This window comes from Cibotium barometz, chromosome 62 (genome assembly GCF_041138505.1).
Source record: "Cibotium barometz isolate CiBa-2024 chromosome 62, ASM4113850v1, whole genome shotgun sequence".
Lineage (NCBI taxonomy): Eukaryota > Viridiplantae > Streptophyta > Polypodiopsida > Cyatheales > Cibotiaceae > Cibotium > Cibotium barometz.
This window is the reverse complement of record NC_141107.1, coordinates 26,796,478-26,868,566: the sequence shown is the minus strand read 5'-3', so window position 1 is coordinate 26,868,566 and position 72,089 is coordinate 26,796,478. Positions and strand designations below refer to the sequence as shown.

Sequence of the window (72,089 nt, the reverse complement as noted above, 5' to 3'; positions counted from 1 at the left end):
GTGCATTTTTCCTAATTTTTATTCAATAATTTAGAGTTTATAGATTTTCTTTATTTCAAAGCTCATTTTTAATGTTCTTATTTTAGCTATAAGATTTTTAAGCTATCCACCTCTATAGGATACTCTTTTGTAGTATTATGGCAGTTTTTTGTAAATTTTTTAAAAAAATCTCCTTTGTATAGGAAAAATTTGAATCTCTTAATTCATGGAAGAGAGAGAAGGCCCTTACAAGGCCCCTTTTAGAGTCCAATTTTTTCCTAATAGGAGACTCTATACATGGGTGCACACATATCAAAATTCCAATGCTCATAGTCTTCATTATCAAAGTGGAGCCTCAAGTTTATGTTCTATATGCATACATTGATAGGAGATTAGTTTTCTATCATATGTATATTTTCACAACCATGCTTCACAAATCTACATATGTTAGCATTCTTTCCTCACCTTTTGTTTCCTCTTCCCTCACCCTCTAGTTGATTATAGCCTATGACTTTGAACTCATCCACTCCTTGAGGGTTACAAAAACTTATTTTGTAAGCATTTGATTTTTTGAGAAGAATTTACAAATCACAAGAGATCTAATCTGATAAAGTGAAATACATCCATGGACTTACCTGTGATAGATGCATAAAGAGGATACATATCATGAAAAATTGTCCATTTAGTGATAAAAAAACAACACAAATTCCATACTTAAAATTATCTTTTGTAGATGCGATTTTGATTTTCATGCATGCATGCTTGTTGACTTCTTAATGATACATTCTTTTGGCTTCCTCCTCAATCAAAGAATGTTATTGTGGTGAACGTCTCTTGTGTTGGGAAGGTGGGATAATCCATCGGTTCACACACAAGCAAGCCCCGCCAGCTCAGAGGCATTGAACTCGGTGTGGTGAACGTCTCTAAGGGGGTCAATTGAATAGGTTTCCTAATTAATTGATTTTCATTAACATGGTAGTTGAAGTTCATTCTTGCCTAATGCCTCTTCCTTAAGTACTTAGAGGTCTAATATGCTATGTGGTAATGAAGTGGGTTGTGAACATTGTGGGAGGGCGTGAGTTGAATCGACGTGGTGGGCGACGATTGAGGATGGCACGTGGTAGCGAGCGTGCGAGAGAAAAGCGCACAGGTGCAATGTCTTCGAGGCGCCATGGACGGCACGTAGGAATACGGAGAGAGAGAGAGAGAGAGGAGAGAGACGTCCAGCGAGAGAGAGAGAGGAGAGAGAGTGAATGGACGCCTACCACCACCCAGCGTCGCGGCTGGGCAACATCGTGCACAAGAGCCCCAACTACGTGCAGCTCCATCTCAACGATGCATCGGACCAGGAGTTCCTCGACTCCGAGTTCCAACGAGAGCAACAACAGCAGCAGCGCCAACCTCCCATCATCACCCTTGCTGCCAGTAACAAGCCCCCTGCGCCCAACGTTAACGTACCTCGTGCCCAGCAATCGCCTCCCCTAAATACTCAACTGCATCATCATCAACAACAACAAGGTGGTGTTAACACTGGCGGCGCTGGCGCCGCCGGCCGTGGTAATGTCGTTAGCCCCATGGCTGAGGGCGACCAAACCCACATGAACACGGTGGAGCTCCACCGCCCTGACCATGCTTCCCCGGCCTCCGTCCAAACAATGGTCGAAGGAGCTGTCAAGTTGGTCACCATGCTCAATTTCATGAAGGTTAGTAGCGTGTCTTTATTTTTAAGCAATAATCTAAGGGAACACAACCACTCACACCATTTGATGAAAACTAGCTAGAGGCTTAAGTCACTCGAATTGATTTTGGCTAAAATTGAACTCTTACAGAAATTATGCAATAATCCCAAACTACACATGTTAGTCTTTAAAATTTCATTAGTTCCTTAGTATTATGGAAATATATCACATTATTATAAGCAATGAGCATGTCATGATGCATGATTTATGAGTGTATTCTACACATGTCAACTCTTTAAAATTTCTTTAGTTCCTTTAGTGTTATGGAAATTTAGTGTAATGGAAATATATCACATTATTATAATCAATGAGCATGCATCATATCTTGATGTTCATCACCTTGGAGAAAGTCACTTGAAAGAAGGTGATGAGTGCATCACCTTGGAAAAGTATACAATTTCTTTTGTATGGTCCCAATCTTAGAGACTTGGTTCTTCTTGTCCTACTCCTCCTAATGGGCCATTGCTTTTGTTGGGATTTTTCCTCTAACTAATGAATGGATTGACTACTTAGAGTTTAGTTTTAGTCAAAATAATAGGGAATTGCTTTCATCAAGGTCTTCCTCTAATCAATGAGTAGGTTGACTACTAAGAGTTCAATTTTAGCCAAAATAAATTTCTCTTAAGCCTCTAGCTAGCTTTCATAAAATGGTGTATCATTTGTGGACCATGCATGACTTCATTACAACTTCCCTAATCCAACAGCTCCATTATTATCCCAAGCTTGATTTTTGATGGACTTCATGCCAATTCGAGACTTTTTGCCCATCATAAATGTGTAGAAACAATTTTCATCTTAATAAATTATGTGTAAATGCTAAGAACTTGCTATTTTTACCAATTCTCATCAAATTTGGTAGAAATGGGTGCCCTTCTTTAATCGATATAGACTTGTAATAACATTTTAAATCACCATCTGTGACCTTGTTTTTAGCATCTTTCACCATGTGGACCCATCCCTGACGCCCATACACCACCCACCTACCAAGCCCCTTCTTGGGTTTAACTTGTATAAAAAATGGTGAATGAGAAATTTCACCTCCCAAAGATGGGTATAAAAAAAGGTTTCAAGGAAACAATGATGTACCCTTAGGATGACACCCAAATTTACATTGAAAGGTTTTGAAGATGGTGTACCGTTAAAAAAAAAAAAGACACACACACCAAAGTTTACATTGGAAAAAGGTTGGATCCTTGAGGCTTCTTCTTTCTTTATCCTTTCTCAAGAACTCCCACAAAAGGATAGTTGAAGGGGGCAGTGGAATAATATTTGAGTGGAGGGCAAATCCTATTACCAAGGAAATAATATTGGCGTGGATTCACTTGATCAAGGGTTGGCTTATAATCTTGAATATGGTGTTTTGCCAGGTTGAGCTTGGCGATAGAAAGACTTTGCGTTCAAAAGAGCAATGGCGAGCTGCTGGCGCCGAGCTCATAGGAACGATGCTGTTCGTGTATTTGGGTTGTGGATCGGTGGTGGCAACAGGCAAGATGATTAGGAGACACTTAATCAACAACTAGGCAAACCTTCAATCAATCTGCGGGCAAACCTTTAATTAATCTGGTCTCTAATTGCGTGCGGTGATAGCATCGAAGCAATGCATTTATAATCTGGACTCTAATTGCGAGTGGTGATAGCATCTAAACTTCTTAAATCTGCACTGATTAACATGGGTTTATGTTTTGATTATTGTGATTACGCAGGGATGCTGGGCTTGGGCATGAGCGCAGGCAGGTTGGTAGCCATAGCTATGGCGCACGGGCTGGCCATAGCTTTTCTGGCGGGTGCGACGGGAGCTATCTCCGGCGGTCACCTCAACCCTGCCGTCACTCTCGCCTTCGTGATCGCTGGCAAAGAAACCCTCCTCCGGGCGGCGCTCTACGTTGCCGCGCAGGTCTCGTCACTCTTCTTTTCTCGCATGCATGCAGGGTGGTAATTTTATTTTAAGTGCCATTTCTACAGCTTTTTCGTATTTTTCCTACTATATATGCTAGCTTGAAAATAAGATTTATTTTTTAAAAAAATCTATTATTAAAAAAAGAAAATAGAGCACCCTATCCACCTTGTGAATTCTTGTTAGTGTTTAAAAAAAACCGTGTAATTGTATTGCATCATGTCATTTTTTAGTGTAACATGTACTTTATAATGCCATTTTTTGGGGTTTACTTTTTTTAGAATTTAATGCATTTATTTAGTATAGGTAGCATAGCATCAACCCTGCTTGATGTCTACATGAAGTTTTCTTTCATACTTTCAAAATGGATAGTCATGCCTCACATAGCATTTAATTAGATAGTGTTGTAGTATGACCTTATTTATGCATGTGGTATGCTTTGCACTCTATAAGTGTGCCTCTGACTTATAATTTTTTCAGTCTTGTCCACTCATGAACAGTTGTTGGGAGCAGTGATAGGAGCAGCATTGTTAAAAGATGCAACTCCAATGCTATGGATCGGTGCTCTTGGTTCCCATGATCTCTCTAATGGGGTTTTTCCAAGCCAAGCATTTCTAATGGAGATCATGCTAACATTTGTGCTCATATTTGTCATCTTTGGGGTGGCAGTCGATCGACGAGGCCCAGGTAACATTGAATGAAAGCTCTTGAATATAGTCCACACATACACTCTGATACAAATAGCTTGTTCATGCAAAAAAATTTTATAATCTACCCTTAATTAGTAGATTCTTATCTCTATATGCAAGCATGAGGCCAAGGTGAGATTGAATGAAAGCTCTTGCATATAGTCCAGACATACACTAACAGCTTGTTCATGCATGCAAATTTTATAATCTAGTGCTTCAACCCCAACTACTAGATTCTTATCTCTATATGCAAGCATGGTGCTAGCTAAAGGTTGGCAATGGCCTTCTACCTTGAGCACCTACGAGGTCGGCCTCTCGCCAGTTGGGTTAGTAAAGACATTTAATGCATTTGGTGTGGAGTGAGTATGGATACATGGCCTTAACAAGCATTATCAATCATCAATTGATATATGTGTATACCTATGTGAGGATTTGTAATGTGTAGAGGACTCCAAAGGTGTATCAACCCCATGAATTGATAAGTGCATGATATGGGATTCATGATTTGTGCATGATTTTGCAAATGTTTGCAAAACATGTTTGATATGGGTTCCTGATTTGTGCATGATTTTGCTAATGTTTGCAAAACATGTTTGATATGGGTTCATGGTTTGTGCACAAATTTTGCACTTGTTTGATATGGGTTCATGATTTGGTGCATAATTTTGCAATAGTTTGACATGGGTGGAGGGGATAGAGTATGATTAATTTTGCAATAGTTTGAGTACATGGGTGGAGGGGGTAGAGTATGGTGTGCTAATTAAGTGTTATAATCTTTTGATGATGAAAAGGTGTGATTGCGCCGTTGCCCATTGGATTTGCTGTGCTTGTGGACCATCTAGTGGGAGTACCCTACACGGGTGCATCCATGAACCCTGCTAGAAGCTTTGGTCCAGCAGTCGTCTCCGGTGCGTGGTCCAGAAATTTTTGGATCTATTGGCTTGGCCCATGCTTTGGAGCAACTTTTGCCTCTGCTCTTTATAGGTACATCTACATTAATATAATTATATTCTAATGTCACCAATTTGACCAACTCCTAACTAATGGTAGAATATTAAATTTTTGTGTGTCATTGATGCAGATATGTCTTCTTAGAACCTGTCACTATATTGCCTACAACGGCTCCAACTAGCAGATCCCCTACCAATGCAAGCAAATAGCAAATTATTCAATTCACTTTAAGCAAATAGCAAATTCGATTTGGCAATTTGACATTAACTCTTAAACCTGTTGGAATTTATCTTCCTCTTTTTTTTCCCCCATTTTTCCTTTTTTTTTGCTCAAAGTCTTATTTTAAATGGACCCCTTATCTCCACATAGAAAATGAGCATGAAAAAATTAACCTACTCATTAATTACAGCCACTCTTGGCTTCAAGATCACGCCACAACATGCCTTCATTCTTTCTTCCACATGTCAAGGTTTTTATTTTGAATAATGTTATAAATATTGTTCAATGTAAATTATGGAGCCAAAGGATACAATGGTCTATTTGCATGTATGGTGGTCAATGCCACATCGTGTGTAGAGTGGTACTAATGGATATTGGTGGGTTGGTGTGGATGCCATAGCTTTCTTGATGGCACACACTGCCAACCAGCGGGGTCCCTTGTAGTGATAGCACTGTAATGGCATGTAGAATTCTAGGGCATTGATGTCCCTTTCACTATTTTATTATACAACGGCAATATATACAAGGTAGGATGTGACTTTGGGAAGTCTAGTGGTTCTAGGTAGTTAGCATCCCCAACTATTCCCTTTTCCTCCCCCTTAGGGATTTTTGTTAGGGTCAATTGGTGCATAGGGGCCACTCGAGGAATGAGTGGTTGTTGTGGTAATACCGAAGTCAATGGGGCTCCGATAGGGTAGCTTTGGGACTCTTAAAACTCCTCTTTGGGGCACATACTGCCCCTAGTGAGGTGCGTTAGCAAGCATGGGTCTTGTTGGTGAAGCTGGCAAGGCTAGGTGTTGTTTGGGTGGAGCTAGTGTAACCAACGATTGCTGCCTCTGAGGCTGACTCTTGTAGTAACATTGGATAGTGTCATGGTCTCCCATTCTCATGTAGTATGCGCACTAAGATGCCTCCTTGCCGTGGGGGAATTTCGGTTAGCGAGGTATATTGAACACCAGACCAATTCACGTCTGGGGTTAGCCTATTTTCCTTACCTCAACCTTCCATTGCTTAGTCATTTTCTACATGAGCATGGTTGCCAAATCTTCTATGGTGGTGGCATGTGGCTCTTTCACTTTGATGCCTACCTTGGAAGGTACTATGCTGATGGATGCTTCATAGGGGGTTTCTTTAGGGATATTCCTTGAAGAAGTTCCCATGAAGTTATCGTCAAAGTCTATGGCACTTCTACAGCATTGTTCAAAATTCTTATGCTTTTTTGAGTACAAGGCGTTATGTAAGGTTGAATTGAGGATTCTTTCTAGGAATCTCCCAACTAGCTGTTCATCAGAGAACTTGTTGCTATGTGACCATCATGTGTGAAGGTATCTCACTCTATTAATATAGTGTCTAATAGATTCTTTCTATTACAATTTGTTGACATGGTAAAGCTGTTTGACTAGTTCCATCCGATTCCTTGGTTAGCTCCTAGGAGTACCCAAATGTGAAGGCAGTCTTAAGGGGGTGGCAGTCAGTCTTATTTCTTGCCTTCCCTTCCAGGGTAAGGCAGGACATTGGTCCCGTACATGGTCATCAGGTTGTTCACATGTGGCACACATATGATCAAACACTTCCAAGTGTGCAATGGGGTCTCCTATCCCATTGAACTTGGACATCAATTTTGTGATTTACATGGGCTTGGTCTAGTTGCCTATGGAGGTGTTTTTGCTAGCCCTATTTCTACCCTTTACTCTAACCACAGACGATATCTTGAAGATTACAACCCAAATAGGGAGGGGGTAGTCTAGTGTCTAGGGTTTGGTCATGCTATCTATGGAGGGGTTGCTTCTAGTCCTATTTGCTACCCCTCTAGTTATTTGGGCTAAAACTTTCAAGATATCTTCCATGGTTAGAAAAGAGAGTAATGGTGAAGGTGGTGGTTGAGGCAGTGGGTGGCTGTGGATGGTAGTATGGGTATGGGTAAGTTAGTGGAGGCATGGTATATGTTGGGTATTGCCCTTATTCTCGAGGCACGTTTGGATATTATGGGGGATATCCATGGAAGATTGGTTTGTATTGTGGTATGTATTCTCCTCCTAGGGTTGGATCTAACCCAGAGATCTACATGGCTCCCATGATTGTGCATTCAATAGCTTGGATGGGCTGCTCTACCCTAGGGACTTGAGTGGTTGTTGTTGCGGCCTCTGTAGACACGTTGAACCTAAATCCACTTGCACTACTTGTACTAGGTTTAGATATAGTGAAGCCAGAGGGGAGAGTGGGTCTCCAAGCTAGTTTGAATACACCAAGGTTCGTGTTCTATGAGTTGGCCAAGCCAAAAGCTACCAAAGTAGTTACAGTCTCAACAACCGTTCCTGTTGTGGTTCTAGGAAGGATCACTCCTTCCTATAGAGTTGATGCTTCTTGTTCTTGAGCCAGACTCGTTGGGATTCATATCAGGTGTGGGTACCTCCATGCTTGGTCTCTCTTGTGGATAGTCGCTTACTTGTTTGGTGGATTTGATGAATCTTAGACTTCCACTCCTTAGTTGGACTGCCTATGATGATATTTCTAATAACATTTACAAAACTCCTTTAAGTAGTCGTAGGGGTGTCAAGTGCTCCAACTTCTTGGTCTGCCTCTTTGAAGAAATAGGTTTCTAGGAATAGGTCTCACTCTCGTCTCACTCAAGCTAGCGTCCTCGCTCCAATGCTTGGTTTCTAAGGTTGCTTGGCTCCTGTGGGGGTCCAGAGATTATGAAGCGTGTAGAGACTGTAGTAGCTACCAAAGTAGTTACAGTCTTAATAACCATTCCTGTTGTGGTTCTAGGAAGGATCACTCCTTCCTCTATAGGGTTGATGCTTCTTGTTCCTGAGCCAGACTCGTTAGGGTTCATATCATGTGCGGGTGCCTCATGCTTGGTCTCCCTTGTGGATAGTCGCTTACTTGTTTGGTCGATTTGATGAATCTTAGACTTCCACTCCTTAGTTGGACTACCTATGATGATATTTCTAATAACATTTACAAAACTCCTTTAAGTAGTTGTAGGGGTGTCAAGTGATCCAACTTCTTGGTCTGCCTCTCTAAAGAAATAGGGTTCTAGGAATAGGTCTCACTCAAGCTAGCATCCTCGCTCGAATGCTTGGTTTCTAGGGTTGTTTGGCTCCTGGATGGATTATGAATCGTGTAGAGATTCCTCTTGGGAGGGTACTCTTAATCTAGTGTCGTTCAAAGCACTCTTCTTGGGCGTGGAATTGAGTCCAAAATTCCTCCCTCATCTCATGTTCAAGTAAGGGTGATCAACTGAGAGCAACCCTCCAACTAACACAAGTCTAGAAGTGGTCCTAGATATTCTAGATTCAGCTGAATTTTTTAATTTTGTGTCTATATTGGACTTGTGAACGTGCATTCACAAGTTGAGTACGTGCATTCCGAGCAAGTATGTGTGTGGTTAAGTGAGTTGGGAATGTCACTGTGGCTAGGTTCCACTTAGAGAAGCGAACGTGCATTCGCAACTTTGGGGGAGTGAGAAAGTGTGTTCTGAGTTAGGAATGTATGTGGCCATGACTTGTAAATGTGCATTCAAAATTGAGAACGTACAAAGTTCTCTCAAGTTTGCTACTTGCAGTGGTGGAAATCACGGCCATGTGATGGTCAGTTTTCAAACATTTTTATCATTATGTGCATTTATGTAGAGAATATTTTCTACACCCTTCCTTTATGAGAATATTGTGTAGATTTCCTCTATCAGACTTGTGAACATGCATTCATACTTGCAAACATGTATACCCAAGCCCAAATGAGCACGTACACATGCAAACTTGAGAGTTGTTTTCTGTGTTTTGGCCTAAAAATCCAATTTTTCTCTCTAATGACTCTACTGCATATTTTTAGATTTTCAATTTAATGACATACTATAGGTTTTCCTAACCTACCTAATAATGTACACAATGCATCCTAATGGTATTTATACAAAGATTAATGGTATGATTAAGTTTTAAAATGAGCAAAAACATAGAAAATTACAAATGCAAGGAGGAATTAATAAAAATCAAAGAAAATTACGAAATGAGAAAAACATAGAAAATTACAAAATGCAAGGAGGAATCAACCAAAATCAAAGAAAATAGAGTTAGAAACTTACTTATAGCCATGAAACATTAGCTTGAGGGGTTGCTCCATGCTTCATTGCATCAAGGTAAGAAAAAGAAACCACAAAATATCAACAAAGAAAGGTTAAAATTGATGGATTTGCACTCGAACCAGGCTATGACAATAATCCAAATGCAAAGTATAGCAAGGGCATCCTAAGCAAAGGCACTTCCCTAGTAACGACGCTAAAGATGTTCACATGAGAGAACACATAAGACTTTCAAGATATAGAGAAGGGGAGGAGAATGCAAGTTTCATATCAGTGTGCACCTCAAGCCACTCTAGGTACAGTAACTCTCTCTTGTGGAGATCCAAGGTCCTCAACCTTGCCTCATTTATTATCACCATAAAGAAGCTTTGCAAATGGATAGAGAGAGAGAGAGAGAGAGAGAGAGAGAGAGAGAGAGAGAGAGAGAGAGAGAGAGAGAGAGAGAGAGCTATGGAAAGCTCAACCTTTACTTCTATGCCACGCTGAGTGAGAGCATAAGAGTGTAGACAAGAGAAGGAGAAAGAGAGAAGGAAGCATACATAAACACCATCATTCACCCACCACAGAATCCCTAAGAATGCCTGCAACAAAGAAGAAGAGTAAAAGCATACAAGCAACTCAATCACAAGAGCAAGAAGACTCAAACTCAATTGTGAAAATGGGATTATGTATTTTCTCATTAGTCAAAATGTCTTATATATAATACTCATTTGTACAATGCACTGCCCAACTAATGTTCAAGGACCCAATAAGTTAGTCTAGGCTAATTCCCTAGCCAAAACATAAATCATCTACATTACACAAGTTGTAAGCTCGGTGTTTGACTATCTTCGAGCATTACACAAGTCGTAAGCTTAAAGATTTCCCATAATCTTTTACATGAAGCTCATTGCATGGTACAAAAATAAGGCTTGAAGAAGTTGCCCGTGAGAGTGGAATAATGTTAGCCAATGTTGTTAATATTAACCTATGGAGTGGTTTAATATGCTTATTTGAGTCGTTGACTTACAGAGTGGTTTAATATGCTTATTTGAGTCATTGTTAACTTACAGAGAGTGGTTAAGAATGACTTATAAAACTCTACCAATGGAGAAGAATGCTCTTTTCAAATGGATGGCCACTCTTACAATCACTAAAGAATGTCTACTCCCCCCATTGCAAGTAAGTAACACCACTCTTTTTGTTTCCATTTCTCTATCTTAACCTCAACCCTATCCCGAACCCTAAGTTTTACATATAAGTTAAGCACGATGTTTTTACATTTACTAGAGGTAAATATTGCACTTATAGCTTGCCACTTTTATGCCTTATTAAAAAACCTTACTTTTTATTTCTTATTTATTAATGTTATTCTTGTACTTGTTAGTTTTATGCCTTGATTAAAATTCTTACTTACTTTCTTTCTATGTTGATGCATTCATAATTGCTTTGCTCTCTACATATTTCTAATGCTTTTGCTTTTTCTGTTTTGAGATTTTCTCTATTTGGCTTTCAAGAGGGTACACTTGTTTTAGAAACTCATCAATTTTAAGGAGGGGTCTACCACATCTAAGCATGCAATAAAAGGATACACATATCTGTTTACAAGTGTTGTGTATCTCTCGTGCTCATTCTAGTGCAAATGGACTCTTGTACACAAGAACTTTTTACCTTGTTATTGGAAAGAGTTTTTTCCTTGTAAAAACTCTTGTACACACGGGCACTTTTTACCTTCTTGTAAATGGACTGTTGTACATAGGCACTTTTTACCTTCTTGTTGGGAAGAGTTTTTTCCTTGTGTGATTGCCCTCTTAGGCGGTTGAACTTGAGTACCCTGCAGCATTGTACTATTCACTTCTCACATTTTCTTATCCAAAAGCACTATTCCAACTCTCTTTGTTGGGAAGGGTTTTTTCCCATGTGATCGCCCTCTTAGGTGGTGGTACTTTGAGTACCCTATAGCATTGTACTATTCACTTCTTACATTTACTTATCCGGAAGTATTGTTCTAGGTCTCTTACTCTCTTGTGTGTCTCAAGATCTTTGTGTGTGTGATCTTGGTCTAATAATGGTATTAGATCATGTCTTGTGCCTTGTAGTTGATGGTTTTCATCTCCAAGCTCTCCATTGAAGCTTGCAGCTTTGACAGCTTAAGGTTTCCTGGTGCACCTGCTGTGATGTCTGTGAGCTACTCCAGCTATACCTCTAATTGATTTGTTGTAGAGGCTGCCAAGTGCAGTCGACTATATGAGATTTGTGGAGGTAGGAAAGCTATGGCCATCACCTATAAGCAACAGTAGTCAAGATCATTTCCTATAGTTTGGAATCCTTTGAAGATGTAAATCACCTAAATTCTCCAATTTCTAGTGCACCAACAATCGCCCATGAGACTATAAAAAAAGATCCAATCAACTATAAAAAGTCCAATCGATGATTGCATTAGTCCAATCGCCTAACTGTACTAGTCAAATCTCGCGACTACATAAGTCCAATCGCTAGCGATTGCATGAGTTCAATTGTGATTGCACCACTCAAATTATCAAGATTACAATAGTCTGTTTACTTAAGGTTTGATCCTCCAATGGCCCATTTACAATTTTCTGATCGCCTAACTGCAGGTCTTTGATTGCCCGATTCCTAATCATTGATCATTCCAATTGCCTGAGTTTGTCGTCCAATTGCTTATTTGCGATCACATGACTGCTTGAGTCTAATCGTCCAATTGCTCGAGTCTAATCATTTGATTGCTCATCTCTGATCGTCTAATTACTCATCACCGAGCATTTGATTCCTGCACACAGTCCATAACAGTCAGTCCCCTATCAAGCATTTGATTGATGTAAATTGCCTAAATTCTCCAATTTCTAGTGCCATCAATTGCTTCATCAACAATCGCCCATGAAACTATAAAAAAAGATCCAATCAACTGTAAAAAGTCCAATCGATGATTGCATTATTCCAATCGCCTAACGGTACTAGTCAAATCTCACGACTGCATAAGTCCAATCGCTAGCGATTGCATGAGTTCAATCGTGATTGCACAACTCAAATTATCAAGATTTCAATAGTCTATTTACTTAAGGTTTGATCCTCCAATGGCCCATTTACAATTTTCTGATCGCCTAACTGTAGGTCTTTGATTGCCCTATTCCTAATCATTGATCGTTCCAATTACCTACGTTTGTCGTACAATTACTTATTTGCGATTACATGACTCCTTGAGTCTAATCATCCAATGGCTCGAGTCCAATCATTTGATTGCTCATCTTTGATTGTCTAATTACTCATCACCGAGCATTTGATTGAAATTAATTAGCGACATCTTTTCCAGATTATGAGCATGTAACTCAATTTGCCATGCCCAAAAACCCCCAGGGCTAGCTTGAATTAAAGAATGATGCTTGTAGAGCTTTATATCTAGGGTTTCTCCCAAATCAAGAGGCATCTAGTGCAGAGACGCCGGGGTGACATGCATCATATTTTACTAATTCCTCTCGCTTGCACCTACGCTTGTGTGTTGGCAATACCCTCCAACTACAAGCTTGGCCAATGTTAGCTTAGTGAGAGAGGGAGCTAAGCTCCACTGAGCAGTGGTCTGAGAGGGATAATTAGAAAGCTAATAACAATGTGATTAATAATAGTTTAAGTGATAATGAAGTCCAATGGTTCAAGATAGTTTGACAAAGGAAGAGGAATGGAAGGCTTTGATACCATGTTGTAATTCTAAGGTGGATTAAACACAAGTATTAGCATGATGGATTAAGCATGACAACACACATGATAATGAGATTAATACTAATGAAATGTAATTATCATAATCACAACATAACGATGAGAGGATAAGTGAAAAACATGTTGTACTTGTTCACTTAGAACATGCCTCTTATATATGTTCACTACAAGTATTAACTAGAATCATTGATGAGGTCAAAAGCTTCCTCAATCATCTCCTACATTATCTCTAGATTCTCTCCTAGAATCTCTTATTAAAGTCAACATTGGTGAGGTCAAAAGCTTCCTTAATCATCTCCTACATTCTCACTAGATGCTCTCCTAGAATCTCTTATCAAATTCAACATTGGTGGGTTCATCAATCCATGGGAATATGCACCTTCTTCTAGGTAGAAATGATGCCTTTTATATACAAAGCCAAGGTTTTATGTGCCCCAAATAACCCTAGAACATGGGCATGAATATTGGGTGTATTTCCCAACCCCAACTTGTATTCCTTTGATGAGTTGGTGTTATTACTTCAAGAGGAAAAGTCCCACGTAAATCGGTCAAGAACTAAGAACAAAAGTTACCAGCTGCTCTTTGGGCTTACAAAACTACCGACAAGGAGTTCATCCATACCACACCGTTCAAATTTACGAAACAAATGCCGTTATGCCTATCGAATTCTTAGTATGTTGCCTCACATAAAGGTAAGGGCAAGTCAGGAAAGTCACCGGTTTGCTAAGCCTAAGAGCAAGGCTTATGCCTATCGAATTCTTAGTATGTTGCCTCACATAAAGGTAAGGGCAAGTCAGGAAAGCCACCGGTTTGCTAAGCCTATTTCATCCAAACTGACTGGGTCTCAACCAAGGAAGAGGACAAGAAGAAGAAGAAGAAGAAGCGGTGTAACTATTGTGGAAAACCCAGACACCTCATAGAAGAATGCCCAGAAATGCATTGAAAGCAAATAGAAAATGAAGCAAAACAACATGTAAGCGTAGATAGCACCTTAGGTGCTATGAAGGATAAGTTATGAACATAACTCAATCTAATTGGGAATCCGTGGTCGCATGTGCTTAGGATCATTCAAAACACAAAGAATGCATGTCAGTGGTGGAATCCAACCATTCTTGGTACTTTGACAATGGTGGTTCGAAGCACATTACCTTATGTAGAGGGTTGTTTGTCTCTTTATGGGATGCACTTAAGGGGGTCATTGTCATGTGTGCTAACAATGCTTTATATACCATTAAAGGCATTGGTAAAATTGGGCCTACTATAGTGAACGGAGATGGCGTTGCCAAATAGGTTACATGCTACACTGGACCATTATCTCATAATGTTTGGCATAAGCAAAAAATTAGAATATAACCTGATAAAGGTTGAAGATCTTCTTCTTGTGGCTATGAGGTAGACTTCGACCAATCTCTTTATTTTCTTATTGGATTGTGCAGTATTGCTATACATATTTCCATGTATACTATGCATCTACATGTATACTACCATCTCAATGTATGTTATATATGTACACTATATGTACACACCATGTATGTTTACTTACATTGTTTCATCTCTGTAAATTTGGTTTGATCTCTCTATATGTACCATGTATGTGTATCCTACTTGGTTTCTCCATATGATCTCTATTCGGCATTGTTTATACTTGGCACGTTCTCTATGTACACCGTGTACGTACCTTATTTAGTTGCTCCTTCTGATCTTAGTTTGTATATCATGTGTGAATCTTACCTGGTTTTATACTTGGTATGTACCTTATTTAGTTGCTCCTTCTGATCTTAGTTTGTATATCATGTGTGAATCTTACCTGGTTTTATGCATATTCCTATACATACTATTGCATTGTTTCGTCTTTGCATGTATGCTATGTATCTACATGTTGACACATCATATAATATTATCTTTTTCACATTAAGTCTATTCAAATGCATCATGCCATTTTTTGCATGTTTAAGAGTCAGTCATTAAAGTTATGCTTTGGATAGTTGGATATTTCAAATAAGTTTCTTTTTGTACTTCTGTCAGATGGATCCTTCTCCTATGGGTAAGCCCACACGATGGATGTAGCTATGCAATATAAGAGAAACATTTTCTCTTGCAGAAGGGGGACTTTACCCTTCTCACCCCCTTGCCTGCTTGCCCCCACAACTCTCTCTCTCTCTCTCTCTCTCTCTCTCTCTCTCTCTCTCTCTCTCTCTCTCTCTCCATCTTTGTTTGTTATCTCAAATTTTCCTTGAGGTTTTTAACTTTGAGAGTTGGTACCATTTAATCACTAAAAATAGGATGCATAGTGGTTGTTTTGTGAAGGGTTTCCACAAGACTAGGTATGTCTTTTGCGCTCGGATTACATAACAACCTATTGTGTTGGTGCAATTGTCGTTTGCAAACTCTTTATATACTCAAATGTTTTCACTCAAAGGTTGAATATCCTCACACCAACTAATTAATTGATTGTAAAGATGGGGTTGGCCAACTCAATCTCGGTGATGGGATTCTCCAATACTGGGTCATTTGACGCATCAGTGGTGCGGACAGCTATTCAACTTGTTGTTGTGAGGTGGAGTCCTTCCTTCCCCATTAGATCTTGTGCTGGTTGTTTTGAAGGAAGCCTCGAATGTGCCCTCATGCAGTTCTTGGGAACGTGTTCCCTTGAAATTATCCTCAAAGTCCATAACAATCCTACAACATTTCTCAAAGGAATATGAGCTAGAGCATACAAGGAATTATGGAAGGGTACATCATCGAGGCCTTCAAGGAATCTCCTAAATAATCAGCCTTTTATCAAAGAACTTGTCTCTGTCTCATCACTACAGCAGCGGGAATGGTGATACCTCACCCAGTTGATGTAGTCCTAGGTGGTTTCCCCGTCTTTCTGTTTTATGTTATGCAATTGCTCAATTGGACTCCATCGGGTTCCTTGGTGCGGGAGTATCCAGCTTTGAAGGCCTCTTTCAAGGCTTGAAAGGTGGCCTTATCCTCTACCTATAGGGATCTAAACCATTGGCCTTATCCTCTACCTGTAGGGATCTAAACCATTGGCCAGCTTTGCCATCTAGGGTGAGGCTGAAGGCACTCACCTTGACTTGATTGTCCACGTGGTTGAATGCCTCACAGATCTCATTAAACATTTCTAAGTGTGGTATGGTATCTCTAGTTCCATCGAGAAGACATGAGTGTGGCAAAGGAAGACACGACCGTGGAATTGAGAAGGGTATGGCCATACTCTTCTTAGAAGGTAGACAAAGCAAAAAAATGCGCCTCTCCTCCTCCCTTGATTTCTGACGTTTTGGGTCCTTCCTTGAAATTTTTTTGTGTTTTTTCTTTTTGTGGGTGGCTAGAGCTAGTCTCCAGCTACCCAATAATGCCTAGAATGCTTAAGAAAACCTAATGACCTAAAATTAATTAAGGAATTAATCTAATTGTGCAAAGTTTCATAAACTTCAAGAGCAAAGTTTAGGCATTTACTTGTCTCTCCCACTTCCGACAATGAAGACTCCCAAGCTCCTTATGCTCCATTGAACGCCGTGGTTAAAGTAGACAAGATCAAACAACCAGTAAACATCTTAAACATATAAAAACCAATGGATTTGCACTCGAATCGGGCTATGCAATGACTCTAGCAAGTGATAGAGTATGGAGGAACCTAAGCTAAAAAGATGTTAACCAAATCAACATGCTATCTTGCACAAGAGAGGGAGAGAAGAAGAGAAAGATGCCATGTAAGGGTCGGCTCGAACACTAGCACTTAGCTAACCCTAGCACTTAGCTAACCCTAGTGAGGGTTAACTCCCCGATGTGAGGCCGCTAGGGGCTTACTCCACTTCCACTTGTGTCACTCAAATGGAGCTTCCACAAGCTAGGTAGAGAGCAAAGAGGAAGGGAGCTATGGAAATCTCTACCTCTACTCCATGCCTTTGTGTATGCGAGAGGGATCTCGAGAAAGAGAAGAAGAAGGGGGAGAAAAGACAAGGCAAGAATCATCTCCTACATGCACACACCACAATCAAGCAAGCATGCATCAACCAATACAAGCTTACCACCATAGCCACAAGAGAGTGTGTAAGAGAGAGAAGGCAAGACTCAATTGTGATAATGGGATTGTCCCTTTTCGTATTTCATAAATCACTTATATACATGAGCTCTCTTTGTACAATGATCGGCTTCCCATTTACAATTGGGGGCCCAAAACTAACTTCTTAGCTCTATATACATCTAGGCTCATTCCTATGAGACCGGCATTACACGAGTCATAAGCTTGGTCATCCCATATATCTTTTTCAGTAAGCGCTTAGCACGGTTACATAATAATGGATTAAAAGAAACGTAACCACGCTTGAAAAATGATGTTAACCAATGTGGTTAAAACTTGATGTAAGTTTTCTCCAAATTTTTTCTCAAAATATCATCATTGCCTGAGAGAGGTGATGTGAGAGTAGTTAGTTCCTCCCAAGACTCCTCCAAAATAGGTTATAGAGGTGGCATGCCTTCCTCTATTGCATTTTCAATCTCCTAACACTATCTCATGCGACCAAGTCTTCTTTGTGCCTTAATCCATAGAGGTTGGAAGAACCTTCCCCATGCACTGTCGTGTCAAAGACACCTCTCTCAGCTAACTCCTTGTAGAGATAAAGGCTGAGGTGTGTATGTGCACATGGAAACTAATATCCTAGTTAGGAGATCGTAGAATTGATGTGCTTGCTAGGGCTTCTTGAGAGTGTCATAGACCATTTGACACTCATCCTCCACTTAAAGATGACAAGTAGCCTATACAAGGGTCTCGTTATGTCGGCATATAATATTATAGCTCGTCTATAGTATCCGACATGTCCCATGAAATGCTACACACCCTTGAAGTTAGTGGGTGGTGGAAGCTCAAGAATTAGCTTCACCTTGCTATCATCAGTGAAGATTCCATATTTGTAAATAATGTGGTCTCGTATTATTCCATGTCTCACCCAAAATTGGGATTTGAGCGGGTTGATGAATATCATATATAATTTGCATTTTTCTAGTACCTTCTTAAGGCACTAGAGATGTGCTTCCCATTTGGAATTGACACAAAGTTCATCCACGAAAAGTTCAAGGAACTCCCTAAGGTATTCCTTGTATGTTGTGCTCACATAAGCCTTTGGAAAGTTCTTAGGGTGTTGGATAGGCCAAATGGCATAACTCGGTAAAAATAAGGGCCCCAATCTATGACAAATGTAATTTTATGTCGATTATTTGTGTCTATTTCGACTTGGTTATAGCCTGAGGACCCCATCAAAGAAGCTATAGGTTTCCTTGCTACTCGTTCTAGCACATGCTCGGTGAATGGTAATGACAAACGGTCCTTCATTGTGGTTACATTAAGCTTCTTAAGGTTAACGTAAACCCAGATCTTCCCATTTTTCTTATGTACTTTGACTATTGGGGATATACATTCTGTGTGCTCTATCTTATGAAGGAATCTACATTCAATGATTTAACCAAACTCGTGGTTGTATTAACCTTTTTGAGGTTAACGTAGACTCGGATCTTCCCATTTTTCTTAGGTAGTATAAATATTGGGCATAGACATTCTATGTGCTGTATCTCATAAATGAATCTAGCTTTAGTGAGTTTGTTAATCTTGTCCTTGACCATTATAGAGTACTTTGAATTCATTTGGTAGGCTCTATGCCTTGATGGGCCATGCCCCTTCCATAATGGGAAAGGTGTGCTTGATCACCTGTGGGGGTACACCCTTCCAAAATTTTAGAAAGATTGAGCTCATTTTGCCATGGATGGTAGAAGTCTACATGGGAGTCCATGGCCTTCACTTATCGAATCCAATGGTCTACTTTCCCTCCCTAGAAAAGATATAGGTCATCCAATTTTGATCTTTTTGGTCCCCAAGCTACTACGATCTCTGGGTCATACCTATTATAGTTTGGGAGGATGTCCATAGTTGCAAGAATATGCATCCAATTTTACGAGTCTTCGAGTTCTAGAACTGAGGTAAACTCTAAACTTTCACAATCTCTTCATCCAACATTTTGAGATAGATTTGGCACATGTTTAGCTTAGTAGTGCTATTAGTGGTTATAGAGTCTTTGATAAAAGGTCCACCACTCATTGGATGCATTTTCCATGTTTGTAAGTTCACTTCAAGGGTTTCATTTTGCTTTTGAGCATAGATGTGGTCCGTGTCCCAATCATGGACCATTCAATCTCTCTCATGAAGGGTTGGCCTAGGATATAATCATAAGAATTAGGCTACTGAGAAAAGTTCACAAAAGAGTGGCGAAAACTTAGGCCAAAAGTTTTAATTCTCAAGTTTCGCAAATAACCCCATGGGTTTTACTATGGCTCCGTCAGCGAAGAGCTTGACTATCAGGCTGGTAGTATATCTAGGGATGGTTGCCCCCACTTCCCCTAGCATTTCTTGGTAATGATGTTGATTCCAACTCCTTCGTCTAAGATGGCAATGGCTTGGTTGTCCTTATATTTCATAGGGAGGAGGACATTTATGTCGCTAATTTTGAAGTAGTAGCCTAACTTGTTCATTAGTACTTTTGGAAAGACTTGGTGTGAATGGCCTCTTCCTTAGCGGGTTCATCATTTTCTAACTCATCCGAGGAGTCTAGAATCAGTTTTTCTTCCATTCCTGGTTTTAACTTTCCATCTACCCAATCCTTTAAGTCCTTTCATAGGCTTGGACTTGCTTGGAGTAAGGAGCCAACAACCGAAATTTCCCCTTCGGTGTAAGATTTCTCCCCAGCCTCTCAAGATGTCTAGTTTCTTCCCCTGTAATCAATCCCCTTTTTAGAATAATAAAAGATCTTGTTTCTACCTGTTTGGCTTAGAGAGAGAAAATATTCTAGAGAGAGGTAATTTAGTTTTTAGATATCTTTGGATGGAAAAATATCCCTTCTTATTAAAATAAATTCCCCCAAAATAGAAGTTTAAAAAGAAATTCCTAAGGTGCATTAGAAATAAATTATAATGTGCATAAAAGACCTTAGCCTAAGGGTCCAGATTTTTTGAAAATTTTAGATTAAGTTTCTTATGTACCAATAAGATTAATCCAAATGTAGGGAGGAGATAAATTGAAGAATAAAAGAAAAACCTCCCAAAAATGAGTAAATGCTCACATAAGATGAAGAGTGGTGGAGACTAAGGACCAAAGAAATCAATTAAAAAACTGTATTGACACCTCAGAGTGGGGATCTCCCCTCATGAAGTAGGCACCTTTTTTCTCATCATTTTTTCTAATTTTTAATCAATAAAATGAGATATTTTCATCTCTCCTCTCTCCTGTTCAAAACTAGATCCAAAAAGTAAGCTGAACTGACCCAAAAATGGTCAAAAATAGACCAAACTGATCTGGAAAATTCTAGAATCAGTTTTCTTGGGTAGAGGCTCACTTTTTCCTATAAATAGAAGCCTCCCCCTTTGTAAAAGCTTAATGGTGTTTATGCACTGTTACTCTCATCCTGTCCTGAGCCATCTACATTGAATTTCTTAATAATTCAATTATTTTTGGCCTAATCCTCTCCAAAGTGAATTGGTGGCCACTCTTGCTTCAAACAAGAGTAGAACCCTCAATCCCTCAAGCCAAAGGAGAGCTTACAAGCTCCATGTAAGCTAATTTTCTTACTTATTTATAAATTTTAAATCTATGGTTTTCTTGATTTTTATGTTTTACAGTTGATGGAATTAAATTCAAATGCTATGCCTTTGAGGAAAAGGCCACCCCCTTCTCTTCTTTACATTCCAACCTTTCTTAATCTTAGAAAGATTAATTAACGGATTAATTAAACTCTTCTTATTGTTTACTCTCTTGAATTTAGGAAATTATGTAGATTAGAGTTCTATGAATCTAATTTGGGTTAATTTAAGTTAAATAAAGAATGATAAAAATGAGAAATGGTCAGCCATACAAAGGAGGTTATGGTAAAATTTTCCATAATTTTATGGAAAAGAAAGTTATTTTTATATTATTCCAAAAGAGTAATTCCCACCATTTTTGCATCTAAAAGAAATATTCTAATTACTACATGTACATATTCACCTATGAATATGCATGGATATCACTAATATTAATTATTAAAATTGATTTCTATGCATAGAAAGATGCATGCATAATGAAATTTTTTTAATTATAAAAGTGTTATTCTTATTAAATTTAATTTCTATACATAGAAATATGCATAATGGAATTTTTTTTATTATAAAAGTGTTATTCTCATTAAATTTGATTTTTATGCATAGAAAGATGTATAATGGAAATTTTTTTATTATAAAAGTGTTATCCTCATTAAATTTGATTTTTATGCATATAATGGAAATTTTTTATTATAAAAGTGTTATTCTCATTAAATTTGATTTTTATGCATATAATGGAAATTTTTTATTATAAAAATGTTATTCTCAATAAATTTGATTTTTATGCATAGAAAGATACATAATGGAAATTTGTTTATTATAAAAGTGTTATTCTTATTAAATTTAATTTCTATGCATAAAAAGATGCATAATGAAATTTTTTTTATTATAAAAGTGTTATTCTCATTAAATTTGATTTCTATGCATAGAAAGATGCATAATGGAAAATTTTTTATTATAAAAGTGTTATTCTTATTAAATTTAATTTTTATGCATAGAAAGATGCATAATGGAAAAAAAAATTATTATAAAAGTGTTATTCTTATTAAATTTAATTTCTATGCATAGAAAGATGCATAATGGAAATTTTTTATTATAAAAGTGTTATTCTCATTAAATTTGATTTTTATGCATAGAAAGATGCATAAATGAATTTTTTTATTATAAAAGCGTTATTCTTATAAAAATGGATTTTTATGCACAAATAGATAAAGAAATTCTTTTTATTTTAAAAGTGTTATTCCTATTAAAATTGATTTTATAAATAGATGCATAAAAGGATTTTCTTTTTATAAAAGTGTTATTCCCATTGAAGTTGATTTTTATGCATAAATAGATGCATAAAGAATTTTATATCAAAATTAGAATTCTCTTAAATTCTGTTTAAATCCTATGAGCATTTGATAAATGATTATTTTATTCCTCATTGGAACTCGTAACTAATTTAGAAATCAGTTAAGTAAATATTCAAAGAAAGAAATTCAGTAAAATAGTAACTGAATTATCAAACCTTTTCAAGAAAGATAATTCAGAAAAATCTTATTAGACTCGAACCTTGAATCAGACTATGACCGACCAAACTCTTTTGTCAGTTTTGAGGAAAGAAGATGTCACCAGTTTAGAAAAATTCACTCAAAACTCTCGCGAAATCTGAAACTAAGTTTGAGACCCTTCAAATTGATCTGTGGATCAAGGTTACAGAATTCGAGGAATTCTGGTATGAAATTTAGAATTCCGTTCAAGAAGTTTTGGGGATACTGATTCAAGAAATACCATTGTATTCAAAAGAAAACCAAACTGAAAACTTGCATAGAAACCCTGTTTTCTTAAAGGATTATCTTACGCCAGAATACTGGAGGGAGCATTCGGTATATGTTTTTCTAAGGGAAGTTCGGTTGCAACAGCTGGAGGGGAGTGTTAGCCTGCCAAGGTCTTGACCAGCCTCGGTATGGTTGAAAAATGGTGCGCTTCCGGTACGATGGACGAGGGCCGACGAAGTAGTCCCTGAGTTAAGTGCCAGGATACCTAAGGAGGATCCTGGAGGGTTCTGACTAGGCGATGCACGGGCTCATGGTGCCTAGGACACCCATGCGTATGTCGTGGAGGATATGTATGATGGTGGACGAAATGATTATTGACACCCAGTTTGTCTTAAAACAGAGAGTCTAGAGTGATATTGTTTTTTGAGAAACAAGGGACTGGATGGAAATTTTGAGTTATGATATCTATAACCAATAACTGTTTGTCAATAGATTATTTTATATGTTAAAGTTTTAAAGAGGAGTGTGTGCGTATCTGTATTCGAAAGCAAAAGTTAAGAAAGGCATTCAATTATGGGTGGGTGAGTAATTGTCTGGTTCTACCGATTCCAGTGATTGGTGGCTAACCCATGGGCCGGATGAGGTTAGGCTGGAATCAGTGGAGTTTTAATAATTAAATTGAAATAATAGGAATACGCTTAGAATTCGAGTAGTTAAATAAAACCCTGAAGAATTTCTCAAACGAGTAGATCAACGGCTGTGCCTGATTTCGGTTAGGAAAAAAGCGTTAATTTCCTCAAATGATTAGATCAACGGGCTGTTCCTGATTTCCGTTAGGAAAAGGTGTTGATTTCTTCAAATTAAGTCAGTGATAGTTTTCCTTCTATCTGGTTTAATCAAGTGAAGGATAGTTTAATCTCTTGAACCCGTTAGAAAATTCGTTAAGAAAATAAAAAAGGTGGAATCGTCCCCATTTTTCGGGCAAGGGAAACTTTCTCAGTTTTGGTTTCGGAATAACCACCAGATTAGTCTCGCGTCCGGACATTTGAGGACGAGGCCCCGAGTGGGAAACCTTGCCCCGCGCAAGAGGAACCTACTTCCGCTACTAGAAACCGCGAATCCGGTGCGCGGAGGGGACAGAGGGGTCTCACATTAGGAGTAAAGGAAGGCAAAGAGTCTAGCTATGTCTCTAGGTGTCTATCCATTATTACTTACATAGCTTCTGCATGCTTGTAATGGTTATGGAATGTGTTTAGGCCCTGTTGAGTGTGGTAACCTTTGGTCACTATCCTAGAGTTAGGAGGCCATGGCCTCAAAGCTTTTCTCCTCATTCCCCAATCCCTGTTTTAGGTTTCCTTGGGTCATGGTGTGGATTGGTTCTTTCCCTGGTCTTCTCTTGAGCAAGGTGAAACTAGTTTCTCCTAAGCCAAGTGAAACTAGTTTCTACATTTGCATGCTCTCTAATGGCGGGGACCATTAGAGGCTCATCCTCCATTTAATCTTGCCAATTCTTGGGCTTCTTCTCGGTTTCTCCAAGGCTAATTTTTTCTTCAATAGGATTAGGATACTCTTCCAACTTCTTAGACAGATTTCTGGGGTCTATGACTTGTTCCTCCAAGTCTCCAGCAAGCTAGGGATTCACTTTTTCCTCTGAAGAGAACGAAGAGATGATGTTAGAAAGTGTGTCCTTCTCCCGATCCCTCTTAAGCTATCGCTTAGATTTCCTGTTGTCCTATCTTCTTGGTTCTTCGTCTTTTGGTCTTACGAGAAACTCTAGCTTGTTTCAAAACTTCGTTTGTGAACAGGCAAGACTTGGGTCAACTTAAATGTCCTTTGAGTACTGGGATCTAAAGCCTGTCTAGCTTCAAATCTCAAGGCAAGAACTAATTTCCAAGTGTGCTCAAAATCAAGGTAATTCTCTATTCTTTTCCCCTTTTTGAAATTCAATTGGAAATTGGGTGTTGACTTCATGAATAGTGGCTCTTCTCCTATTCTACATTCTAGTCACAACATTGAGAGGAACTAGTTGTACAACCCATCCCTCATGCTTAGAAAATTAAGGCTCGTACTTGGTTTATGCTCATGTGTTGAACCTAGATTGGATGCTGTTAATGAGAAATCCTTGTATATGTGGTCAATGCCACATCGTGTGTAGAGTGGTACTAATGGATATTGGTGGGTTGGTGTGGATGCCATAGCTTTCTTGATGGCACACACTACCAACCAACGGGGTCCCTCGTAGTGATAGCACTGTAATGGCATGTAGAATTCTAGGGCATTGATGTCCCTTTAACTATTTTACTATACAACGGCAATATATACAAGGTAGACATTATCGCCATCTTGAACATAGTGGCTTAGGATCTGACTAGGGGGACCCTAGTGGTTCTAGGTAGTTAGGATCCCCAACTATTCCCTTTTCCTCCCCCTTAGGGATTTTTGTTAGGGTCAATTGGTGCATAGGGGTCACTCAAGGAATGGGTGGTTGTTGTGGTAATACCAGAGGCAGTGGGGCTCTGGTAGGGTAGCTTTGGGACGCTTAAGACTCCTCTTTGGGGCACATACTACCCCTGGTGAGGTGCGTTAGCAAGCATGGTGGAGCTGGCAAGGCTAGTTGTTGTCTGGTTGGAGCTAGTGTAACCAATGATTACTGCCTCTCAGGCTGACTCTTGTAGTAACGTTGGATAGTGTCATGGTCTCCCATTCTCATGCAGTATATATGCGCCGCACTAAGATACCTCCTTGTCGTGGGGGAATTTTGGTTAGCGAGGTATATTGAACACCAAACCAATTCACGTCTGGGGTTAGCCTATGTTATCTTTCCTTACCTCGACCCTCCCTCGACCTTCCATTGCTCAGTCATTTGCTACATGAGCATGGCTGCCAAGTCTTCTATGGTGGCTAGTGTGGCATGTGGTTCTTTCACTTTGATGCCTACCTTGGAAGATACTATGTTGAAGGATGGTTCAAAGGGGGTTCCTTTTAGGAGATTCCTTGAAGGATGGTTCAAAGGGGGTTCCTTTTAGGAGATTCCTTGAAGAAGTTCCTTTTAGGAGATTCCTTGAAGAAGTTCCCATGAAGTTATCATCAAAGTCTTTAGCACTTCTTTAGCATTGTTCAAAATTCTTATGCTTTTTTGAGTACAAGGCGTTATGCAAGGTTGAATTGAGGATTCCTTCTAGGAATCTCCCAACTAACTATTCATCAAAGAACTTATTGCTATGTGACCATCGTGTGTGAATGTATCTCACTCTATTGATATAGTCTCTAATGGATTCTTTCTCTTACTATTTGTTGACATGGTAAAGTTGATCGACTAGTTCCATCGGGTTCCTTGCTTGGCAAGAGTACCCAATTGTGAAAGCAGTCTTTAGGGAGTAGCAGTCTTTAGGGAGTAGCAGCAGCCAATCTTATTTTCTACCTTCCCTTCCAGGGTAAGGTCTGACATTGGTCCCATACAAGGTCATCAGGTTGTTGTTCACATGTGGCACACATATGATCAAACACTTCCAGGTGTGCAATCGGGTCTCCTATCCCATTGAACTTGGACATCAATTTTGTGATTTACATGGGCTTGATCTTGTTGCCTATGGAGGTGTTTTTGCTAGCCCTATTTCTACCCTTTACTCTAACCACAGAAGATATCTTGAAGATTGCAGCCCAAATAGGGAGGGGGTAGTCTAGTGTCGAGGGTTTGGTTGTGCTATCTATGGAGGTGTTGCTTCTAGTCCTATTGCTACCCCTTTGGTTATTTCGGTTAAAATTATCAAGATATCTTCTGTGGTTAGAAAAGAGGGTAATGGTGAAGGTGATGGTTGAGGCAGTGGCTGTGGATGGTAGTATGGGTATGGGTAAGTTAGTGGAGGCATGGTATATGCTGGGTATTGCCCTTATTCTTGAGGCAAGTTTGGATATTATGGGGGATAGCCATGTAAGACTGGTTCGTATTGTGGCATGTATTCTCCTCCTAGGGTTGGATCTAGCTCGGAGATCCACATGGCTCCCATGGTTGTGCATTCAATAGCTTGGATGGGCTCCTCTACCCTAGGGACTTGAGTGGTTGTTGTTGCGGCCTCTGTAGACACGTTGAACCTAAATCCCCTTGCAATACTTGTACTAGGGTTAGATGTAGTGAAGCCAGAGGGGAGAGTGGGTCTCCAAGCTAGTTTGAATACACCAAGGTTCGTGTTCTATGAGTTGGCCAAGCTAAAAGCTACCAAAGTAGTTACAGTCTCAACAACCATTCATGTTGTGGTTCTAGGAAGGATCACTCCTTCCTCTATAGGGTTGATGCTTCTTGTTCCTGAGCTAGACTCGTTAGGGTTCATATCGAGTGCAGGTGCCTCCATGGTTGGTCTCTCTTGTGGATAGTCGCTTACTTGTTTGGTCTCTCTTGTGGATAGTCGCTTACTTGTTTGGTCGATTTGATGAATCTTAGACTTCCACTCCTTAGTTGGACTGCGTGTGATAATATTTCTAATAACATTTACAAAACTCCTTTAAGTAGTTGTAGGGGTGTCAAGTGCTCCAACTTCTTGGTTTGCCTCTCTGAAGAAATAGGTTCCTAGGAATAGGCCTCACTCAAGCTAGCGTCCTCGCTCTCGAATGCTTAGTTTCTAAGGTTGCTTGGCTCCTATAGGGGTCCAGGGATTATGAAGCATGTAGAGATTCCTCTTGGGAGGGTACTCTTGATCCAATGTCATTCAAAGCACTCTTCTCGGGCATGGAGTTGAGACCAAAATTCCTACGTAATCTTGTGTTCATGTAAGGGTGATCAACATCAATTCTCCAACTAACACAAGTCTAGTAGTGGTCCTAGATATTCTGGATTCAACTGAATTTTTTAATTTTGTGTCTATATTGGACTTGTGAACGTGTATTTGCAAGTTGAGTACGTGCATTCCGAGCAAGTATGTGTGTGGTTAAGTGAGTTGGGAATGTGTGTGGCTAGGTCCCACTTAGAGTTGCGAACGTACATTCACAACTTTTCGAACGTGTGTGGGGGAGTGAGAACGTGCGTTCCGAGTTAGGAACGTACGTGGCCATGAATTATAAATGTGCATTCTCACTTTGGCACAGGTACGTACAAAATTCTCTCAAGTCTGCCACTTGCAGTGGTGGAAATCAGGGTCACGTGATGGTCAGTTTTCAACCATTTTTATCATTATGTGCATTTATGTAAAGAATATTTTCTGCACCCTTCCTTTATGAGAATATTAAGCAGATTTCCTCTATCGGACTTACATGCATTGGTACTTGTAAACATGTATACCCAAGCCCAAATTAGCACATACGCAGGCAAACTAGAGAGCTGTTTTGTGTGTTTTTGCCTAGAAATCCGATTTTTCTCTCTAATTACTCTAGTGCATATTTTTAGATTTTCAATTTAATGACATGCTTTAGGTTTTCCTAACCTACCTAATGATGTACACAATGCATCCTAATGGTATTTATACAAAGATTAATGGGATGATTAATTGCTAGAATGAGCAAAAACATAGAAACTTACAAATGCAAGGAGGAATCAATAAAAATCAAAGAAAATTATGAAATGAGAAAAAAACATAAAAAATTTCAAATACAAGGAGGAATCAACCAAAATCAAAGAAAATAGAGTTAGAAACTTACTTATAGTCATATGCAACATGAGCTTGAGGGGTTGCTCCATGCTCCATCGCATCAAGGTAAGCAAAAGAAACCACAAAATATCAACAAACAAACGTTAAAATCGATGGATTTGCACTCAAACCGGGCTATGTCAATACTCCAAATGCAAAGTATAACAAGGGCATCCTAACCAAAGGCACTTCCCTAGCAAAACGACCCTAAAGATGTTCACATGAGAGAACACCGTAAGCCTTTCAAGGTATAGAGAAGGGGAGGAGAATGCAAGGGTCATGTCGGTGTGCACCTCAAGCCACTCTAGGTACAGTAACTCTCTCTTGTGGAGATCCGTCCAAGGTCCTCAACCTTGCCTCCTTTATTGTCACCATAAAGAAGCTTTGCAAATGGGTAGGGAGAAGAGAGAGAGAGAGAGAGAGAGAGAGAGAGAGAGAGAGAGAGAGAGAGAGAGAGAGAGAGAGAGAGAGATCAACCTCTACTTCTATGCCACGCTGAGTGAGAGCGTAAGAGAGTAGACAAGAGAAGGAGAAAGAGAGAAGGAAGCATACATCAACACCATCAATCACCCACCACAGAATGCCTAAGAATGCATGCAACAAAGAAGAAAGTAAAAGCATACAAGTAACTCAATCACAAGAGCAAGAAGACTCAACTTCAATTGTTAGAATGGGATTATGTATTTTCTCATTAGTCAAAATGTCTTATATATAATACTCATTTGTACAATGCACCACCCAACTAATGTATGAGGACCTATTAAGCTAGTCTAGGCTAATTCCCTAGCCAAAATGTAAATCATCGACATTACACAACTTGTAAGTTCAGTGTTTGCTTCCAGCATTACACAAGTCATAAGCTCAGAGATTTCCCATAATCTTTTACATGAAGCTCATTGCGTGGTACAAAAATAAGGCTTGAAGAAGTTGCTGTGCGTGGAATAATGTCAGCCAATTTTGTTAAAATTAACCTACGAAGTGGTCTACCATTCTTATTTGAGTCGTTGTTAACTTAGAGAGTGGTTAACAATGACTCATAAAACTCTAGCAATGGAGAATAATGCTCTTTTCAAATGGATGGCCACTAAAGAACGTCTGCTCCCCCATTGCCAAGTAAGTAACACCACTCCTTTTGTTTCCATTTCTCTAGCTTAACCTTAACCCTAGCCCTAACCCTAAATTTTACATATAAGTTAAGCATGATGTTTTTACATTTACTTGAGATAAAGATTGCACTTGTAGGTTGCCACTAGTATGCCTTGTTGAAAACCCTTACTTTTTCTTTCTTTCTTTATTAATGTTATTCTTGTACTTGTCGGTTTTATGCCTTGATTAAAATTCATTCTTACTTTCTTTCTATGTTGATGCATTCATAATTGCTTTGCTCTCTACGTATTCATAATGCTTTTGCTTTTTTTGTTTTTAGATTTTCTCTATTTGGATTTCAAGAGGATACACTTGTTTTAAAAACTCATCAATTTTAAGAAGGGGTCTACCACATCCAAGCATGCAATAAAAGGATGCACATATTTGTTACAAGTGGTGTATACACTCGTGGTCGTTCTAGTATAAATGGACTCTTGTACACAGGCACTTTTTACCTTCTTGCTAGGAAGAGTTTTTAAATGGACTCTTGTACACGGGAACTTTTTACCTTCTTGTTGTAAATGGACTCTTATACACTGGAACTTTTTACCTTCTTGTAAATGGACTCTTATACATGGGCACTTTTTACCTTCTTGCTGGGAAGAGTTTTTCCTTGTGTCATTGCCCTCTTAGGCGGTTGAGCTTGAGTACCTTGCAGCATTATACTATTCACTTCTTACATTTGCTTATCAAGAACCACTATTCCAAGTCTCTTTGTTGGGAAGGGTTTTTTCCCCATGTGATCGCCCTCTTAGATGGTGGTACTTTGAGTACCCTATAGCATTGTACTCACTTCTTACATTTACTGATTCGGAAGTATTGTTCTAGGTCTCTTACTCTCTTGTGTGTCTCAAGATTTTTGTGTGTGTAATCTTGGTCTAATAATGGTATTAGAGCAGGTCTTGTGCTTTGTAGTTGATGGTTTTTATCTCCAAGCTCTCCATTGAAGCTTGCATCTTTCATAGCTTTAGGTTACCTAGTGCACCTACTGTGATGTCTGTGAGCTACTCCAGCTATACCTCTAATTGATTTGTTATAGAGGCTGCCAAGTGCAGTCGACTGTATGAGATTTGCTGATGTCGACTTGCCGGTGCTCTAACTGCAACACTTTCTGACAATTGTGGATCTTGTTGAAGCCGACTAGGTGGAGGTAGGAAAGCTATGGCCATCACCATGCACCTATAAGCAACAGTAGTCAAGATCATTTCCTATAGTTTGGAAGCCTTTGAAGTCTATAGTCAAAACCAGATCTATCGTCAATTCCGTCCATTGATTGTTGACATCTGGAATTTGTCCATTGGCAGTCGCATTCCATCTGGAATCTGTCCATTGGCAGTCGCATTCCACCTGCAATTCCATTGAATCCATCATGCCTAACATGCACCGGACATGTGACACTGTCGAATAAGATAAGTGTTTATAATTACTAGACCCACACTTCTCCGATCGCCTGATTTTTTAATTAACAAGTACTACAATTGCCCATATGTGACATCTATAATTATTGGTTTTCTGCAATCGTCGGTCATCTGATCGGTGGTACAAGTTCTGCAATCGCCTGATTGATGTAAATTGCCTAAATTCTCCAATTTCTAGTGCCAACAATTGCTTCATCAATAATCGCCCATGAAACTATAAAAAAAGATCCAATCAACTGTAAAAAGTCCAATCGATGATTGCATTATTCCAATCGCACGGTACTAGTCAAATCTCACGAGACGATTACATAAGTCCAATCACTAGCCATTGCATGAGTTCGATCGTGATTGCACAACTCAAATTATCAAGATTGCAATAGTCTATTTACTTAAGGTTTGATCCTCCAATGGCCTATTTACAATTTTTTGATCGCCTAATTGCAGGTCTTTGATTACCCGATTCCTAATCATTGATCGTTCCAAGTGCCTGAGTTTGTCGTCCAATTGCTTATTTGCGATCACATGACTGCTTGAGTCCAATTGCTCGAGTCCAATCATTTGATTGCTCATCTCTGATCGTCTAATTACTCATCACCGACCATTTGATTCCTGCACACAGTCCATAACAGTTAGTCCCCTATCAAGCACATTTTCCAGCCGATACTCACTCTTTTTTGCCTCGCTTTTGTTCATACTTTGTTGTGTACATTTGCACTAGTGTGTGGAATTTTGGGGACAACATAATGGTAGGAAGTAGTGATTTGTTCGACATGCTTGTTTGTTAGTTGTTGTTAAGGATAAGTTGGATGGCACCAACTATCCAATTCGGTCATACGTGATGCAAAATGTATTAGTGGCAAAATAGCTTTGGGCTTATGTATTGGGTTTAAAAATGCATCCTCTGTCAAGAGCATTGTCTGAGACTATCGATGCTTTAAGTGCATTGTCCACTTTAGTTCCTCTTGTACCTCTGTCATAGGAGCAAGCCAAGCGGGATGGAAAGGATGCACAAGCACATGCACAAGCATGGGATATACTTGCTTCATTTTATCATGTGCGTAATGAGGTACGCAATGTGTGGGATGTACTTGCTTCATTTTATCATGTGCACAATGAGGTACATGTGGCTTATCTAAAAAAAAATTGTTAGAGATGAAGCACATAATAGAGGGTGATTTAGTTGATGCTTACATCATGAGGATCAAAGACCTCAAGGAGCAGAACATAGATGAGATCATTCTCGGTAGTTTGCTTCTATGCAAAGTTCTTGGGTGGGCTGTTTGATTCCTTATAGAACTTTGCTACTACTATCCGTTTGGTTGTTGGCATTGCCAAGGGTAATGCCATCTGTTGTAATTCTAAGTTGGATCAAACACAAGTATTAGCATGATGGATTAAGCATGATAACACACATGAGAGTGAGATTAATACTAATAAAATGTAATTAGCATAATCACAACATAATGATGAGAGAATAAGTGAAAAATGTGTTATACTTGTTCATTTAGAAGATGCCTATATAGGCTAAGTACAAGTTTTAACTAGCATCATTGATAAGGTTACAAGCTTCCTTAATCATCTCCTACATTCCCTCTAGATGCTCTTCTAGAATCTCTCATGAAAGTTAACATTGGTGGGTGAATAAATGCATGGGAATAGGCACCTTCTTCTAGGTAGAAATGATGCCTTTTTACAAGAGTAAAGCCAAGGTTTTATGTGCCCCAAATAACCTTAGAACATGAGCATGAATATTGGGTATATTTCCCAATATCCCCCCCTCAGCAAAGCTTTAGGGCTAGGTAGTTACGTTTAGTAAGGTGAGGTTTTAACATAGTAGGGACATAAACCTTAGGCTACTCTTCTTGATTCTCTTTATTTTCTTAAGCTATAAGGTACGCCTTTTTTGTGCCTTTTTCTTAAAGAAACAATTCTCCTAAATATGATTATCTTTACCACAAAATCCACAAGACTTGTTTGTCTTTGAGTCGATGAAGTTCTTGTTGGGGTGGAGAACTTGCTCTTGGTGTAGTATTCTTTTTCATAGACACTAGTCTTCCCTTGCTTCTTCTTGTACTCCTCAAGGAGTGCAGCTTGCATGTCCTCTAAAGAAGGTTCTAGAAGATTTGTTAGAGCTAGAGACTATATGTCCATACCCTTTATCAGGCATACTTTTTAATAAGACACCAACTGCATCTTCATCATCTATTAGTGCGCTGGCAGAAGCTCTGCTAGTTGGGACATTAAACACTTCATGTGATTTAGAGGAGTTGGAAATGAGTCAGAAGCTTTCATTTTAAGTTTAAAAATTTGAATTTGAAGGCTAATCTTTGAATGCTTCCCTTTTTCCCCAAATAGTTTTTCCATAGTCTCCCATGCCTTGGAAGAGAACTTTACATCTAAGATGTGATAAATGCAATTATCACTAAGACCTAAAGCAATGATGGCAAAATCCTTCTCATCCTTATGTTTCTATGTAATCTTTGCCTCCCTTGTCCTTGGTTTTCCCTCTTTCCCATTTGCAATGGACTATAATCCCTTTTTCATGAGGATGAATTTTACCCTTACTTGCCATGTGTGAAAGCCTACCCCATTAAACCTTTCAATGTGCATTAAAGTACCCATGATGATGAATGTGAAGGTCTTACTTAGGAGACCCTCCTACTTAATCTTTACCTCCCTTATCCTTGGTTTTTCCTCTTTCCCATTTGCAATGGCCCATATTCCCTTTTTCATGAGGATGAATTTTACTCTTACTTCCCATGTGTGAAAGCCTACCCCATTAAACCTTTCAATGTGCATTAAACCCATGATGATGAATAGGAAGGTCTTACTTAGGAGACCTTCCCACGCAATGTATAATGCTTGAACTAAACATAAATGCAACAAGCTTAATTTCCTTCAGCATACAAGTGCATGTGGGTACATAGGTAATTAAAAAAATCATGGCTTTAGAATAATAGAAGTAACAAGGCTTCAGATTTGGCTTGTTGATCTTCTTGATTTGTTTGGCCTTGACATACTTGGAATTAGATGCCCCAGTAGAGGAGGGCATACTTGATCAATGATTAATCCTTAATGGCCCAAAAGGAAAAGGTGATTAGGATTAATTACTTGATTAATAAAAATATTTTTTATGTTCTTAAGGTAGAAAAAGAGCCACTTTTGAGCATAAAGTAAACCAAGAAATCAATGGGAGTTCCACCAAAATAGCTTTAGGACTTCAATATCAGTGTGTGGTATTATAGTTCTACTACAATAAACACATCATTAAGATCTTTAATCAAAGCTTAATCTATAGATTACCAGAATGAGTTACGATAGTACCCATGCTTGAAATTAGTTAGCAAGGTTTTTTCGAGATTGTAAGCATGTAACTCGATTCGCCATGCCCAAAATCCCTCAGGCTAGCTTGAATTAAAGAATGATGCTTGTAGAGCTATGTATTTAGGGTTTCTCCCAAATCAAGAGGCATCTGGTGCAAAGACACCGATGATGTGCATCATATTTTGCTAATTCTTCTCGCTTGCACCTGCGCTTATGTGTTGGGAATACCCTCCAACTACGAGCTTGGCCAATGTTAGCTTAGTGAGAGAAGGAGCTAAGCTCCACTGAGCAGTGGTCTGAGAGAGATAACTAGAAAGCTAATAACAATGTGATTGATGATAGTTGAAGCATAATGACATTATAATAATGAAGTGCAATGGTTCAAGCTAGTGTTGACAAAGGAAAAGGAATGGAAGGCTTTGATACCATGTTGTAATTCTAAGGTGGATCAAACACAAGTATGATGGATTAAGCATGATAACATGCATGAGAGTGAGATTAATACTAATGAAATGTAATTAGCATTTTCACAACATAATGATGAGAGGATAAGTGAAAAACATGTTGTACTTGTTCACTTAGAACATGCCTCTTATATATGTTCAGTACAAGTATCAACTAGCATCATTGATGAGGTCAAAAGTTTCCTCAATCATCTCATACATTCTCTAGATGCTCGCTTAGAATCTCTTATTAAAGTCAACATTGGTGAGGTCAAAAGCTTCCTCAATCATCTCCTACATTCTCTCTAGACGTTCTCCTAGAATCTCTTATCAAAGTCAACATTGGTGGGTTCATAAATGCATGGGAATAGGCACCTTCTTCTAGGTAGAAATGATGCTTTTTTATATAAGAGTAAAGCCAAGGTTTTATGTGCCCCAAATAACCTTAGAACATGGGCATGTATATTGGGTGTATTTCCCGGCCCCGGGTTGTATTCCTTTGATGAGTTGGTGTTATTACTTCAAGAGGAATAGTACCAGGTAAATTGGTCAAGAACTAAGAACAAAAGTTACCAGCTGCTCTTTGGGCATACAGAACCGCCTACAAGGATTTCATCCATACCACACCTTTCAACTTTACGGAACAAATACCGTTATGCCTATGGGATTCTTAATATGTTACCTCACATAAAGGTAACATAAAGGTAAGGGCAAGTCAAGAAAGCCACTGGTTTGCTAAGCCTAAGAGTAAGGCTACTTCGTCCACTGACTTAGTCTCCACCAAGGAAGAGGACAAGAAGAAGAAGAAGCGGTGTAAGAATGCCAGAAATGCATTGAAAGCAAAAAGAAAATGAAGCAAAACGACATGTCAGTCAACACAGATAGCACCTTAGGTGCTATGAAGGATAAGTCAGTGAACATAACTCAATCTGATTGGGAATCTGTGGTCACATGTTCAAAGCACAAAGAATGCATGTTAGTGGTATAATCCAACCATGCTTGGTACTTTGACAGTGATGCTTCAACGCACATTACCTCATGCAAAGGGTTGTCTCTTTATGAGATGCACCTAATAAGGGGGGCATTGTTGTGTGTGCTAACAATTCTTTATATACCATCAAAGGCATTTGAAAAATTGGGCTTACTATAGTGAATGGAGATGTTTCCAAATAGGTTGCATGCTACAGTGGACCATTATCTCATAATGTTTGGCATAAGTAAAAAAATTAGAATATCACTTGATAAAGGTTGAAGATCTTCTTCTTGTGGCTATGAGGTAGACTTTGACCATTGTTTATACTTGGCACATTCTTTATGTACACCATGTGCGTACCTTATTTAGTTGCTCCTTCCGATCTTAGTTTGTATATCATGTGTGAATCTTACCTAGTTTAATGCATATTCCTATACATACTTTGTATGCATACTATTGCATTGTTTCGTCTTTGCATGTATGCTACGTATCTACATGTTGGCACATCATATAATATTATCTTTTGCACATTAAGTCTATTCAAATGCATCATGCCATTTTTTGCATGTTAAAGTTATGCTTTGGATAGTTGGATACTTCAAATAGTGTTCTTTTTATACTTTTGTCAAATGGATCCTTCTCCTATGGGTGAGCCCACACGATGGGTGTATCTATGCAATATAAGAGAAACATTTTCTCTTGCAGAAGGGGGACTTTACCCTTCCTGCCCCTTTCCTTGCGTGCCCCCCTAACTCTCTCTCTCTCCTCCATCTCTATTTTTTGTCTCAAATTTTCATCGAGGTTTTTAAATTTGAGAGTTGGTATCATTGAATCACTAAAAATAGGACGCATAGTGGTCGTATGGAAGTTTTTGTGAAGGGTTTCCACAAGACTCAAATGTTTCTGCTCAAAGGTTGAATATCCTCACACCAACTAATTAATAGATTGTGATTTGTTATCGTTGTAGGGCCCAATTGATTAACTTGGCTTTAATTTTTGTTTAAAAAAAAGCACACTAGTTTAGGGAATATTCTCTGTAATGTATTGGATTAAAATGTCCATAGCGAGGCTGCCTATAAAATGTTTCCACCATCGTCAATACAGTAAGCTGGTTCATATATACAAAGGCCGTCTTCTTCCTGTCTGCACAGTGTGTTTTCGCGAATTGGCGATGGAGTTGTTGCGCTCGGCTTTCAACACCGTGATGAGCAAGGTCAAGGCCCTCCGCGAAATACCCCCCAAGGGTCTTCTGTGAGTTCGCGCTTCGTTTACCTTTTCGTTTTGTTTGTTTGTCCCCCCCTCCCAAATTTCTACATTATCACGGTTTAGGGTAAGTAGCCATTTCTTGAGAATTTCAAAGAAGAACCTTATCAAGGTCGCAGAAATAACAACTAATCTTTACTTAGATCACAGAATGCATATGCATGTCAGTGGAGCACATAACAGCACGTGCAATTTTAAGCGGATCAGCTACGAGATACATGGCGTTCCTTGACATGCTGTTGCAGCCCAAATTTGGGGTTTCATATCAACATACGGATGCATTCCGTGATGCACATGTGCATAACAACACATCCCAGAATCTAAGCCGATTTGATACGATCGAAATGTGGGGATTGTTGTAATGCCCAACTTTGGGTTTTACACGTGGAATGCCCTTTCAATATCGCATCATGACTTGTGGATCACCCTTTCAATAGCTCATTAGATGTGCCATATGCATGTCGACAACAACACATCCAGAATCCTTAGATCGGTTGATAGGAATGCGGCATCTGTTGACATGGTATTGCAGTTGTTTTGCACCTGTTGAGTGGCCTTTTCAATAGCCCGTTATGACCTGTGGAGCAATAGGCCATTAGATGTAGAGTGCTCTTATACATTCACGTTGTTGATTACGTAAAAATGCGTCCAAAATCATAGTGGCAGATCATTCAATTCGATTGTGGTTCTGTTGGCATAGCATTGCAGCCCAAATTCTGGGTTTAACACGTGGAGTGCCGTCATCATGGTCTTGTGATTTCCATTTACATGTTGAATTGTAAATCATGTGAATGAATTGTAATCAATCAATTTGCTAATGTACGTCGTCGTGGCTTGCAGGGCAAGTCTTCGCGATGGCAATTTGATGTGAGTGAGAATTTTTATTGCTGCTCATATATTTTTTCTTGTTTTCATTTTAAGGCCCCTTATACACATACCCTACCCGTACCTGCTGTCAGAGGATGTTCTGGCAGGTGGGGGTGCCTGCTCATGGATGGGCACGTCCGCCTGTCCATTCCCCTCCTATCTGGATTGCATGGGCTGTTGTATAAAGGGCCTAATCAAGATTAATGATGCCGTGCTTGCCAAAGCTGGAGTTTTAAGCAGAGGTTGACTGACCTTGATCTTTATACAAAAGGGAAACTATGCTGCATAGTCGAGGAGCAACACTTGTTGGAGTTGACAAGTTTGGGAACAAGTATTATGAAAAGCTAGCCAACACGCAGTATGGTCGGTGTTACTTTGTTAAATCAGTTTAGCAGGCATAATATAATCCAGCCCTTGGAAAAGGTTTTATCTAACCTGACCAGATTTTTGTCACTGTGCAGGAAGACACAGATGGGTAGAATATGCTGATATACAAAACTATGATGCATCATCCGTACCACCTGAGTGGCATGGATGGCTACACTATGTGACAGACCATAGACCTGAGCAGGTGAGTTTTCCCCTTTGATTTGGAAAAAAAGAAACTCAGGGCTTGTGCTTGATGACATGAAAGAAAGATGATTTTTTTACATTACCCTGCACTTACGCTCGGTGTGCTGGTGACACGGGTAGCGATGTTAGTATGCTATAGTATATACTATGCCTGATGTAGTAATACAAATCTTACTTCGTAGAGGTTTGGATAAGTAGTGGGATGGCCTGAGGCATACATAACAGCCCGGCCAACTGCCCAACAGGGCGGCAAGGGGCTGCAGGTATATAACCCCTAAAAGAGGGAAAATTAAGATCTGAAGGTAAAATGCAGCCCACCAAGTGTAATATTCCAATGCTGTATCGGGCATGCCGGGTTTGTCAACGATTGATCCAGGTCTGAGGCTTGCATATCCAACTTTGAATGCCAGTTAGTGACCGTTGCCCTGCTATTTAGAGGCTCATAATTGCTCCAGTCGCCAAGCTCAAAATGTCATATAGGTTATTTAAAGTGTTCATATTGGGCAAAAAAGATGTCCAACCCTTCGGCGCTTGGCTTGGGCTCATGTGGACACCCATTAGGCTGTCCAACCTGCCCTTCCATGAGTTCAGATTCTCACTCACTAGAGTCACCAACTCTTTCATGAGTGCAGATACTCACTAGAGTTACCAACTCTTCCATGAGAGTGCAGTGTAACATAAGATAAGAATAAATCATAGGCATAGAGATCCTGGTTGTAAGCCTAGCGGGGCGTGGAGTGACAGACTCAACCACGTGTCCAAGAGATAAAGATATATAGAGAGGGGAGAGAGAGAAGGGAATAGGGATCTTGCCCAGTACACCACATTGAGCGAGGAATAGGCCCCGCCCCCTTTCAGGAATTTATTCAGGAACAATCCACGGGCATACTGGCCAGGATCAATACAATCAATGAATACAAAACAAACAGATATGCCGATGTAGGATATCCAAGTTGATGTCGATGTCGAGGCACAAGATCTCTGATGCCGAGCACATCACGGGGATGATCCACAAGTATCTCTCACCGGGCTAGTACCAAATCCGATGAATCCAAATCCAAATCCAATGAATCCAAATCAAGTCGAGATCCAAGTCGAAGTCTAAGTCCAGATCCAAGTCCAACTTTGATCCTCCAAATTCCAAGGGAGATCACCCAATCCATCAACATTCTGACACTCCAATCGGTGATTCTATTACTAATTTTCAACAGTTTTCTGATTGTTCCAACAACAATTCAACCTTATTTTTTGCATCTTTCCTTCTCAAATTCATCAATAGTAGTCAGGTATAGCCAACAACTCTGTAAATGATTTTTTTGGCATTCTTTCCAAAAAGGATAAATTATATGGGTCTAATTATTCCTATGGAGTGTTATGATAAGAAATTTTCTTTTGTGCAGAGGGCTTGTATGGGCTCTTTTATCAATGGTGATGAGCCCTGTCCTAGCACAATTTTTTTATGTATATGTACATACATACATATATATATGTATGTATGTACATATACACGCATATGTATATGTATATGTACATAATATATATATACACACATACATATATATGACATACATACATGCATACATATGTATATATGTATGTATGTGTTTGTGAATGTATGTATCTTTATATATGTACACATACATATATATATGTATATATGTGTGTATGTGTGTGTGTATGTGTGTGTATGTGTGTGTGCATATATGTATGTACATATATATACATGCACACATATATACATACATATATACATACATACATATATACATATATATATGTATGCATGTATATGTACATGTACATATACATGTGTGTGTGTGTGTATGTACATAGACATATATGGTTGGAAATGTACTAGTTACAAAGCAATTATAGAGTCTTGTCAGTGGTGATGAGACCTACCTTGGCATAATTACTCGTACTAATCTCCACAACTCCTACAACCTTGTCGATGAAGAAAACCATGGAAAAGCTCTTTCTGGCAAGAAAGCTGATATAAAACCTGTTTTAATGGTTTGGGCAATAAAACATCCAAAAAGCAGTTTTTAGGGTTTTTGGAGTAGTTTTAGGGTTTTTGAAAATTTTTAGGATTTACATATGAAAAGCAAGTTGGAGAAGGTGTTGATGACATAGTAGCAGGGGAACGCCGTTCCCACCCCTTGGGAACGGTGGAACGCGTTTCCCCAAGGCTAAGATGCCTAAATCGGGTGGAATGTGCATGGGGGAATGATTTGGCATGGGAACGTGGGGGAATGGTTACATGGAACGTCTGGCTACTGTTCCCCCTTTGGGGAACGTTTTTTATGTTTGGCCAAGAAAAAAAAGAGAAAAAGTGTACCTGGTGTCGCGAGCCACGTGTGGATATCCTTGAAAGATGTACCCTATTGTCGCCTTCTCGCATACTTCCTAGGCCCCGTGCGGCGTGTGTGCTTGACAGCTCCAAGTCACGAGTGGGCTCCTCGCTCAAGTCTCTTTAGACTTCGACTCCTACTTTCCAAGGTAAGGCAGCAAGGCTACTTACTTTTCCCTCTCTTTCTCTCTCGTTCCCCCTTGTTAGATATCATCCCCTACTTGCTGGCTTCCTATATGGTGTCCTATTTTAGCCTCTAGGGCTGACCATGTTAGTCTAAGGGGCTAGTCACCCCTCACATATATTTTCCCATTTTATGGAGTCCTGGGTATATTCCTAGTCGTGTAGGTATTTTAGCTCCAATCGGCTACCTTCATGTAGAGGTATATATAGGCGGCATGCCTCCCTCATATTTCACTGCTTAGTATTGCTTGCCTAGCTTGTCTACCTGCAGTCCCTCACTTAGGAGGTTCTCCCCTCTTGCTTAGGGACATGTATTCCTTTTGGTGATGTTATTGAGAGCAAGTTCTCACTTGTGTTTCCTCTCTCTCTCTCTCTCTCTCTCTCTCTCTCTCGTGTGTTTCCACTTTCCCTTCAGTTCTTTCTTTTCTTTTCCAGACAGTGTATCAGATGTCACATGGTTGTAACTTTGGTCTCATAGGTCACTTTGGCCTTTTGAAGATGTTAATATAACATTTCATTTCATTTCATCTCTCTCTCTCTCTCTCTCTCTCTCTCTCTCTCTCTCTCTCTCTCTCTCTCTCTCTCTCTCTCGTGTTTCCACTTTCCCTTCTTCCGCTGCACATTCTATCATGGTATCAGAGCGCCGGTGATTTTCAGCGTTGGATGCTCCCTCCTCTACCTCTTCATATCTGCGTTTTTCCGCCCATGGACAGATTTGCGTTTTTTGTGTTCATGCGTTGAAGCTTGCGTTTCTTCAAGGGCTGATTGATCCCCATCCAGTGGGCTGCAGTTTCCTCTCTTCAGGGCGTCAGTCTGCAGCTTCTTGGCAACTTGACAAGGGTGTTTTTTTTGGACAGCATACCTGTCCTTGGTGGCACCTTCCAGGGGTTCTCAGGCGTTTTTTTTCAGGACTGGACAGCAACATAGCTGTCCCGAATAGGTTGCGTTTTTTGGCTTGTTTGGGCTTGCTTTCCCAGCCCTGATCTTGGAGCTCTCTGGGCTCCCTTTTGCCTATCCTTTTTGGTTATCTTGTGCCATCCCTCCCACCCCCTGATTGTTCTCTGCAACAGTTCTTGATCTGAGGCTTCAGCGTTTCCATATTCAGCCTATTCTTCAGCCCCTTTTACCTTTGCGTTTTCAGATTTGCAGCCATGGTTGCTACGTTTTTCTGCACCGATTTTGCTGGTAGCTCTACCTTCACTTGGGCTTCATCTGTTGGACCCGAAGGTACCTTCTCTGCAGCGGTTTCCCTCATAGGAGGTGTGGACACGAGTTGGCCTGAATTTTCAGGTTTGTAGCCCTTGTTTGGCTGCGTTTTCTTCTCCAGTGGACACAGATCACTTGCAGAGGGGGTTTCTTGATTGGATTGTGGCTTTGGAGGCAGTTTGGTACTTGAGGAGGATTCTGAATTTCAGATTTCAGTCAGCGTTTTGCTGATTTTGGAGCATCTATGCCTGTGTTTTGTTCCTCGCCTACATGGTTTCCCGGTTTCTACATGTTCCTTGCCTTCTGTTGGCGGTGGAGTGCTATTTTTGCTGGATAGCAGTGTTTTGGCTGCGTTTTGCTTCCCATAGGAGTTTTCTACACTCAAAGGGGGCCTTTCTCTAGCTACTTCACTTGAGGATCAGTCTCCAGCTACTTCACTTGAGGATCAGTTTCGGGAGTTGTGTTGTATCTGTGGAGACTTTCTTCTTTGACAGGAGTTTACAGTTATTTGGTGGAGAGCAGTGATCTTTTCAGAGATCCTGAGCATAGTTTATTTTGTCCGAGCTTGTATTCTTTGCAGTATTTGCAGAACAAGGAGAGTGTTTTGCCCTTTTGCGGTGTGATCCTTTCACATGGATCCTTTATTTGTTGCTGATTCTTGGGATCTGGTTCTACTTCTGGAACAGTCTTCTGCTATCTGTGATGCTTTTGAGGACTTTGTTACCACTTCAGTTTATATTCCTGCTTCCCTTCCTCATTGTGAGGAGTCTATCTCTGCATCTCTTTATGATGCTTCTGATGCCCCTTCCCCTGCCAGTTCTGCAGACTTGTTGTTTTGGAGGATGGTTTTTTGGACCCAGTGGGATGCTTTGGATCTGAGGTTGGTAACTGTGCCTGGGGCATAGTAGTACTTCCAGAGTTTTTTGGATTTGGATTAGAATCAGGTTGTACTTATATCAGGCCGACAATATCTTTTTTCAGAGGGGGATGTGGAGTCCTTTCATCTTGTGATGCCCACCTCAGTGGCGTGTACTTATGTACAGCATTCGGCAACTCATGTTATGGAGTTTGAGCATATGGACCCCATCTTTTCTACAGAGTCTTTACATCTTGCGATGCCGACCTTTTCAGAGGATGCTTTTATACAGCACTTGGCTACTCTTGGTACAGAGTTGGAGCAGATTGACTCTTTCTTTTGAGGGTTCCAATGAGGAGCAGTTTGCTTCTCCTAGGATTGATTATCTACAGGATCTGATCTTGGTTGGTTATGAGGTTTTTCATACCTTCTCCAAGTTGGATACACGACATTCGACTTCGGGGAGTGTTCTTACACTTGGGTTTGGAGCCTATATGGTTGTTTTCTTCCAGAGGAGCGGTGTACCTGGCAGCTTGTTTTGTTGCTTTTGTAGCTGAGTTGCTGAGGAGATTGCTTGTGGAGCGTTCTTGGTACCAGTTTCTGCAGTCTTTCATCTTTGATCGAGGACGGCGTCTCTGGCTTCTTGGAGTTTGCTCAGCATCCGGTGCTGAGAGGGGGTGCTAGACATCATCCCCTACTTGCTGGCTTCCTATTTGGTGTCCTATTTTAGCCTCTAGGGTTGACCATGTTAGTCTGAGGAGTTGGTCACCCCTCACATATATTTTTCCATATTTTTTCCCATTTTATGGAGTCCTAGGTATTTTCCCAGTCGTGTAGGTATTTTAGCTCCAGTCGGCTGCCTTCATGTAGAGGTATATATAGCCGGCATGCCTCCCTCATATTTCACGGCTTAGCATTGCTTGCCTAGCTTGTCTAGCTGCAGTCCCTCACTTACGAGGCTCTCCCCTCTTGCTCAGGGACATGTATTTCTTTTGGTGATGTTATTGAGAGCAGGTTCTCACCTGTGTTTCCTCTCTCTCTCTCTCTCTCTCTCTCTCTCTCTCTCTCTCTCTCCTGTGTTTCCACTGTCCCTTCTTCCGCTGCACATTCTATCACCCCTTACTGTTCCCTCTCGTTCTTGTTCGCCCTCGTTCCCGTTTCCCTCATGGGGCTTTCGTTTCGTTCCCGTTCTCGTTTTGTAGCTCTCCATGATCATAATGATGCCCCCACACACTCCACGATCTCCTTCATGATGCTATAAGAGAGGTTCAAGCCTTTTTATACTTGAAAAGGGCTCTGCCTTTTGCCAAAAGCTTGTCCATGCTTTTGCTTTGCCTTTTTATGCTTTGCTTTTTCCTTTTTGCCTTTGCTTTGCTCTTTTTACTTTTATTAATAAAATATTACTCAACTTTTGGTCAAAAGTTCCTGGTTTGCTTTTCTAGCTTCAGGGCCTTGCTTTTTTGGCCTTGGAGCTGCGTTTTGAAAAAGCGGTTTTAGCTTTTTGGTCCGGCTCAGTCTCCTCTTTCCAATGGTGCCCTTGGCTCGCGGTCAAACCTGTTTGACTTTTTATTTTTCTTGCTTTTTGACCAAGAATGGTGCTTTTTCTTAATCAAACCTCATGGATCCTGGCCCTATGTCTTGTTCCACTTGGCTGGTGTCCGCGCATGGTTTCATCATGTGAAATAGAGCTAGGAAGACCAAATAGTTACATTCCCTCCTCTTACATTGCAGTTGTCCTCAACTGCCATTGCAGTTGTCCTCAACTGCGGACTGCAAGTGTTCCAAGCACATTCATATGTTCCAAGTAAATCATGTACCTCCATATGTTTCAAGGTACTAGCCCCATTTGGTGAGCTTGTGCATCTAGTCTTTCCCCATATCTCTGGTGTCATATGCTCATCTAGAAACATCTCAATGCCTTTTCTTTGACCAATGTCCTTGTTCTTGATGGTACATCTTCATGGCGTGTCACATGTGTTAGATAAAATAAATGCATACTTACCACTTGCAAAACCTATACACAAGCTAGTCAACAAACAAGTATGCATCATTCATGTTACGGGGTATTCTAGGTATTGGCCAGGTAGTCTGGAGCCCAGTGGACTATTACATGCCATAAATCCAAGCATTGTCCACGCATCAAAAACAACACACAAAGTCAAAGAAATTCAAACATACATAAGTATGCAATGCACAAGTAATGATCCTCCTGTTCATGGATTGTCCTGTCTGGTTTCATCGAAACCGTGTTGAGCCATCTGGTTCCTGAGGAAACCACTCAGACTATCCTCAAGGCCATCTTGTCACTAGGACGGCCCGAGAGTTCATCAATAGTCATCTGGGCCATTTGGTCACATTGACCGCTCGACTATGAAAGTAAGCTTTTGGAGAGCAAGCAAAGATGCCGTACAGTCCATGCCCTTGCCTGGTAGCTTTGTAGTAGGTGCTTCTGGTCGTTTTCCGGGGTCAAATCCAATACAGTCATTTGGGCCATCATCTAGACCAACCATTTCCTCATAAGCTCGAAGTATATCTGGATAGTCCTAGAAGTACTTCTTTGGCATCCATTTCACATTCAATAGCGAATAATTCTTGAATTCCAAGAGGAACTTTTTGACCAGTCTTTCCTCTTTTTCTCACAGAATGAAACACAATCTATTCTGGCTTCTCCACCCCTGGTGGATCCTTCAAAACAAGTTCTCTGGGGATAACCCTGTACATGGTTCCAATAAACTGTCATGGAAGGCATTGTGTATCTAATGATCGGGAAGGTCCAACCAATGATATACATGGTTGATCTTCTTGGTATCGTGAGAAAGGTCCATATACCATCATTCCCTGACTTTGGCAATCCAAAGATAAAATCCATAGCAATATTTTCCCATAGAACATTCAATGGATACAATAATCCTGCTGGTATTTGTCGATCAAACTTGACCTTTTGACAAACCAAACATTCTTGAATCATAAAGTTCAATGTTCTTTTTCATAGTAGGGCAATAGAAGTAGCTCTGTAAAGCTTGAAGTGTAGTCAAGGTGTCTATACCCCATGTAGAAAGGAGCATGGCACGCTTTCATTACCTTGGCCTCAATTCCTTGTGTTACACATGACCTGGGTTTGTATCATAAGAAAACCCTTCTTGATGACATAAAAAGTCACTAAATCTGTATTCTACAATTTGTTCCAAAACATCTTTGAAATCCTCTTTGGTAGCATAAGGATCCTTCATCAAAGAGAAATCCATATGGTAAACCCATAGAAACCTCATGGCTCAAGGGTCTTTGAGATAGAGCATCTGCTACTTTGTTGTCTTTACCATGGATATGCATAATCTGAAAATGAAATTGGGCCAAATAACTAGCCCATCTTATATGCTTTTCTGATGTCTTAGGTTGAGACATAAAATACCTAAGACTGAGATGATCCGTCTTGATAACAAACTCAACACCCATAAGATAGTGCTTCCAATTCTTTAAAGCATGAATGATAGCCATCAATTCTTTCTTGTAACTGGGTATGGTCTTTTTAGCTCCTTGAAGTCTTCGACTCTTATAGGCCACGGCATGGCCTTCTTGATTCAAGACTGCTCCAATGCAATCTCCTGAGGCATCACACTCTACCATAATGGTTTTGATAAATCTGGAATAATCAATATTGGTCCTTTGCTAGCATAAAACTTTAGTGCTTCAAAGGATTCTTTTTCAGCTTTGGCCCACCGAAGTCCCACGGCTTTCTTTGCAAATTATGTAGTGGACTTGCTACCATGCAAATCACTTGATGAACTTCTTGTAATAAGAGCATAAGCCAAGGAAACTTCGAACTGCATGCACAATACTCAACTCTGGCCATTCCATAATAGCCTTGACCGCGTTTGGGTCCATCTTGACCCCTTCTTTGGACACCATATGGCCCAAGTACTGAATCTCTGACAAAAAGAACTCACTCTTCTTGCCATTCACATACAACTTGGATTCCTGAAATATCATATCCAAGTTTTTTTGATGCTCTTCTTCGTTCTTTGAATGCACAATAATGTCATCAAAGAAAGTAGCTGTAAACTTTCCATGTTCTCGAAATATTCTTTCCGTCATTTGGTTGAAAGTAGCCAGGGCATTGGTAAGACCAAAATGCATCACCAAATACTCATAGAGTTCAAAAAGTAGTCCTGAATGTGGTCTTGTGAATGTTCTTTGGAATAATCCTGATTTGATGGTAACCACTCTTCAAGTCAATCCTGCTAAAGATAGTGGCTCCATCCAATCTATCTAGGATATCATCAATCCTAGGAATAGGAAACCTGTTCTTTATAGTGATCTTGTTAAGAGCCCTGTAATCAAAATACACATACGCCTCCTTTTTCTGAACCAATAAGACTGGGGAGCAAAAAGATAATGAGCTAGGTCTAATCAAACCCTTTTCCAATAGCTTGGTCATTTGTGTCATAATCTCCTCTTGTTGAGTTTCTTGGCATGATGTCAATCTGATGATCTTCCAATCTCTCTAGTTTCTTACTTTGGCTTGTCCGGACAATTTGCAGCCCAAGTGTCCCTTCTTTCCCTTACTTGTTCCAAAGAAGTGACATCTAAGATAGCTAGCCTATGAGCAGCCTCCTTGTCTCCTCCACGAGAAATAGACCAAGTAGATCTAGATCCTTCTGAGATAAGCTTTAGTAGCTTCAACTCCCTTGGCTTTCGTGACTCGATCCTTGATGAAATCTTCAAACATTTGAGCCCTTCTTTGGTCCTGTTTCCTCTTGGTTCTCCAAGCAAGGAATTCTTCGTCTTTGAGAAATTGTATGAACTTCTGAAAGTCATAGTACTCTTTTGATGATGAGTAATGTATCGACGACCCTGGTTCTTATCCTGAAGTCCTCAATCGGCCTGATAGTTGTTGAAACCGGCCTCTGATAGAAAACCAGAGTGCGGTAAGAGCTAACACCCGTCCACTTGTAGTCTAGATGAAAAACAAAACACAGATTGGAGCTAGAGTGCCCAAATCTGAATACACAACGACACCTGTTGGCCCCAAAGCTTGGCGCCCCTTGCGGTATTTCTTTATTCCATTAAAATAATATGTATGGCTGAGTACAAAACAAAAACCAGCGAAGAGTTTACACCTGTAGTCCAATCTGACTGCCCACAAATCCTTCTTAGCACAGAGGATCTATGCACACAGATCTGTGTCCTCAAGCAACACACTGTGCCTCCCTCTGATCAGCCAAGTTCACAAAGCAGGCCAGCCATGGGCATACATCTGGCATAACTCATAAGCATGATACATCTTCTCAGCTCAACATACATGTGCTGTTCAATCCCTGTCTTAATCTCTTGTCAATCTGCTATACTCCTCCTCTCACAAGGAGCCAGATAACACATACCTGTAGCAGACATCAAGCAATAGAAAGAGAGATGGATGAACAGAGTCAAGGCTTACCAAGTTCAGCTCGTGAAACAACTCTGGAGGAAGCAACAGCACCAATCTGTGCCTGCAGGCACTTGAACCCACAATCCTGCTTCACACATGTGCTTGCACTTGCCTGTATCTTCCTCCTGATGCTCACTCCTATGCTGTCCTTGAAAGTACAGATCTGAAAATCAGCACTGTACTTGATTGTACCGCCTCGGGATGCGTGCCAGGCGTTGTACTTGCAAAAACAGCCTGCTGTCCACTTCTGTACCAGCCTGAATCAGCCTGCACAAGTCTGTCCAGCACCTGTGAACTCTTCTGCAGCAACTGTACCTTCTGTACCTGGCTGCCCGTACACTGTACGGCAGCCGTACAGTGTGTACTTGCTGGAAAACACAATACACAGCCTGAACAGAGCTTCTGCGCAGCCACCAGCAGCAGCTCTGTGCGCCGCCAGCAACAGAGGAGAGAGAGAGAGAGAGAGAGTGTCCTGCTCTGGCCGTACAGTGCTGTACGGCTGGATCCACTCTGAAAAACAGCAGCCAAACTGTTGTACAGCAGTCGCCTCCTCCTCCTTCAGCTTTTCCACGCTAGGAATCACAAGCGCATGAGAGAGGCTCCACTTTTGCTACACGACTCCCCAAAAAGGGAGGAGAGAGAGTGAAGAGAGAGAAAACCTCCTTCCCAAGTTAATCCCTAGGGCCCCAACTTAATAAGTTCCCTAGGGCCACTAAGGCCTAGGGGCAACTTTCATAAACATTAAAAGTTAATGTTTTAATGTTCCCCCTTCACACCTAGGGTTGTCCACACATCTTTAAACACTGTCCGGGCACCCCCCATGTGAATCATAAAATATTCTGACCCTGCAACCACCATGCCCACACTTGTCCTGCTCCATTTTCACAGGGCCATGACATACCCCCCTCTTGAAAGATGGCAAGCGTCCTCGATTGCATTCTGGTGATGCATCAAAATATCCAAAGTGAAATATACAATATGGCAAGATCAGCGTCCCAATCTCTCTGAGCCATACACATGTATCATCATTCACTGCAAACCAATGGCATAGTAATAGTCCAAGTTGTATACCACTGTGAACCATACATATCCACAAAAATCTCCATGTGACTAGTACACATATATCATAGAAGTCCCATAAACAGATGTACTGTCAGCCTCAGTACCTTCGGATGAGATAAAATCTGCACCAAGCAACCTCTAGATGTCATCTGAGCCTGTCTGAATCAAAGGAGTGGAGGTGCTACCCCCCTCTTGAGCATCAGGTAATGCTCCAGACCCATGCTCTGCTGAACCTGAATGAGCCACAATAAGAGTCGGCTCTAACTCAAAGGCATCAAGATAAAGCTGCAAAACCTGAGGTGAATCTGTTAAGTCACCTTCCTCCATCCACTTCGCATCCATCGGTGAATAGTTCTTGAACTTCACAAGATAGCGACGGGAAACTTTACCTCGTACCTTCCTTTCTTTATGTGCCAGTATCTGCTCTGGAATCAGAACCTCATCAAGTTCCTCAAATTCCGGCTGAGCCTCATCTGATACATCCTCAGGCACATCCCCACGGAAAGGTCTAAGAAGACTCACGTGAAAAGCATTGTGAATCCTCCAGTGATCTGGTAACTTCAAACGATAGGTTACCTCACCAATCTTTTCCAAAACCTGAAAAGGCCCATAATATCGCATACTCAACTTAGGGAATAAGCGCTCTTTACCCTTCATCTTCTTGAGTCTAGCCTTTTCAAAGCGCAAAAGAACCCAATCACCCAATGCAAACTGTAAATCACGTCTGTGACGGTCTGCGGCTTTCTTTTGCTTCTGCTGAGTTTTCTGGAGGGCCAACTTAACTCTCCGATAAGCTTCATCCAAGCTCTCCACATACTGATCAGCCTCAAAGATCTTATCCTTTGTATGCAAAATGGGTGGTACCTTCTTCCCTCCTTCTACAATCTCAAAAGGCGCCTTGCCTGTCGAGCTATGTACAGTGTTGTTATATGCAAACTCCACTAAAGGAAGATACTTTTCCCATTGTTGCTTGTGCTCTGACACATAACACTTGAGAAGATCCAACACTGTAGAGTTAGCCTCTTCTGACTGACCATCTGTCTGTGGATGAAATGACGATGAAAACTTGAGAGTTGTACCCATGTTGTCAAACAACCCTCTCCAAAACAAACTCGTCATCCGTGGATCACGGTCACTAATGATAGACGTAGGCAAGCCATGATACTTGAAGATGTTCGCCATGAACAACTTCACCATATGATCCACTTTAATTGTCTTCCTCACGGGAATGAAATGAGCCTGCTTACTGAACCTGCATATGATAGTCCAGATGCCATCATTTCCTGTTTGTGTCCGTGGAAGATCAAATACAAAATCCATGGCAATGCTCTCCCAAGGTCTATCCGGAATAGGTAAAGGCTGTAATAACCCTGGTGTCTTCTGACGGTCAAACTTTACCTTCTGACATACGATGCATTGCCTCACAAAGGCATCAACATCTCTTCTCAAGGTTGGCCAATAAAAGAAAGTCTCCACTGCTTTGACCGTGGCGTCAATACCTCTATGACCTGCATACGGTGGAGCATGACTTTCAATCATAACCTTGAGTCGCAATGGCCTGGTAACACACAGTCTGCCATGCATCAATAAAAACCCATCTCTGAGAGTGTAATGCTCATGCCGCTGACCCTCAGACATCTGATCATACAACCTTTCAAAATCCTCATCATGGGCATACTGCTCTTTCATTTCATCAAGCTCATGATGATAAGCAAGTGAAACTGCAGAGACCTGTGGCTTGCGTGACAAAGCATCTGCCACTACATTCTTTTTGCCTTCCACATGCACAATCTGGAAGTGAAACATTGACAAAAAGTTTGCCCAACGCATATGCTTCTCTGAAAGCTTAGTCTGCGTGAGGAAATATCGCAAGGTCTGATGATCTGTCTGCACAGTAAAATCAGCCCCAAGCAAGTAGTGTTTCCATGTAGAAAGAGCGTGAATTACAGCCAACATCTCTTTCTCATACACCTGTAAATGCTTCTCGGCATCTTGCAAAACTCTACTCTCATAGGCTATCACATGTCCCTCTTGCATAAGAACTGCACCAATGCTACTTCCACATGCATCACACTGGACAACAAAAGCCTTTCGGAGGTCCGGTAACACCAATACTGGGTCCGAAGTAAGCTTTTCTTTGAGCTTTTTGAATGCTGTAATTTCCCGATCAGCCCATCTAAACGGAGTTGCTTTCTTCGTCAAAGCATGAAGAGGCGAAGCAATTTCAGCAAAGTGCCGTATGTAACGCCTGTAATAGGAACACAATCCTAGAAAGCTGCGTACATCATGCACGGTCCTCAAAGCTGGCCAATTAAGTATTGCTTCCACCTTTGCTGGATCCATACGGACTCCATGACCAGACACAATATGCCCCAAGAAATGTATCTCCTGCAAGAAAAACTCACTCTTCTTGCCATTAACCACCAACCTATGGTTTCTGAGTTCTGCAAACACAATGGCCAAATGCCTTCTATGCTCTTCCTCAGTTCGTGAATGCACAATCATATCATCAAAGAATGTGCCCACAAACTCTCTATGAGGTCTGAAGATCCTGTCCATCATTCTGTTAAATGTGGCAGGCGCATTCGTCAAACCAAAGGGCATAACCAAGAACTCATACAACCCAAATGTGGTTCGGAATGCTGTCTTATGCACATCCTCGGGTCTAATGCGTATCTGATGATACCCGCTTTTCAAGTCAATACGACTAAAAACTGTGGAGCCCTGTAAGCGGTCCAATATGTCATCGATCCTCGGTATGGGGAATCGATTCTTGATGGTATTCTTATTCAGCGCCCTGTAATCTATACACATGCGCCAAGAACCATCCTTCTTCTGCACTAAGAGCACAGGTGAGCAAAAGGGTGATGAGCTAGGCTGAATCAACCCCTTATTCAATAGCTCCTGCACCTGACTCATAATCTCTTCCTGTTGGGCTGCACTAACACGATACGGCGGTCTATTCGGTGGAGTACTACCAGGAATCAGATCTATGGCATGATCTTCTGGCCTCTCAGGAGGTAATTCTCCTGGCAATGACTCGGAAAAACAGTCTTGAAACCCACTTAAGAAATCAGCCCTGTCCTTATCTAACATTGACAAATTAGACTTAGACTCATCATCCTGTGCATCCTTTACATAAATCAAGTACGCGGAAAGATGCTTTTTCATTACTGATGAAATCGCCGAAGCGGATACAATAGGAACAGATTCCCCTTTGAGTTTTACATCCAATACATGCTCTTTCCCTCTATGAGTCAGAGTAATTTTCCTGTTGTAAGTATCCACCACCGCATGTACCCTGTGGCACCATGGCATCCCCAACAAAACATCACAGCCATCCAAAGGCATGATGAAGAACTCCTCGCTGTCCACATAACCCTGCAAATGAAGCCGAAGCTTCCCAATGATAGGAGTAACGGGTTCTGCATACCCTGGACAAGCCATATTTGCCTCATGTAACGGCCCCATCTCCTCTGCGCGAATCCCCAATCGGCCAGCCAAATCTGGTGAAATGAAGTTGGCTCTAGCACCTGTGTCAAAGAAGATCAAAGCATTCTGATCTCTCACTTTGCCCCATGCCCTGCACAACTCTGATGCTTCACCACTTAGCTGCTCCCCCACAAGATCAGGAACTAAGCCTGCAGAAGGCTTTGGTTTCTTTGGCTTGGGCTCTCCTTTATTGTCAGGGTCCTTCTTGGACGTTCTTTTGGGACAATTGAATGACATATGCCCCTCTTCAGTACAGTAAAAACACTTTTGAGCATCTCTCAAAGCCTGTCTTTCCTCAGAAGTCCTTTTGGGCATTGGCAACTTCTTATACTTTGTCTCTGAAGACCCTTTAGCATCACGAGAAGCATGCCCAAATTTTTCAGCTTTCTTGCTCAATTTCTTACTGCCTTTAAATCCAGATGAACCACCTGTGAGTAACGCATTAGCTGTCATAGCATTTTCAATCATCTGTGACATGTTCGTTACTCTTGTCTTTATACAGTAATCTCGTACCTCCTTGGGCAGCCCACAACAATACTTCTCAACCTGCTCAGATAATGGCACAGCACGATAAGAAGTCACTGGGAGTAGAGCTTCCCAAAACTTCTTGTTATAATCCTCCAAACTATCACACTTTGAAGCATCCAACTTGTGCCATGCGGTCATAACATCCACCTCAAATGTAGATGTGAGCCATACAGAAGAGAAGACCTGTTTGAATTGAACCCATGTGGTGGGTGCTATGCCCTGCAAAAGAAGAGTAGACCACCACTGCAAAGCATTGCCCTTGAGAAAAGTGGCAGCTTTCCTCACCTTCGAGGACTCTGTGTAATTCCCACCAGAAAAAGCAGCATCAAACTGCTGTAAAAAGGTAAGTGCCTTCAATTTATCCTTGGCTCCACTAAAAGTGTCAAACTTCACTGCAGCTCCCCCTTCTTTGTAATCCTTCGCCTTGCCCATAGGCGTTAGATTATCATATGGAAGTGGTTTTGTGAGATTGCTGCCCCCAACATTCATACCCATCATTGGGTCAACATTTCCCATTCCAACACCAGGCATACCATACATCCCAGCCATGTTTCCAAACATTCCATGTTGCATACCTGGCTGCATGCCACCAAACATATTGCCTTGCATCCCAGGTTGCATGCTTCCAAACACATTTCCTTGCATACCGGACTGCATACCACCATACATATTCCCTTGCATGCCAGGCTGAAAATTGGCTCCAAAAGGCCCATACATACCCATGCCTCCCTGAGGATAACCCCCAGTCATGGATTGAAACACCGAGCCACCACCAAAATACCCTGGATGCATGTTCTGCTGAGGAATAGGTGGCTGTCCATAGAAGGAACTCTGTGGATTAGCACCAAAAGCATGCTGCATATTCGGAAACTGTGCAGGAGATGGATCCTGTGGAGTGGTACCACTATGACCTTGAGAAAGATTCTTCGAACGAACCTTCTTCTTCTTTTTCTGGGGCTCTGTGCGGGGCTCTGAGCGAGATCTCAAAAATTCAGCAAATCTCTCACTCTGTGTGAGCTGCATAAAAGTATCCATAACACTAGCCAAGCGATCTTTGAACCGAGCATCATCATCCTCTTTACCATGCACATCTTCTGGCTGTGTTACATCCTCATAAGGCTCAACATCGGCAGCCTGTTCTCCTGCAAAAATATCCTCAGATACATCTCTTTCAGGAGAAGTCTCTTGCTCTTCTTCTTCTTGATAGAAGTACTCTTCCTCTGTATCAGACATGATTGCTGAATTTTCAGCAATGGCTTTTTCCAAAACAACCACGAGCTCACCCCCTTCAGAAAGTTGATGATTGGTCCCGGGGACGGAACCTTGAAACCGGCCTCTGATAGAAAACCAGAGTGCGGTAAGAGCTAACACCCGTCCACTTGTAGTCTAGATGAAAAACAAAACACAGATTGGAGCTAGAGTGCCCAAATCTGAATACACAACGACACCTGTTGGCCCCAAAGCTTGGCGCCCCTTGCGGTATTTCTTTATTCCATTAAAATAATATGTATGGCTGAGTACAAAACAAAAACCAGCCAAGAGTTTACACCTGTAGTCCAATCTGACTGCCCACAAATCCTTCTTAGCACAGAGGATCTATGCACACAGATCTGTGTCCTCAAGCAACACACTGTGCCTCCCTCTGATCAGCCAAGTTCACAAAGCAGGCTAGCCATGGGCATACATCTGGCATAACTCATAAGCATGATACATCTTCTCAGCTCAACATACATGTGCTGTTCAATCCCTGTCTTAATCTCTTGTCAATCTGCTATACTCCTCCTCTCACAAGGAGCCAGATAACACATACCTGTAGCAGACATCAAGCAATAGAAAGAGAGATGGATGAACAGAGTCAAGGCTTACCAAGTTCAGCTCGTGAAACAACTCTGGAGGAAGCAACAGCACCAATCTGTGCCTGCAGGCACTTGAACCCACAATCCTGCTTCACACATGTGCTTGCACTTGCCTGTATCTTCCTCCTGATGCTCACTCCTATGCTGTCCTTGAAAGTACAGATCTGAAAATCAGCACTGTACTTGATTGTACCGCCTCGGGATGCGTGCCAGGCGTTGTACTTGCAAAAACAGCCTGCTGTCCACTTCTGTACCAGCCTGAATCAGCCTGCACAAGTCTGTCCAGCACCTGTGAACTCTTCTGCAGCAACTGTACCTTCTGTACCTGGCTGCCCGTACACTGTACGGCAGCCGTACAGTGTGTACTTGCTGGAAAACACAATACACAGCCTGAACAGAGCTTCTGCGCAGCCACCAGCAGCAGCTCTGTGCGCCGCCAGCAACAGAGGAGAGAGAGAGAGAGAGAGAGTGTCCTGCTCTGGCCGTACAGTGCTGTACGGCTGGATCCACTCTGAAAAACAGCAGCCAAACTGTTGTACAGCAGTCGCCTCCTCCTCCTTCAGCTTTTCCACGCTAGGAATCACAAGCGCATGAGAGAGGCTCCACTTTTGCTACACGACTCCCCAAAAAGGGAGGAGAGAGAGAGTGAAGAGAGAGAAAACCTCCTTCCCAAGTTAATCCCTAGGGCCCCAACTTAATAAGTTCCCTAGGGCCACTAAGGCCTAGGGGCAACTTTCATAAACATTAAAAGTTAATGTTTTAATGTTCCCCCTTCACACCTAGGGTTGTCCACACATCTTTAAACACTGTCCGGGCACCCCCCATGTGAATCATAAAATATTCTGACCCTGCAACCACCATGCCCACACTTGTCCTGCTCCATTTTCACAGGGCCATGACAGTTGTTTTCTTTATTAGACCCTTCGTTTCCCTCTTCTCTCGACATGGCTCTATCACCCCAAGAAAGTTTCTTCAAGAGAAATCTTGCTCTGATACCACTGTAAGCCCAGCGGGGCGTGCAGTGACAGACTTAACCACGTGTCCAAGAGATAAAGATATAGAGAGAGAGGGGAGAGAGAGAAGGGAATAGGGATCTTGCACAGTACACCACATTGAGCGGGGAATAGGCCCCGTCCCCTTTCAGGAATTTATTCAGGAACAATCCACGGGCACGCAGGCCAAGATCAATACAATCAATGAATACAAAACAAACAGATGTCCAAGTTCCCATGAGTAATCTCTACAACTCCTATAACCTTGTCGATGAAGAAAACCATGGAAAAGCTCTTTCTGGCAAGAAAACTGATATAAAACCTGTTTTAATGGTTTTTGGGCGATAAAACATCCAAAAAGCAATTGTTAGGATTTTTGAAGCAATTTTAGGGTTTTTGAAATATTTGTCCGTACAGCTCCATACATGTTAGTAGAGCTCCGTACACGCATCCATATCGCCCATACATATGTCCATACAAGTCTAGGGCTGATTGTACATCTGAAAAGCAAGTTGGAGAAGGTGTTGATGGCGAAGAAGGATCATAATGATGCCCACACACACTCCACGATCTCCTTCGTGATGCTACAAGAGAGGTTCAAGCCTTTTTATACCTGAAAAGGGCTCTGCTTTTTAAATTTTGCCAAAAGCTTGTTCATGCTTTTGCTTTGCCTTTTTATGCTTTGCTTTTTCCTTTTTGCCTTTGCTTTTGCTCTTTTTACTTTTATTAATAAAATATTACTCAACTTTTGGTCAAAAGTTCTTGGTTTGCTTTTCTAGCTTCAGGGCCTTGCTTTTTTGGCCTTGGAGCTGCGTTTTGAAAAAGCGGCTTTTAGCTTTTTGGTCCGGCTCAGTCTCCTCTTTCCGATGGTGCCCTTGGCTCATGGTCAAACCTGTTTGACTTTTTGCTTTTTCTTGCTTTTTGACCAAGAATGGTGCTTTTCCTTAATCAAACCTCATGGACCTTGCCCCCATGTTTTCTTCCACCTGTTTGGTGTCCGGGCATGGTTTCATCATGTGAAATAGACTAGGAGGACCAAATAGTTACATTGGTTCTCCATAAACATGTTACAAGCATTTCAGCCTATAATAGAAATCCGTAGAGAAATCTTGAGGACTTTACTCACTAGGGTCACCAACCCTTCCATGAGTCCAAATATTAACTCACTAGAGTCACCAACTCTTGCATGAGTTCACAGGGTCACCAACTCTTCCATGATCCCATGAGTTTCGATAGTAGAGTCACCAACTCCTCTTACTAAATGGAGTCCCCAACTCCTCTTACTCGACAGAGTCACCAACTCTTCCATGAGTTCAAATTCTCATTCACCAGAGAGTCACCAACTCTTTCATGAGTGCAAATACTCACTCACTAGAGTCACTAACTCTTCCATGAGTGCAGTATAACATAAGATGATAATAAATCACAGGCATATAAATCCTGGTTCTCCATAAACATGTCCGCGATATGATAGTTTTACAGGCATTTCGATCGTTAATAGAAATCCATAGAGAAATCCTCCATCCATAAGATATCCATAAATTCCAAAAATCCACTGCATCCCATAGAACAGGAAGCCAAAACATACTCCATCCTAGTAAAGGGAGTGATAGAGTTGTATATAAAGTCCAAGAATCACTGAGGGAATGATAACCATATAGATGCACCAAACCATCGTATATGAATAAATCCTCAAGCAAAGATATGCCATAAATATAGTCCATAGTCCTTGGACATATCCGTATGAAAAACCATATAAACTAGGCTTTTCAACCATAAATATTGTTTACTTGAAACAATTCAAGGCAAACAACACACAACTCTCCTTGTACGGGCATACAAGGGTTAAGAGTCCAAAAACACTTCAATAATTTGCAAAATCATCAACTTTGCAAAACTCAAAGTATACTTAGCTTTTGTTTGCCAGGTTCGTTCAGAAGCCAAAAGAAATACCTCCTTAGCATACTCATAAGGTATCTTGAGATATTACCAGTGTTACGTGCACCCATGCATTGTGGTACACGGTGACAAGGTGGCTCATCAACAGTGCAAGAAACATGTATAGAAGTAGTACCTTGAAAGGATATTTTGTCGTATGCCGTGACCCCTTTGTGGGCCCTAGTCTGGGACATGTCAGGCACACGAGCTATGTAGGTCAGTCTCCCCGCCAGAGGTCTGTCAGGTTAGTCCTCTCATCCCACTTTGGAGAATTCAGCAAGTAGTCATCACGTAGATGTCAGCCTTAGGTTAGAATGCATTAGAGCACGTTAGATGCAGGGGCCAGCCCCAAGTCCAACGCAAGGAGGGGACAGCCTTGCGAGGGGTGTCAAATACCTTCAGCCATCATCTAGGTCCAGTCGGCCAGGCTTGGGCAGCAGTCGGCCAGTCACACAGTCGGCCAGCAGCCAGGAAAGCCCATGACCAAATTAAGATTTACTGCTATTTGAACCAATCATGGCAGATTTAAAACAGGCCGACAGTAGGGTAAATCAGCCAATCAGCACCCTATGGACATAAATAAAGGCGAGCCAGTCACAGTCCATAAATCATAAGATAAAAGTCAAGTTCTCAATCATCAGTCAAGCATGTGTGCTTAGGCAACCAGCCTTTGCATACTTTCAGCGTTCTTGTGCTTTCAAGCCCAAGGCATCCGAAGTTGAGTCTCTTTCTAGAGTTCTCAGCACACCACCCCTCCATCTCAGGCTGGTGTATTCTCTTCGAAGATAGCTTATCAACTGACCATCATCCTATGGACATATAAAGGCGAGCTAGGCACAATCCATAGATCATCAGATAAAAATCAAATTCTCAATCATCAGTCAAGCATGTGTGCTTAGGCAACCAACCTTTGCATACTTGCAGCATTCTTGTGCTTTCAAGCCCAAGGGTTCCGAAGCTGAGTCTCTTCCTAGAGTTCTCAGCACACCAACCCTCAGTCTTGGGCCGGTGTGTTCTCTTCGAAGATATCTTCACAGTTTGCCTACAGATTATGCACAGTTCTGCCCAGTGTTTGGTCACTTTGTTCAGTTCTCCATAAGAAATAAAGCAAATACTCTTCCTTGTAGGGGGGGGTTGGAGAGGGGGGACTTCAGTGGGAAATTTGGGACCCCATTTGGTGTCGTCTCGACTACATCTTTCAGTTCATATATGCTCTTTAAAGGATTGCTAAAGACTCACTAAACTCAGGTATAAAGAAGGCCTCGTTGTTTCACACGGTCCTAGCTTGGTGTATGCTATAGGAAGTATGTTACCTCCCAAGGCTAACCAAGGTTAAGACCTTCAAGTTAGGTTAACCATAGCCTAGGAGTAAGGCATCTTAAGTGGGGGCTAGTAGCTTTCATAAATTATGAGACGTGGTATATTTGGCTCCTAGTTTATAGGAGGCCTATATAAGTGACTTTATGAGTTAGTTTGTGAGAGAGCTCCTCAGACCTGAAATCGAGGCCTTGAGACTACTTTGTGCTTACATCCAATGAGTGTGTATTGGTGGTATGAGATGCCAGGGACTTTGCACGTGGAGCCATGTCTCTGATTCTACTATCCCCTTGTTTTCAGGGGTGAGCCTGAATGGCTGGCTCTATGGTTGGGTGGTGAGCTAGATGCCGAGTCTGTGTGTGTCTTAATCGCAAGGTCTGTTAGCCTGGGGGCTTTACAAAGGGGGGATTTGTGAGATTTATAGTTGTGACCGTGTGAACTAGGGACACTGGGGCACTTTTTACCTTTAGAGAGAGCCCATGGTATGTTCTTCCAAGTCCTCTTCGAGCTTGGAGGAGGTTGTGGAATATCTTCCACTTGTGGAAGATATCCCTCTTTCTTTGGCTTGTTGTCCACAGGGGTCTTGCAAGTTACGTTGTGTACCCGACTTGCGATAGCCATCCATTTTGCAACTTGCAGCAGATGTGGCGCTCCTCCGGAGTTTCAGTCACATTTCCTGAAGGCACTATAGGTTTGGTGTCAGGATTCTTTTCCATTTCACGATGGACAAAGTGGTGATGTATTTTGTTACTTGGGGCACCATAAATTGGGCCATGGAGGCATGGCCGTTGCTTCTGTGGAAGCTCCACTGAGACACCAGCTGTGGAAACTCAGGAGCCTAGCATATCTGGTGAGCATGCTTCAGCGAGGCTATTGAGGGTCTGGTAACCTGCTCAGCGGAAACCGTCTGCTTCATTTGGTGAGACATCATCCTCACCCTTTTGGGCTGATGGGAATGTCTACAGATAGTTGCATTCGATACTCATACGCAATTTGTGGTGCGTATGGTACTTTGTGTACCATATAGTGTTCGATCTGCTACAGAAAATGCACAAGATTCTATTAGAGTTTTGGAGGTCTTGTTTGTCCTAGACCTTATTAGGCAGCCCCTATGCCTCACCCATGTATCCCATATCTTTCCCATGCAGCTTGTACATACTATCTATATACAATTGTTTTTATTTTTATACTGTGCACATTGCAACTTGATTAAAGGATGGACCATCCATACAGAGCGTCAAAGCAAACTACCTGTCCTCCTATTGCAATGCCCTAGTTGTTGGGAGGGAAAGACCATTGTGAGTGGGTCAGGGTTGCTGAGAATGAGAATTAGGGTTTACACACTTTAATCTAGGTGCATGCTTATGATGGGTTAACCAGACGATGAACAATGAAGGGGGGGAGGGGGGCTATTTATAGGCTTTCTCACCTGAGTTGGCTGGACACACATTCAATAGGGGTCACGGGTTTGCATTTTACCCCTGTTCCTAATATCGACGGGGTGTTTCACCCACAGCCTGGCTCATCCAATGAGCTTGTGGGAGCGTGAGGGGGATATATATAGACATTTCTCACCCAAGTTGGCCGGTCAGCCTGCTCGACAGGGGACAAGGGGGTTTTGAACTCTTTCCCCCCACCGAAGAGGTGCTTCACCTGCAGCCTTGCCCTCCCCAGATGGGATCAAAGGGTTGCTGTTCTGGGCAATCTGGAGCTCTTCCACAACCATATGAGACCTCCCCAAATCTGAGATTTGAATCTTTGCGGCTGGCTTGATGAAAATGCAGGCTACTTTCTTTATCTTCATTGCTGATTTCTTTCTTCATGGCTTACTTCTTCAACCTTACAGTCTTGGGCGCCATGCATTTCCAACAGATGCTCCTTTTTCCAACCATCCATGATTTCTCAATGTTTGCAGCTGAGGACTAATGCATGTGGACACTTGATGAAAGTGAATTGCATTAGTTTTGAAGTAGACATTATTGTATGTTGGGTGCAGCATTAGCAAACATTCACTACCTGATTGCTTTTGGAATGTTGATCCAGTCTGGGGCATGGTGATTCATGCTGATCCTTGGGTCTGCTACATGGAGCATCTGTTATAGCAAAAGCTAGGATGATGCTAATCCTTATCTTAAGCCCCTGGTTTTTGAGAAAATGTTTGTTAAGTGCCAGTTTAATTTCAGGATCTGTTCCTGGATGCTGATTCTGATTATATGACTGCAGTTTGAGGATATTGTTGAGGAAAATGATCATAGATGCTGGTTTAATTTTGGCGTCTGTTCCTGATGCTAATTCTGATAATATAATTGCAGCTTGAAGAGCTGAAGCCTGTCAGATATGGGCTTGAACATAAACCCAATGTATCAGGACTGGGGGATGAGTACGCGTATCATTCTAAAGGGCATGCTTTGAATCCGAAACAAAGGGATTGGACGCGATACGAACCTTGGAATTCTTCTTGACAGTGTCTCCATGGAGTGCTTGTCTTGGCTGCACTGGTTTAATAAGGTTGCCGGGCAACATGATAACTGTGATCAAAAGTCTTGCCAACATGGGCATAAGTAAATTGTTTAATAACTCAAACTCTCCTAGACCATGCACAAGGTTGAACTTTGAGGTTGGCACCTTGCTCAGCACCTAACAGAGTTAAGTCTGGATTGTGTTTAGTGTTGGTGCGGCGTTAGGGTGGCAAATATGTTGCTTTGGTGCAGCGGCGGTTAAGTCAGTTGAAACTATTTAGGAATACTCCTGATAAGTCAGTAAATGAGAGCTTATCATATTCAGAAGACTATTGACGTAGAGGTTTTTTGCAGCCTAGGAGAGTAATTGACTCATCCAAGGCTTTGCGTTGATACTGTGTGTATTTGTGTATGCGCGTGCGACACGTGCTGTGCTAAATGCGTTGCTCAATATGGAAACATGTGATTTTTGTGCTTGCACCTGTTGTAAAGGAAGTGATCATTGATGGCGATGCGTCTTTCAGGACATCCATGGGCATGAGTAAGTAAATTCAATGAATGTCATAAAACCCACTTTTTTTCATCAACTCATTATGATACAAGGGGTATTGAAGAGAATTAAAACGTCTGGATTGAAAGGAGGGAGCATGCATGCAAGTATGTGCACCATGAGTGCAGTCATTTGGGGAGAGAGAGAGAGAGAGAGAGAGAGAGAGAGAGCTAGCAAGCAAGGAGCGCTGCACTGCTGAATCGGCATAATTTGTATGCCACCACTTGCAAGCTGTGGGTGTTGTAAGGAGTCTAAGGCAAGTGGCTAGCTAGATGGCCCGGTGGTTGGGTATGGGGGATCAAAGATGTGATGTGAAATTATGGTATGCACAAGAAGGTTCATATTGCATGCAAGGAGGGAGGAACATAATCATTTACACCATGCTAATTAGGTTCACAATTTCTTGCTTATCGAGTTAATTAACCTCTCAGGCCATAATCCATAATCTACAACACACTACATGTGTTGTGTCCACACACTGTTAACCCTGGCTAATGTCCACACACTATGACCAGCTGTTGAGCTAATGACCTTGCTAATCTTGATTAAGCTAGCTAGAAGTTGTGCACGTCAGGTCAAACTTGTTGCTCGCACATGCATCACCAAATTCAGGATGTATTGGTATTTTCAGTGTTTATTGTCTATTCTATAATTACAACAAATTACATAGCTACTGAAGTGGAACTGAAGGAATTATTCTGTCTGTAAAATTGTTCTCTCTAGTTTTGTAGAATCACCTCAATCGCAAGGGAGATGAGTGCCACATACAGGAACGTTTCTAGTTAGGTTTGTGGGCTTTGTTCGGAGGCCATATAAGCGCTGAATGAGGATTATTATGGACAACAATTATGGTCTACATGGGGTAGAACTTCAGGTATTCTATGTATAAAATACAAAGGGCGTGGGCTGTACTCTATGCGTCAGTTGTGCGGAGCTTGTGCGGAGCTTTTGGTGGGCTATTTTGTATGCAAGTAATATGCGCGTATGTGATTGAGGTTGTTCTTTGCCTTCATCCATTGACTGAATTCGAAGTTCAATTGGAAGAGCTTTGGAGTCGTAGCTTTGTCCCCACTTTGACACCAATAAGAGTGGGGAACTTTTATTGTGATATGTGTGATGAGCCGCCTCCATCTCCAATCAAGATCCTTAATGAAACCACAGCAAAAGGTAAAGTCAAATGTATATAGTCATTCTTTGATGTGAGATCAAATCCATAAATGTAGATCTAATGTCACTATGTTTTTTATTAGATGTACAAAAGGTGATTTCAAGATGTCTACCACTTTGCTCCGACATATACCAAGATCCGAGGATCATGGTGTATAACCCTCTTCTTTGAATATCTATTACCACGAATGTGTGGTGGAAGCTTAGTCCGAAGGCTTTATTTTTTTGCATCTTGCAAGATGTCTAAGGGTTTGGTTGTGTTCCTATCGGCAAGCTTGACCATGAGGCTTGTGCTTACGAGTGGTGGGTTTTCCCATGCCTTCCGGTAATATTTAGTGATTATGGTGACACCAACACAACCATTTACGATTGTGGAGATTGTCGTCCCTTTATAAACACTATAGGTAACATAGTATTCATTTCATCACTTTCAAAGTAGTGTCTCAGCTTGTTCATGGACACTTTTAGTTGCCCGTCAATCTTGGGTATGGAAGGAGAGCGTCACTATGGCACGGCTCATCCTCCTCTTCAAGTTTTGGTTCAGCTATGGGCTCTTAAATTCCCATTCATCCACTTGGATAAGTCTTTCTAAAATTGAGATTTTTTTTTTGTCGGGACTTAGACTTCTGGGGATAAGAAGGCTATGAGGCTTGCTATGTCCCTCCTATGATATTCATGCTCACTTAGCTCGTACTCACTTGGAGGTGGGCTTGGACATGCCAATGTATAGGGGGTGTGCACTGATCCTTCCTTATTAGGAGGCGCTACCTCTGATGGTGTTAAAATGAAGTGGTCACCTATTACCTTGGAGAAACTATTGTGGTGACTATGATGACCCATGGAAGGCCGACTTTCACCTCTCACTGAGTCCTTCACTGCATCTAGCAACGCGGATTGGTTCTAGTGGTAGAGGCTCATGACGACCCATGGAAGGCCGACTTTCACCTTTCACTGTATCTAGTTACGCGGATTGGTTCCAGTGGTAGGGGCTCTGGAATTGGCTCTTTTTGCGGCCTCTTTAGAATGGTTAAAGTCTCGGTTAAGGCCTTTGGGAGGCACCGAGGTTCCCTCGTTGGACTCTGGGATGGGGTCAAGGACCAGTTCTAGAGACATAGGCTTCATAATTGGCTCTTTTTGCAGCTTGAAGTTTTCTCATTGGTTTTATCATTGGCTCTAGGATGGGCTCAGGGATCGGCTTAAGCAGGGCCAGCAGTTCGTACTCAACCACTTGCTCAAATACTTGCTCTAGTTCAACCCACACCTTCCTCACACGCTTCCTCACACGCTCTTAGGCTTGTTTCATTTTCTCTTTCTCCAACACGGGATTGGGATACTCCTTACGTTTTTTCGAAAGGTTATCTAGTCAATGGTTTTCTTTTCGTTGGGAAGAGCAAGTTGGGACAGACAACCTCTCATTGTCTCCGCAAGGGAGGTAGCTTCGGAGCTATCGTCTTAATCGCTTTCAATGGTCATGATAACTGATTGTGTGTTATGTTTTTCGTGTGCTCTTCGAGGTCTTCTTCTACTGGACCTCTGGTTCTGGTTTAGTAGTCTTTTTACAGGCTACTTTAGCCTTGGGGCTTGCACCTCTGGCTCTTGGGATGCTGGCTTTGAGGTTGAAACTTGAGCTTTCTACTTCTTTGTTTACCTTAGATGTTTCCTTGGCAACTATCCTTGACTTGGTTTGGAGCCTTGTGATAGCATTAAGGGAGACTGTATAAATTCACCTTTGTACACTTACAAGTTAAGGCTCGCTAAAGTGGTTGATGCTCCAACCATTGGGGTGATTGCTATTCTGTTGGGACAATTAAAGGTATGCTCAAATCGACATTTGTAACATGTGCCTCGAGGTATGGAAGGACATTGGGGTTTGGCACTGGATTTAGGGATGGAGTTGTGGCACTAGGTACAATAGTTCTATGCAGATACTCAGTAACACAGTGCAAGCCCTTATAATAGAAACATTGCATTGGTGGCCGTCATGCCGTATTGTTGAGGTCTCTCGCTCTTTGTTGCACAATGGCCTCAAACAAAGAGGTATAGTCTATGGGTGGAGGTTGCTCTGGATATGCATATTAATCATATTGCTCATATGACTTGTATAACTCCTGTTTTGGACTCTCTGAGTTTGCTGGTAATGTCACTGAGTATTGTTCTACTAGTGTGGTTCTAGGAGGAACCGGTTGGGATGGTAACACCGAAGGTGGGTATGGTAATGGTGGCAGTTATTGAGAATGTGGTGCTATGGTGCATAAAAGGTAGGGAGTGAGTATAGCAAGCTCTTGATGGGGCAAGCTAGGTTTATCCCACACGAGATCCAGAATTATACCCAACTCCTATAAAAGGGAGTCACCTCCAAGCAATGTAATAATACAATCAACTTATCTCAAGCAATATCAAATAAGTCCATTTGGTTGCATATCTTGTTTAGTTATTTATCATTCTTGTTTATATTGTTTTACTCATATTTAGCATTTGCTTTAATCTGCCTTAGCCTAGCCTTGATCCACACCCACGATGGCTAGGCTCACTCATGCATTAGGTTTAGGCTCTTTTCCCTTCTTTCATTCTTGGAAAGTGGTGCCAAATAGAAGTACTGCCGCCCAAGGTGGAGGAAGATTAGTATTGTATTAGTATCATTTCATGCTCCAAGATTAAGCTCCTAGTCACATTTATTAGCCACAAAAATCTGTTACTCTTTCTCTTTGCATCATCATTTTTGTGTCTCATTCTCTTAACACCACCCTTGTTGCTTTCTAAGCTGAGCTGGGGTGACCCTTGTGAAGTCTACCATGACCGAGCTGCCAAGCGCAAGAGAGAGAAGCTGCTGCACAGAAACACTGTACTTGGCTGCACAGAAACACTGTGAAATACAGGCAGAAGAGCCCGATTTGCAGCACTCCACGTAGCTGAGAGCATCAGAAGCACTGCAGCCATATAACTGAGAGGCAACCTGCAGCAAACAACAGAGTAACACAAGCAACGGCGGGATAGCAGTTCTGGCGACATCATCACACCGTTACTCGCAGTGTGCAACGATGACTTCCACCTTCCCCGGTCATCCATGAAAAACAGTGATCTGCATGTCGCCACGTTGTCCACACGATAGAGAGATTTAAAAAAAATTGGTTTTTTCCTAAATTATTAAAAAAATATTTTCAAGAAGGTGTTCACATGGCGTGATCGCCATCACACACATAAGGGTCTCTCACATGGAGATGTTAAGCACCAGCACCATTATTGATGCTGTTCGAGTTAGAGGCATTACCTCAAGGAAACTATTACCTTTGATTTCACCATGGGTATCATTGATCGAAGTTCGTGAACGTGCTTTAATGAAATTTCTCACACATGATGTTCAAGCCGTCACTCCCTGGAAGAGAAGAAGGAAGAGGATGGCATGCTTTGGTGCCCGTGCACTCAATTTGCAATCACACATTTTCTTGCATTAAAAATAAGTGTGATCCACATGCATATTGCATGTCCTAGTAATGCATATTTCATTTCTATATTTTGCAGTAGGATTAGACACTGGCCATACAAGCTTAGACCTTTCAGTAAAAATATTGCATTTGTGTTTGCATTAATTGGGTCTTAGACATTGCCATAGAGACTCAAGAAGCTCATGATAAGACCACCCGGGCCGCTACATGACATAATGTCGCATTATTGTGTAAGAAAAAGAACCAAAGGCACAATGAAGAGTGCAACACTGAAGTGAAAAAGAAGAAAAGAATTCAAGGAAAAAAAGCCAAAGAGATGCGAAAAAGCATGAAGTCAGCAAAGAGGAAAACTCTAATGATTCACTACCCAAGAAAACATTGTAAAGGCCACCAAATGAGTAGGCCAAAAATAATTTGAAATGTTGTAATACTTGACTACCAGAGAGTAGTCAAACTAGCATCCTAGGGGAGTGAAAATCAACCCAACCATCTCTAAAATAACATATGAGCTAGAGAGTAACCAAGCCAAAAGAGCCTCTGAATTACCTAGCTAAGTTAAAAATGAGAGGGGTGATGACATGTTATAAACCTCGCATCCGACCACCTTGTAGTAGCCTAGGGGGGGTGTTGAGAATGTGGTGCCATGGTGCACAAAAGGTAGGGAGTGAGTATAACAAGATGTCACATGGGCAAGCTAGGTTTTCCCATATGAGCTCAAGGATTATAGCCAACTCCTATAAAAGGGAGTTACCTCCAAGCAATGTAATACAATTAAGTCATCTCAAGCAATATCAAGTAAGTCCATTTGGTTGCATATCTTGTTTAGTTATTTATCATTCTTGTTTATGTTATTTTAATCATGTTTAGCATTTGCTTTAATACACCTTAGCCTAGTCTTTCTCCATGTTTCTCAACAACAGTCGATACATATATCTCAGAATAGGGTTCTTATGAATGGGCATTGGATTATGTGCCGATTGAGAAGCATTTGGTATGGGTGGTAGGGCTAGTGGTTGCTTTGGTGCTGGGAGCAGAGGTTCATGTGTTGGGCTTCCTTAGTACCTATAATGATCTGTGTCATGGTTCCCATGGAGCTGGCAATGAGCACAACAAATTGTACACTAAACCATATCTCTTCATGTGAATAGATGCAGGTGTCCTCCTTCTTGAGGTCGTGGCTGGGATTGGCCTTGAGGTTGCCATTGAGGTTGGCTGCCACTACTGGCCTTATGGGTTTAACATATTTTTTGCTAACTCTTCCATGTTCATGTCCTTGAGTAGGACTCGAGCTCGTGCTAGTGGGACACCCTTAGCTGTTGAGGCTTTGGATGATGATGTGTCCCCTATCTCTTGGTTTGGGTGGATGACTTCTATATACTTGTCTTGCAGATTCTCCACTAGGTCTATTGCCTCGCGCATGCAATACTCATTGAAGATATAGTCTAGACCTGTAGAGATAGTTTTAAAGCCTCTTGCTCTTAAGATAGATCATAAATTGATTGATGAGCAATAAATCATCAAGTATTTCATAGGTGTTTCATCTCATGTGGAAATACTTGGTTCTAGTAATATAATCTCGCATCATTTCTCCCTCCTCCTACTTGAGGTTATAGATGCACAATGGAGCTCCATTTGGCTCCAGTGGTGGGCAAGAATCCCACTATGAAAGTGTGTCTTAAGACCTCGTAGTATAGTGGGTTTAGTGACCTAAACCTTTGGCCTGCTTTGTCGTTAAGGCAAAGTTTGAATGAGCAAATCTTGGTAGGCTCATCAAACCGTCCCATGGCCTTGCAGATTTATTCAAACTTTTGTAGGTATTAAATAGGATCTCCAGTTCCATCGAATTTGGTCATTATCCTTGAGAAGTGGATTGGCTTGGTTTTACCCAAATGTGAGTCTCTAGGTACTCCCTTCCCATTTCGAATGCCATCCTTAATAGCATGTATTCTACATATTCACGTGGCAATGGAACGTAATGAGGTGGTTGTGTGAAACCCTCTGTTTCAGAGCATGGGATCTCTTGCCCTATGGGATTGGATTATGGAGTTTCCAATAGCACTTGTTCTTCGCTAGCTTGTTCTTGAGAGGCTATAGGCTTGTTTGTAGCTAAGGACACGTTTTGTGAATGCTTGCATGGATCCGTTTGTGTTGAAATAGTCATAGACAGTCCCTGGTGCTTCAGGATCAGGTCTAAAATGGTTTCAAGAGTTAATTCTTTTTGGAAAGTTGAAATTTTTTTCCCTCTGCTAGGCTCACGTGTCTAGGTTCATGTCTCTAGGCTCACGTCTATAGGCTCATGTCTCTAGGCTCACGTGTCTAGGCTCATGTCTCTAGGCTCACATCTAGGCTCATATCTCCAGGCTCACACGTGTCCAGGTTCACGTCTCTAGACTCATGTATGTAGGTTCACATCTCTAGACTCACGCCTGTAGGTTCACAAATGTATGTTCATGTCTCTATTCTCAAGTGTGCAGGTTCAGGTGTATAGGTTTACGTATCTAGGTTCATACCTTTAGAATCATGTCTACAGGCTCACGTCTTTTTTATATGAACTCGTCTTAACTCGTCTTACATAATCCCTTGTATGAAATGAGCCTACCTAGGCTAGTCTTACATACTTCATTGTATGAAATGAGCCTACCTAGGCCACATAAATATAGGAATTAGGTATATGACGGTTGGTTTGCCAATTATTGGGTAATACGTGTATTTAATTTTTCTCATTAGTTGCAAAGGACATGATTTTTTTATTTAAATTTGTAGTTGGTATAGATTGTATAATAAGAAAATCTTCAAAGGATATCGGTAGGTGACAATAATTATTGGTTGCTTAGTGTGTTTAGGTATACAGGTCTACTTCTAGACTCACGCCTGTAGGTCTAGGCTCACTACTCATGTGTCCATACTATTTAGGCTCATGCCTAAAGGCTCCTCACATGCCTAGATATGTATTTTTGTGTGGGACCATGGGGTCACGTCTCTACCCGAGAGCTAGTTTGGCATGGTTTTAATGGTTTTTTTTAACTTAATGGGATGCGATAATGGTTCTAATCCTTGTTAAGGACTATAATACAACTAACTAAGTATTTTAAATATTATAATCCTTGTTAAGGATTGTAGTACAACTAACTAGGTATTTTAAGTATTTTTTGATATTTTGCATGCTTCTAATCTACCAATTCAAACAATGCATAAATAAATTATGAAAAAATATGAAATGCATGAACAAAAATTGATAATTCCACTATAATTCAACCTAATGGAGCTCAATGCTCATGGTTTTGTTGGAGTCCACTGTTAATTACAATTGGTAAGCTAATCCTTGGATTAAAGAGGTGGTTTTTAAAGGGCTTCTATCACTTATAGTGCGTATTCACCTTGGGTGGGTTCAGGGCTTCCCTCACTAGGAAGTTTGTAAGCTTGATCTCAACATCCGGGCTGTTAGGCCGCCGCTTGATGTTGGCCATCTTGTTTTTGAAAGGGGTGATAAATTGAGCACACTTGTTTAGATTTATTCCCAACTTAGGTGGTAAGGCTGATGAGGCCTCCTAGCCTAACACGTTCCATATATGGTATGATGTCTTCCCTGACTATAAGGGCATAATAGTTGGAAGTGTGGTGGGTGGCGTTGTAAGTCAAGTTTTGGTTCATGTGTTGACTAATGAGTTAATCACATGGCCATTTACTACTTCGAGAGTCTCCATGTCCATTTAGAGGTTTTCTATACTTGGGGAAGGAGCGCTCCTTGTAGGGCTAAGGGACATAGGCTTTTCTCTTGTTAGGGGTGTTGGGGTCTCAAATGTCGATAAAGGCCTTGAACTTGGCCATGGTAGGTGGAGAAGACATGCCAAATAATTAGAGAGGGACTAGAGGCTATAGAGAGAGAGTGTGTGGTGGAAAAAAGGGCAAGATTTTGGATACAAACTTAATAATGACATGAAAGTGACATGGGGAGGGCCTTTTCATATTTTTTCAGGAATGATGTGAGGGAGGTACTTTTTATATTTTTCAAGAATGGTTTGTGATTCGGTGTCCAATGATGCATCATTCGATAAGAAATGGTGTGCTTAGATCTGATGAAGAATGTCATGCAATTCATGGCATGCTGTTCAAGAGGAATGACGTGTTTGGAGTTACATTTGCACATAATTCGATGCCTCAGACTAGAAGGGCATGTGATTTGGTTAGGAATGGCCAATGATTTAGGGTCGAATGACACATTATTCGAGACTTGACAAAATTTCAAATTTTCTCAAGGTCTTTGTACCTACTTGTGTGCGGTTGTATCATGAGGAAAGAGATATTAGAATGTGCTCAAGAAAAAACAAGAGTGTACCAGTGCAAGTGTGAGCTTGAGTGTGCAATATAAGCATTGATGTGTGCCGAGCCCTCATATGATTATACAACATTGCTATGCACCCTGAACCCTGAACCTTGAACCTTGAACCTTGAACTTTGAACCCTAAACCCGAAAACCTGAAACCCAAAAGCCGTTATATGATTATGCAGGTGCAGAGAAGGGCAATGAAAGTGGAAAAATAAAGGTTATGGTCCTCCATCAGCATAACTTTCTAGGCAATGGGATGTACCATAGACTAGGTTTACACCCACCATGGTCCCCCCATCCAAGTATGTACCTAGAAGGCTAACAATGAAGAGAAAACTTAATTAATGCTATAGATTATTACCATGAGGACACTCTCCTTCACTCTTCTATTATTGCTTTCCTCAATCACACCAACTCTTCTTCTTACTTTGACTTGTTGTGTTGTTTTCTTTGTCGACATTTACTCCTGATCCCTTTTCTAGGGGAGCCGAGGTCATGGTGCTAGTGTGGTAGCTCCTACTAACTTATGAAATGTTTTTATTTTTTTCTTGCATGTGTGGCAAGGTTTGATAGCTTAGTGGGTTAGAGCATGCATTGGCAAGGTGCATTGGCAAGGTGTGTTAAGAGTCTCCACTTATGGTGTGGCATATCCAATGGGTTG

The 72,089-nt window shown here is 41.2% G+C and overlaps 2 protein-coding genes across 2 annotated transcripts; both read left to right on the top strand.

Annotated features, from left to right (window-relative positions):
- The first annotated feature begins 1,157 nt into the window (after positions 1-1,157).
- LOC147604305 (aquaporin TIP1-2-like) lies at positions 1,158-5,477 on the top strand. The gene is made up of 6 exons (XM_086795634.1): positions 1,158-1,682; positions 3,086-3,203; positions 3,422-3,612; positions 4,113-4,299; positions 5,093-5,285; positions 5,383-5,477. The coding sequence occupies exons 1-6, from the start codon at positions 1,233-1,235 to the stop codon at positions 5,459-5,461; spliced, it is 1,218 nt and encodes a 405-aa protein (XP_086651760.1). The 5' UTR covers positions 1,158-1,232; the 3' UTR covers positions 5,462-5,477.
- A 31,188-nt stretch (positions 5,478-36,665) lies between these two features.
- On the top strand, positions 36,666-62,419 carry LOC147604304 (NADH:ubiquinone oxidoreductase, 17.2kDa subunit). Its single transcript, XM_086795214.1, has 5 exons — positions 36,666-36,825; positions 37,678-37,704; positions 37,976-38,067; positions 38,166-38,275; positions 61,795-62,419. The coding sequence occupies exons 1-5, from the start codon at positions 36,746-36,748 to the stop codon at positions 61,942-61,944; spliced, it is 459 nt and encodes a 152-aa protein (XP_086651340.1). The 5' UTR covers positions 36,666-36,745; the 3' UTR covers positions 61,945-62,419.
- Positions 62,420-72,089: the final 9,670 nt, after the last annotated feature.

What these genes read in the sequence shown, in the direction of transcription:
- LOC147604305 (XM_086795634.1), top strand. Translation starts at nt 1,233, where the DNA reads ATGGACGCCTACCACCACCCAGCGTCGCGGCTGGGCAACATCGTGCAC. An exon ending in TGGATCGGTGGTGGCAACAG is followed by an intron (nt 3,204 to 3,421) that starts GCAAGATGATTA and finishes GTGATTACGCAG; the next exon opens with GGATGCTGGGCTTGGGCATG. An exon ending in TTTGCCTCTGCTCTTTATAG is followed by an intron (nt 5,286 to 5,382) that starts GTACATCTACAT and finishes TCATTGATGCAG; the next exon opens with ATATGTCTTCTTAGAACCTG.
- LOC147604304 (XM_086795214.1), top strand. Translation starts at nt 36,746, where the DNA reads ATGGAGTTGTTGCGCTCGGCTTTCAACACCGTGATGAGCAAGGTCAAG. An exon ending in ATACCCCCCAAGGGTCTTCT is followed by an intron (nt 36,826 to 37,677) that starts GTGAGTTCGCGC and finishes CGTGGCTTGCAG; the next exon opens with GGCAAGTCTTCGCGATGGCA. An exon ending in CTTCGCGATGGCAATTTGAT is followed by an intron (nt 37,705 to 37,975) that starts GTGAGTGAGAAT and finishes TTTATACAAAAG; the next exon opens with GGAAACTATGCTGCATAGTC.